This window comes from Vicia villosa, linkage group LG3, assembly GCF_029867415.1.
Source record: "Vicia villosa cultivar HV-30 ecotype Madison, WI linkage group LG3, Vvil1.0, whole genome shotgun sequence".
Lineage (NCBI taxonomy): Eukaryota > Viridiplantae > Streptophyta > Magnoliopsida > Fabales > Fabaceae > Vicia > Vicia villosa.
The window spans coordinates 17411021-17483109 of NC_081182.1; the positions used below are offsets into that span (position 1 = coordinate 17411021).

Consider the following 72089-nt stretch of genomic DNA (forward strand, 5'->3'; position numbering starts at 1 on the left):
AACTAATGTTGGACTATCCTTCATCAGAGTGGGAAAATAATAACATTACCTTAGTCATTTATGGGTCATAACTACCCGACAAACGTGACTTCTGCAATCCCCATGGCATAACTTTGTCAGAACCAGGGCAATTTCATGTTCTCCTAGACATATCAGCACGGATAAGCCCCTCCAATTTCGTAACGCTTCCCGGATATCATGGTGTACTTTGCTACATGTATTCAAATTTTCTTTGCTTCTAAATCACCCAATGACAATTCATCTGATTGTAGATAGCGTATTATGGGTGTCATCTAACTGGTGGCCTGGGCAACTTCAACACTGTTGGTTTCATCTGCCTTGTTATTGGGAGCAAAGAAATTTTCTTGAATTACCGTGCGGTTATGTCATGCTCTTTTTGTGCTAAAAATTTTAGAGAGAAGGTCAACCATAAAGTTTTGTTCCCTAAGCACATACTTTATTTCAAGAGCTTTAAAATGTTAAGATAAATCACATACCTCTTTTTTCATATATTTGATAAATTCGAGTTCGTTTGTGCGATATTCCCTAGTGACATGCTTTTCCACCTATTGGGATTCACTATTTGCCTTCAAAATTGAAGCACTCATCTCAAGTGCGAGGACCATATCTACGACTAGGGCTTCATATTCATATTGATTCTTGCTAGCCTTAAATTAAAAACTTAAAAGACTGCTCGATAAAGAGGTCGTTTGGTCTTTCCAGCACTATCCCAATGCCACATCCTTTTAAGTTTTTGAGGTTCCTTTTACAAAAGTAATCCATGAGTAGGGAGTCTCTTCGCCTACTAGCGAGCTAAACTCTGCCAAAAACTCAACTAATACCTTTGACTCGATACTTCCTCTAGGTATATATTGGGTATCGTACTCAGATAATTCAACTACCCAGGATAACATCTTTCTTGCAAAATTTGTCTTGTCCAGAACCTGTCGAATATGGTAGTTGATTTTACCATTACCTAATGCCCTTGAAAGTAGGGCATGAGTTTTCTTGCAATTATCGCATCTTCCATGTCAAGACTCTTAATCTTTTAATTCCGGGCCTCAACCCCATTAAATACCTTTCTCACAAAATAAATAAGTCGCTTAAATTTGTCTATCTAAGAAATGGAAAAGCTTGTCACTTGCGAAAGAAAGGAAACGAGCTAGGGAAGCAAATCACCATGTGAGTTGTTGAACTTCTTTAATGTTGGAAGGGATTATCATGTTGATGATGACCTAAGATTTATTTAGACTCGCCTCTATAACTCTTGGTTAACATAAAACCTAGAAACTTAACTTCATGTACACCCAATGAGCACTTAGCGGAATTTAAGCACATGTTGTAACTCTTGAATGATTCTAGAATGTCTTTCAGGTCTACATCGTGGCTCTTTCATTATGATGTCTTTAATATCATATCATCTATATAGACTTATAGGTTCCTCCCTATGTGCTTTGAGAATACAGTTTCCACGAGTCTTTCATAAGTAGCACCTATATTCTTTAGCCCAAAGGGTCCGAAATTATAATAATAGTTGTTGTGATTGAACATGAATGATGTCTTGGGCGCATCTACAAGGTCCATTTTGATCCGATTATGGCCGAAATATGCATCTATGATACTCAAACATTTCGTATCCACATGACCTATCTATCCGGGGATCTATGTTAGGTAGGGGATATGGATCCTTTGAGCATGCATGAAATTCTAGGACAACCTCAAAACTGAGCAAAAAGTACATAAGAGGACAACCTCTAGTTGTGTAGGGTTATTTGAGAGTTTTAGGGTGGTTGTTTCTTAAGTAACCATCTAAGGAGCAATATAATGTTTGAATAACTAATCTCTCTATCTAGTCTATACACGTTCTCCATCCAATGACAATTATTGTTGGTATCAATTTATTAATTTCTTTTTGGATGACGTTCATCCCTCGCTTCTTATAAGCCAATTGAGCTGGTCAAATCGAAGTACTATCAAAGTTTGGATAAATCATTCTTGTCTCTAAAAGTTTAAGTACTTTTTCTTCTTTTGATTAATACTTTCATCAAAGGATTCAACCTACGCTGTGGTTGAAAAATTAACTTATAGTTTTCTTCCACAATGATTTTATATAAGTACTTTAGATGATAACAGATAAAGCAACTTTTCCACATTCAATAGTTTTTCTTGGAAAGGTTGTCTCAATGATTTCAGAATAATATAATTTGACAGTGTCCACATCAGTATAACCCTGGAATCGTATATTTGCATATTTTAGTTGAGATTTTAATTATTTTTTGGTGTAAAAAAATTAAACATAAATATGATGTTGTTTGAAGAAGTTTATGCGTGTTGCGACATCCTTTCGATGATGAAACATGAAAACAGTTTGATCAGATACATTTAAGCTTAAACATTGAACCACAAGGTGTGAGACTTTGATGATTTTACATCTTATATCCAAGTGTTGTTTGACCATATTCTTGTCATTCGTTGTTATTTTTGTTTATCTCACTTTAAGATACATGTAATTATTTTGGAAATTTCTTTACCCACCTCCCTACTTTCTTGGTCACCCCTGGTGAAATCTCCAAAATACCCCCTTTTCGGAAATGTATTTCCGAAAACGTGTTTTTTTTAATGGAAAAAACTGATTTCGGAAATGTACATCCGAAATAATGTTTTTTTTCCATAAAATGGGTGAATTCGGAAGTGCATCTCCGAATTCACCCCCCTTGGAAGAATTCGGAAATGTACTACCGAAATAAGGTCTGGACAGAAGAAAAATAACAAACAACAACGATTCGATTTATTTAACGGATGAAGATTACATCGATCACGTTACATAAGATTAAAGTTACATATTGTTAAACACGGGTAAGTGAGGATGAGTCAACATTTTGATAACGTCGGCCCCTGATCTTTGAAGTTTCGCATTCAACTTGATCGGACCCTTCGAAGAAAATCGGTCGAAAATTATCCACAAAACCGCTAAATATTCGTCGTTCTTGATCTCAAAAGGTGTGAACTCAACATCTCCGTCGTCGTTAAACGATGGCGAAAGGTACTCGAGCTTGACAACCTTTCGATTTTCCGGATATTGCAATAGCGTGTTGAGCGACGTTATCAAGTCTGCAAACGGCGTGTCGCGCGAGAAGCGGAATTGGAACGGCATCGGGTAGCCGCTGGTGAAGTAGACAAATGCTAGGTGGGGGTAGGTTTGTGTCATTTGTGTTTTGTGGTGTGAAGAGGATGAAGAAGAGTGTGTTGTTTTTATAGACTTATTGGAGCAATAATGGCCCAAAATACCTTATCCTGCCATTCTTGAAACGAAAGGATCCGGCCAAGTCTCCGCCTCATTTGAATGATGTGCCGTCCATTGACAAGAAGTAACCGGTATATGACACCCCGGTTTCAAAAAGACTTGCACGAAGTGCCGCGATCTTAGATACCCGATGCATATGATGCGGCTCGACGCGTCCAATAGAGGTCGACTATGAAGTGGAAAGAATGTCTCACATAGTCCAAATCTCGTCAAATCGACACACACCCGATCATATGCACTTGCTATTAGATGGCCCATATCGGGGAATGGCATCCACTTCGAAACCAGAGCGATACCGGTAAGTGATGGAACAAGTGAATCATGAGGTTTCTCAAAGTTTTCTTGATTTTCATATAGTCGGGCGTAGATGTCCCGATGCGAAGTCAACTCCGAAAGAAGTTCCCGTTGAATTAAAGTGTGATTTTCTTCCCCTTTACCGAGCAAACCCGCAACGGCCCGATATCCACAATTGTCGTCGCCTCCAACATCATCTATGTTATCGATATATTTGTGCATAAAAAGTGGCATCTCGTCAATGTAGATAATGGGTGATTTTTTTTATCGGCGGTGTGTGAGGTGGCTTCGAAATACGGGCTCCTTTGTTACCACTACACTTGGACTTTGGTGTCGGTGAATCCGGGAACAATGCATCAACATGTTCAAAGTGCGAAGGAGATCGTTTTGTTGATGTGTCTTCTTGTGTATTTTTGGACTTTTTCGGTGCACCTTTCGTTTTAACCGGTTGAGATGGCGGTTTCAAATCGGTGGTCTCTGGAAATGCAATTTTTCGTAATTGTTCTTTTATGTGCATTTTCATTGTGTCATCCGCTTTAGCAAACTTATCCATTATCACTTCCAACTTGTCGGAGATGGTGATTTTGAAATCATTTTCTTTCGGCGGGTCAAAATCATCAAAACGAAGTTTCTTCCAATGGTCGGCTACCTCATCCATGCGTATTGGTGAATTCAACTTCTTCTTTTTTGAAAGTATACAAGCACATGGAAGGCCGTATGTAGTTCTAATGGTGCACCCACATAAAGAACTATCCGGCCCCGTGGTCTCCGACCGCTTCGCTTCATGAAACAAAAAATTCAAACCAGTCCGGGATATGTTGTAAATCAATTGGGAGAATAGAATTTGACCCTTAAACCGATGTTCCATAACCGTCTTGCTCCGACCGAACGATGTTTGAATTTCATTGTATTGATTTTGGAGCATTTGGTTAACGGTATCCCATCCCCGACACAAATCTCCCTTGCTATCACCCAACCACCTCTTCAAGACCGCATGTGCGGATTCAACTCGGTTAGTCGTGGTGCAACCAAAATGTCTTACTCGATCCGTCCAAGCACAAACAACTTTTTCCTTTACTTTGTCAAGGATGGTGGATTCGACATAATGACAAAAAGTATTAATGGAAACGCACAAAGACCTAAAGTGTACCAATTTCTCGGTATACACCTCTTCGGAGTGTGCATATAAAATCTCCCTCCATGCGGCCATAATCCTATCCACCACAACACCGACTTTGATAACTTTACCGTTTTCATCCGACCTATCTTTTGTCCCAACCGCGGGTTTGAGCTTACTTCTCACATTACACGTTATGTGATACCGACAAAGTAATGCGGTCGATGTCGGGAAGACGGTATCAACCGCATTCATCAAAGCATTGTCTCGGTCGATAACAATGACACTTGGCATAACCTTTTGATCAACCAACAAAGACTTGCATATTCCCAAAGCCCATGTAAAGTTATCTTCTTTTTCACACTCCAAAAAAGCAAACCCGGCCGAAAATGTCTTGTCCGTCGAGGTCACACCGACAATCTCTAGAAGAGGAAGCCTATACTTGTTGGTCTTGCACGTCGAATCCATCACAAGAACGGTTGGAAATGTGTTGAACAATTTGATACTTTCGGGATGAGTCCAAAAAATGTCACGCATCGTAACTTTGTCTTCGGACGTTCGGAAGCTTGATACGTATTGGTTATCGCCTAATAGTTTCAAAAGTTGTTGCATTTCCGACCGAGGGCCCATTTTCAAGACTTTAAGATTGTGTCGTTCATTGTAAACTTGCTTGATATTTGAAACGCTATCCGATTTTTTACGCTTCAAATCGGCAAGTATGTTGCGAGGCGCCACTTTGACTATCGTTAAATCCGAAATCACATTCTTCTCTTCGCGGGACAAACGACACGCCATTGGATGCCCATGTAACTTGGCATCCAAGGCATGATTATGAATTCCACAAATGACGGTTAAACGCCACAAATCATCAACCATCCGAGTCGCGCGCAACTTAAACGGACACCCACACTTTCTCAATCCTGTGTCTTCGTGTTTTAACACCCGATTTGTTTGTACATAACTCCCACCCCGCTCGCAATTCAAAACGACAAAAACTTTTTTGTCTACTATTTCCATTGTCGGACCTTAAAATAACAATTCCAAATCCAAGTTTACTAGCTTCGTTACGAACCCAATCAAGCAATTGTTCACAACTACGAAGCTCCGATCATTTGTAAATTGTTGTCGTACATCAACCGCATTGATCATAGATTTAACGTCGATAACCGGATCGTTATTAACGTTGACGACTTTCGGAACTACTACGTCATCGTTGATAATGTTGTCCGGATGCACCATACCTAACATATGCAAAAATTAGCAAAATTGGCCAAAACTGTTTTTTTACTGCCAGGGCTTATTTCGGAAGTACATTTCCGAAATTTGTTAGGTAACTTATTTCGGAAATGTACTTCCGAACCATCGCAGTTTTCAGCAGAAATTTCTTCAATCAATGTAGTGAAATAGGGGATGAAATGAGAGATGTTTACCTCAAATTGTAGCTTTCTATGTTCCCTTTAACGTGATCAACAATTTGAAACTTGATTTGGAGACGGAAAATGGATTGAGATTGATTGAGTTTTGGGGAGGGTTTGGAGGAGTTTTGGAGAAAAATGATGAAATAGTGAAGGAGGGAAAATTGTATATGCAGATTTATTTTCGGAAATGAACTTCCGAAATATTACCTGATTGTAAAAAATAACGTATTTTTTGAATTTTCATGCATTTCGGAAATGCATCTCCGAAAACACCAATTTTTTGGTGTTTTCGAAAATGCATTTTCGAAGTCTAAAAAAATCTGAAAAAGAAATACTTCGGAGATGCATCTCCGAAGCAGGGGCAAATGGGGGATTTCGCTGGGGTGATCCCATAGGGAGGTGGATAAAGAAAAATTCATTATTTTTGTATAATTTACATTTTATGTATTTTCTGCTATATGTTAATTAAGTGATTAAATTGGTAAAAATAAATTAAGTGAATAATCTCCATTATATATACAAATTGAAATTTTTTAATAGGCTTTTAAAAATCAATTAGCTAAATTAGATAATCGATTAATAGGATATGGCTAATCAATTAATGTTTAAACAGGAAATAATAATATAGTTAATTGATTAATAATTAAACAATAACAAATAATAATACTAATCAATTAAAGAGCCAACATATTTAAATTCCAAATCTCACGGTTCGGTTATATGTTTATGCTTCGTTTATAAAAAAAAAAGTGTTTGAGCTTCTAGTGTAAAGAAAATAAAATATTAATTATTAGTGAATGGATAGATTGATAATTGCTTAGTGAATATAATTAGTTTTTTTACAGCATACAATAGATTACTAGTTGCAGATTGAGAGAAATAATAAGCGGGTTTGACAAAGCAAGCGTGTTATGTTATGTTACCTGCTTTTAGTCCCACATCGAATGCTTTGTTTACTTTTGTAGTGTTTATATAAAACAGATACTCAGCGTTAGTTCGTCCCTTCGGGGACATCCGATAAAATTGGAACGATACAGAGAAGATTAGCATGGCCCCTGCGCAAGGATGACACGCACAAATCGAGAAATGGTCCAAATTTTTTTGTCATTTTCTTCCCCAAAATTATTAGGGTTTCTGCGTTCCTTTTCTCTGATGATTTTGCGTTTAGGTTTTGTTCGTTTTCTCTTCGATTTTTTTCGTTTAGGTTCTCTTTGATTTTGAATTTAGGGTTTTGCTTTCCTTTCAATTTCAATGCAGGTGGTGTTCATGACGATTTTCAACCAAGTATAGTTAAATTCTTGTTCTGATTTCGTTATTATACAAACTTTCATTCTTATGCATACTTTCTTTTCACTCTACTACAGTCTAATCAAATGCTTCACCATATATATAACATAGCTTTCAATTGAACAAAAATCAAATTCACAATATACATAACATCATAGCTTTCAATTCAATTCTGTGATAGCCAAAACATCAAATTCACCATATAGATAACATCATTAGCTTTCAATTGAATTCCATGTTAGAGAATACATCAGATACAAATTATGTTTGTATCTCATTCTTATAGACAATTTTCACCCATTTTCCCAATCAAAGGGAAAAGGAAAATATTTACAACATGCCTGCCTATATTCTACAAAATCTCAATACTAATCTATGTCCTTCTCTGCAGTCGCATATTCATAGACCATTGAAGCCTAAAGTTATATGCAAAAACACATCTTCTGTGCAAGGAATTCTCAGGCCACCCATTCGATGATCATATCCAAATTCTTCCTCTGCTTGGCTTAGCAACTCTTGAAATGATGCCTGGTTCAAGTATGACACAGGGATCACAAACCGTTTCATTTCTTCTCCGACATACACTGCAAGACACCCCTTCGCTACTTTTGATGATGTTTGGCTGCTACTCAGTGAACCACGTCTAATAGCTGCAGGTAAACGGAAGCCCATTCTAAATGTTTTACAAATAACAATCTCAAATTTATGAAAAATGTGTCTTAGTGAATGACCTGTGATGGTTGGTTGTGAGAGAAGATAGTGGATTTATTTATAGTCTTCAACAGTTTCTTCTAATCCATTTCTTTGATGAATTATTGTTGTTAAAGGATGGGGTCCATAAAATGAGGGATCACCACATGCTAGACAGACAACCCAATTCAAAGTCAAATGAGATGGCTGGCTAGTTTAAACTTAATGCTTTGATTTATCATGGATACTCGTATTATTTTGTAGACACACATTCATTAGACATGTCACATGTTTTCTTCATATTGTTGATATTAACACGGCTCTGTACCGACAACATACAAAAAGTTCTGCTGTTGTGTGAACTCTAATGTAGATAGATAATGCATAGTTGGATCGTTTACAAATCATCATAAATGTAGGTAGGTCAGCATAGAACTTTCATCAAAGGCTTGGTCAGCAGTCAAAATATATCAGTAGTACATGTTTGAACCCACAAGCAGCAGACACACCGGATATATTTTAAGTTCAACAGTCATAACAAGTGTCGCAGCCTAACTATCTTTCAAACTAGTCAAACTTGTCCATTTAAAATATATAAACCGTGATGGCGTAGTTTGGATAAGTTTCTAGCTTTAAACAACTGTGATGATGACTATTTGACTCTTAGTTTTTAATTTATGTCTGGCTCTTAACTAACATTCACTTTTATGAACAGTTGAGGCAAACTCAAAGTGAAGGGTTGCCGCTTCTGTTAGCTGCCTAAACAACTATGACCTCAATCCATATGAAGAGCGCGGGTAGTTCATGTCATTATGCTCACCAAAGCCTTCTTCAGTTATTGGTATGTTCTTGTCTTCATTTCATTTCAATGCTAATGTCTTGCTTCAAAAATCTATCTATCATTTGTTAAACAAGTTGACATTTTTATTATTGGTTATGGTTTTTCTTTGACGTATGGCCTCGCAATATATCCAATTGGATAACCAGCCTTGCATAACCATATCTACTATGTAATAATAGTCAATTTCCATATGGTGCAGGCCGTGTGTTCGTGCCTGCAAAGCAAAGCAAATATTTAGGATGATACAAAAAACAACAGATAAGTTCAAAAGAATATAGTTTGGTAGGGTTCGCATTTCAGATTTCCACTTAAGAGGAAACATCAAAATTAACAAAAGAAATTCCTGATGTGCAAAATTGTCTCAACTTGCCAATCCTATTTTTCTATGTTATCATTCCTATGACTTTTTTGCATTATTTAAGTGAGCAGTTGTAAGAACCTATCTTCATTGCAGGGATTTCTAGACCTTCCATTGGATGATAGTACCATTGCATGCATGTTCATAATTTGTCTTTTTTTGAGAGTTTCTCTTGAACTGGTTGTTGAGTAAAGTCATTCTCACTGAGAGCTTTTACCACTGTTTGCTCTTTCTTTGAGTTCATTAATTTTAGAGACTTCCATCATGTTCGCCCTTCCACCGAACTAGCAGGATTTAGATAAGGGTTTAAAATGTGCCAATGCCATACTTTGTTTTCTTGCAACCTTTACTTCATTGAGAATGCAGTGTTCTAATTCACTTGGTGGTGGTAGTTGTTAAATCTTCGAAATTAACGAGGAATTTTCTGTCCAATCAGTCATATTGAAGGAAGGGCTTATCATCATCAAACCAATTGCTCTACATTCAATGACCTAATAAAGCATTCAGCCAAACCCTAATAGTTGATAAGCTATCTTTTATCTAAGCATCCAAATTTTACACATTCCTTATACTTCAGATACTTACTGCTGCTTTTAAGTATATCAGACTATTTCAAATTCTCAACTTCCATGAGTTTCTAAGCTTTAGGAGCTTTACAATTGAGATGACTATTTGATTCTTAGTTAACCAAAAATTCTGTGCTTTCGGGCAACAACTTCGACGACAAGTCCATGTGAAGAGCACGGGAAGTCTTTGTGATTATGGTCTCTACCACCTTTTTCTAGCATCACTAGAAAATACAACATATTATGTGATCAGTTATTGGTATCTTTTATAATTATATTTCTACTGACTTGCTTCCAAAATTCTATCATGTGACAATCAAGTTGAAAACCTTTGTAGGTTGAAGTTTTTTCCTTTGAAGAGTTTTTGTTTTGAGTCTTGTTGTATCATGTATGGCGTGGATCATGGCTTGTGTCTGTGCATGTGAGGAAAGTATTTAACATGACACAATAAACACCATGTGAATTGAATTCACAAAAATATAGTTTGATGATATTCTCATTTCAGATTTCGATATAAGAGGAAACATAACAAAATTCCTCATGTACAAAAACTGTCTCAACTAGTCAGTCCTACACTGTTCTATGTTATCATACAAATATGACTTTTTTATTCGGTACGAATTAATTATAGGCCGTTTAAGCGAGATGCTGTATGTAAGAAGACATCTTCCATGCAAAGAATCGGAAGACCGCCCATTGGATGATAGTAACCAAATTCCTCTTCAGATTGACTAAGCAATTCTTGAAATAAAGGCTCGTTTAAGAATGATATTGGAATCAAGAACCTCCTCGCTTTCTCTCCAACATACACTACAAGATATCCTTTTGGGACTTCCACTTCTTTGCTAGATGATTGGCTTGCACTGAATGATGGTCGTCTAATACCAGGTAAACGAAAACCCATTCTTGTTTTTGGTTTTTGACAATAGAATGATCTCAAAGAAATAGTAGAAACTTGATATCTGATACTTCAAAGTATGAATGGTTTGTGTTACTGGTAAACTCAATAATGGATATATATATATATAGAAAACCAATTGTATGGTGAATGAGTTATTGAATGTGGTTTAGTGGGAGCCATGGCTCATTAATGGTCACATGGCACTGTCTTGAAGGTTTTGGAAAATTAGTGTATGAAAGAGACCTGAGATAGCTAACTTAATATATTTCAGACAAGCTCTATACACATCAAATATCTTGTTCTTGTTTTTGTAAGACTAGTGATATCTACCAGTATTTTATATGGATAGACCGCTGCCACATTTTGATGTAACCGTAAAATCTGGCTGTATATATAAACCTTCAACACAAGTATCAAGTAATCACCAGTTTTTAAATTTATAAGTAGAAGCTTATATTTAAAAACTAGATTGTTATCTACCTATGCATACTCTGAATGGTTACAATATTGACACAGCTTTGTAATGTGGGATTTAAATTTAATTACTCTGTCCAGTCTTGAGAAATCACTTATTTAAAACACTATGCACAATTCATATTTTTATCATAATTCTACATGTCATATATATATCAAAAGAAAGCTTTATTGTCAATGTGAAGAAAACATGTGCCGTGTCTGTGGCATGTCTTGAAAGAAATGAGTAGGCAATGTACAAGCGTTGAGTTTAACATAAGCACATCTCGTATGATTGAGTGGCCACGGTTTGCACTGAACTTATTGATCCTTGACAGAGGCATCTAAGACAACACCATGTGATCTCATCTCATAGAACCCATCATTTTATCAATGATCTCTCTAGCAAAGAGATTTGAAGAAACTCTTGGAAACTATAAATATATTGTCCCCTGCAAATCACTTAATCAATAAAACTTAGATTCATTTTTGTTACATATGATAAATTCATCTTGTTCGTTAAAACATTTGAAATGAGTTTCCGTTTGTTTACCGCAGCTATTAGAGGTGCGTCATTTAGCAACACCCACCATCATCAAATGTATCAAAGAGCTACCTTGCTGTGTATGTCATGGAGGAAATGAAGCGGTTTGTTATCCACATTCAAAACTTGTTTAGTCAAGCAGAACAAGAATTCAGATATGATCATTCAATGGTTGGCCTCACAATTAGTTGAATGTGGCGCTTTCAATTCTTTCCTTTCAAAATGACATAATCATAAAATAAAATAAAGACTTAAATGCTTTTTTAGCTATTTGCTGAGTCTTCATCAAAGCAGTCATCCAACCCAAGAGCCCTCTCATTATCGCTGTCATCAAATGATAAACCATCAGCTTCAAAGTCACCATCCTCACTGTCCTCACTATCCTCAGTTTCATCACATGCTTTAACATCATTGCCTACTTGAACATCATCACCTCCACCAACATCATTTCCTACTAGAACATCTTCAACTCCACCTACATCATTGCCTACTTGAACATCATCACCTCCACCAACATCATTTCCTACTTGAACATCTTCAACTCCACCTACATTGCCTACTTGTACATCACCACCTCCACCTATATCATTTCCTACCTGAACATCTTCAACTCCACTAACATCATTGCCTACTTCTACTGCATTGCCTTTAAGCTCGACATATATGTTGACTACATATTTCATTTCTAAAGCATATTGATATACATTGTGAGCATCCACATCATTGACCATTCTACTATACCTATCAGCATCATTGTTATACCACCATAACCAATATTATGACTGCTCAAGACCAGTTATCTCTTTCACTATCCCCGTTGCTTCAAATAAGCTCCATCTATCCGGATCGATTTCTAATGCATGCTCATTCCCCCACTGTAATATAAAATACAGTCCCTAAAAAATCTACCCTTGTAATGAACAATCACAGTGAACTCCATGACTTACAGGTTTCAACAACAGATAATGAATAGAAGTAACTCACCTATAGAACGAAGAACAAATAATGAAGAACAAAGAACTGAAGCGATTGCGTTACTTGATCATGAAGTCGAGCATTTCTCCATCTTCATTCGTTCGTCTCCTCCAACCCAGACACAGAGATTCTAATTTCATCCAACATACATAACCCTAATTTACAGGAACTAAAAGCAAATGTACATTTCTGAATATTTGACATATTTGGTGGGAAACTAATAGATATACACGTGTACAACGTATTAAGCTAAAAAATAAATATAAATCATTTTCACATCAGCAACGTTAGCCCATTCAGCTTTTTTTAACAGAATTCTAACCCCAGGGACTAACGCCAACGTGAAAATGAGATATAAGGATTCAGTAAAAAAAAAGAAGATACATGGACTAAATTCAAAAACTCACTAACTTACAGGGACCAAGGAACTATTTAAGCCTAAAATAAAATAAAGACTTAAATGCATTTTTGGTTAATCTATTTAGTGTTTTTAATTTTTTTTATCTTTCTTTTTTAAAACCGAGCTTTTAGGTTCTCTATTTTATATTTTATGAGATTTTTTTGGTTCCTTCATTTTTAGTAAAGTCCTATCCGAAGTGGAAGAAGAGAAACTCATGAGAGTCTTGAGAGAAAATAGATAGACACTTGGATGGAATGTCACTGATCTGAAAAGAACAAGTCCAACTTATTGTATGCACAAAATCAAACTTGGGGAAGAGTTCAAACAAGTAGTTCAATCTCAAATAAGATATAATCCTACGATGAAAGAGGTGGTGAGAAATGAGGTACTCAAATTACTAGAAGCAAGTATGATTTATCATATTTCTGATAGTTCATGAGTCAGTCCTGTTTAGGGCTGGCAAAAACGGGTCCGGTCCGTTGGGCATGCCCGTTTTGCTCGCACTTTTGTGTGGGGTGGGCAAAGGTTTTAGACCCTTCGACTCTAGTGTGACCGCTCCGCTCCGTCCCATTTTTTATGCGGCTTTTGCGGGCACGTTCATTAACATAAATTTTGCATTTTTAGGCTTAAAAAGTGCAGTGCTGGCGGGCTTAGTCCGCTCTGCCCTTACTTTTTACGTGGCGGACGAAGATTTTAAGGCTTGCACCCTCAATTATGACCGCCCCGCCCTATTTTTTGCGGGACAGGTCTAAACGGGGTGGACATGACCGTTTGCCACCCCTAGGCCTGTTCATGTGGTCTCAAAGAAGAGAGGTATGACCATCATGAGAAACGAGAAGAACACGTTGTTTTAGACTTGTACCGTTACCAAGTGGTAAATGTGCATAGATGTGAATATAAATATAGCACTTTAGTTTTTTGTTATAATTTTATTAATTTTTATTGGTATACACGCTCTTGCTCGATGTGAATATAAATATAGCACTTTAGTTTCATATCTTCACTTTTGTACTACTCTTCAAATTTGTATGATAGTTTTTATCTTCTATTTCTTACTTTATACATGTGTATTGATTATTAATTTTATTTTTTGCAGGGTAAAAGATTATTCATTTGATAATGGCACATAGTGTAAATATTTCGATGTTTTTAACTCTAATATTTAGATCAATTAAAATTATTTTTGAAGAATTTGCATAGACATTTATTTGTATAGAAATTGATATCGATAAACTGTTATAGATAATGGTTTTTTTATGTTGTGAAAAAGTTTAGGTGAGTTGGGCTTCAGATGCTCACCAAGGTCAGACAGGCCTCAAGAATAAAAGAGCGCTTATAGAGGTACTTACAAATCACCCATCAAAGAGATCCTCACATCAGCAACGAGGGCTGAACCCACGACCTCTTGGGTGTGAGCCAACTCCTTACCGATGACTAAATATTGGACATTTGAAGTAAATATCACACATCAAGACTAAATGTCACACCTTTATATTTCATATCATTTCAAAATTATTCTTATCCTTTTGGTTTCAACAATGATCTAAAAATAATTTTTAGAATTCATCTTATTGAAGACTCCTTTTTAATGTATACTCATTTTGATACAAGCTTTAAAATTCTTCTTATCCTTTCAATTTTAATAAAAATTAAAGATAATATACACTTACGACTATAACAATTCTTTAAGACAAAAACTTTAGTTATTGTTTTTGCAACAAACAAATACAAAACTAAAGAATATAATTATAATTAATTTTTTTATAAAATTTAGGTTGAGAATAAGATAATCTATTTTTATTTTATTTTAAATTTTATTATTTAAAAAATGTTAACGGACAAATTCGATGTTGATGGTGTAAAAACTAAAAGTGATTATTTTAATAAAAATATAGAAGTATATGTTTTTATGTCCAAGAATATTAAAGACATGTGCGATATTTTTTATGAAACCAATTACAGATAAAAGAAGTTATAAATAAGTGGTTTAAAATATAATCACGGTAAATCAATCTTTTTATTTTTATTTTATTTTATTTTTTCCTTTCTTCTTTTGTTTGGTATGGTAGATTTTATGTCATTAAAAAAAACTCTAAGTAGATTTTTTGATTATTTAAATTTCAAAATTTTATATAAATGATAATAATTTTAATATAAAAGGTAGCCAATTATAAAATATTGAAGATAATTTAAATGATTAAGAAATGAAATATTTGATTCACAGAAAACTTGATATATTTTTTTAAATGCTTTTCAATGTTGCTTTGATAAACTGATAATATTAAATTATTAATGTTTTTATATCTAATTACAATTATATTATTATCATTTTTTGAAGATTCTTAGAAAATAAAAGAAGAAGAAGAAGAATGTAACATGAAACAACAGGAAATTTACATATTTATTAGAAAATTAAAATTGACCAAAATTATGAATTTTCTTAAAATAACAATCACATTTTCTCATTGAACGTAAAACAATTCTAATAAATATATTATAATTAAAACCGTGCAAGACACAAGTTATATACCTCACCTCAAAATATTAAAAGTTTAACTTTTAGAAATTTTATCAATTTTTTTAAAATTAATATTAAAATTTTATGTTATTATTAATAAAATTGTAAATGATTCAATTTTTATGATAAATAAAAAATAAAATGATATAATAGAATAATATTAATAAAAAAATATCTTGATGTGATAAAATTATTATAATTTCAAATTATTTCAAAATTATTCTTAAAACCAAAAATCTAAAAATGATTTTTATAATTCATTATATATATATATATATATATATATATATATATATATATATATCTTATCGAACACATTTTTAATGTATACTCATTTTGATACAAGCTTTAAAATTCTTCTTATCCTTTTAATTTTAGTAAAAGTTAAAGATCATATACACTTACAATATAATAATTCTTTAACACAAAATTTTAGTTATTGTTTTTGCAACCATAAATAACAATACTAAAGAATTCAATTATTATTAATTTATTTTAGAAAATTTAGGTTGAGAATAAGATAATCTATTTTTTTATTTTGGATTTTATTATTTGAAGAATACGGGACAAATCTGATGGTGATGATGTAAAAAGTGGATATTTTAATAAGAATATAGAAGTATATGTTTTTAGGGATATGATCAAATGACACCAAGGTGTCAAAATTTAATTTGACACCAAATCTCAACCGTTAATAATACTCGATCAAACAGTTATATAAATGGCCTATTTTTTAGGAGAAAATAAGCTATATATATTTTTTGGGTCATGCTAACGAGTGCCCCCGGGGCACTCTTTAAGGTTTCCAAATAAAGAAAATATTGTCTAAATAAATTAATCATTTCAATTTTCAATTCATTAAATATAAATATTTCCAATAAAACATAAATTTTGTTACTTAAAAGAAGTCAATTATTTCTATTTTTAATGCAATGAATACAAGTATTAATAACAAAACATACCATTTTTATACTCTTAACCAGTGCCCCTGGGGCACTCGTTAGCATTGCCCTTATTTTATTTCATTTAATATCACCGTTTGATCAATTCTTTTAACGGTTGAGATTTGGTGTCAAATTAAATTTTGACACCTTGGTGTCATTTGATCCTATTCCATATTTTATGCCCAAAAATATTAAAGACATGTGTGATATTCTAAAATATAATCACGGTAAATCAATCTTTTTATTTTAGTTTCTTTTGTTTGATATGGTAGATTTCCTGTCATTAAAAAAAACTCTAAGCAGTTTTTCAATTATTTAAATTTTAAAATTTTATACAAATGATAATAATTTTAATATAAAAGGTAGCAAATTATCAAATATTATAGAAAATTTAAATAATTAAGAAATGAAATATTTGATTAACAGAAAATTTGATATTTTCTTTTAATTGCATTTCAATGTTGCTTTTGTAAATTCAAAATATTGACTATTAATGTTTTTTATACCTAATTACAATTATATTGTTATCATGTTTTGGAGATTCTTAAAATTAAAAAAAGAAGCATGTAGCATGAAACAACACGAAATTGACATATTTATTTGTAAAATTATGATTTTTTAAAAAATAATAATCAAATTTTTTCATTGAATGAAAAAATTATAATAAAAATCATACCACGCAAAAGTTATATACCTAAACTCAAAATACTATTCAGGTTAACTTTTAAAAAATTTATCATTTTTTTTTGAAGAAACTAAAAATTTATTACTAACAAGAGATCCTTCAAGTACAAGACGTACTTAGAAGACTACAACACGGTAAAACTCAAATCTAAAACTAACCCCCAATAAATAACAGACAACACCGAACAACACAACACCTAAACATAGACTAGCATATATTATTCGAAATACATTGCAAAGGATTAAGCATCCAAATATGATAATCAACCGTAAAACCCATAAAATAAGATTTCAACCACCAGTTCGATTGAAGCTTAACCTTCTCAACAATTGTCATCACCGACAAACGCGAATTCTGAAAGATCCGTTGATTGCGTGCTTTCCAAATTTCCCACACAGCTGCTATCCAAATGACATGCAAGACAATACGATACTCCTTATCCTCCCCCGCCAAAGCCACAAAATAGTCATGATGGTCCCTCCAATGGCCCTGAAAGACCGACACAAAACCAAGCCACCCTCCTAAGACCGGCCAAACAATACTTAAATGCGGACACCAGACAAAAAGATGATCCCTATCCTCAGTCTCCATACAACCATTAGAACAATTTTGATTCTCCTCCGCTAAAATATTACGCCGCATCAAATTATCCTTTGTCGGTACTCTATTACAAAATAACCGCCAAATAAAAATATTTACCTTTAGGGGAACCACTTTCGACCACCAAACCTGAGAACCACGGAACAGGTGAACATCCCTTGTCGTCGTTAACAAATGATAAACACTGCTAACATTATAACAATGTGAAGAATGAAGCCGCCAGACCCACGAATCCTCCACCGCCTCTCGCTGAACCATTGTCCCCACCTCCTGTATGCAATCCCCCAACAACTCTTCCTCCCAAGCAAACAACCGTCTCCGCCAACTCCACGCCTGCCCCCCATCCCCCACCCTAAATTATACATTTGAGCTACCGTTGCTTCCTTATATTCCGACAAGTCAAAAAGCCTCCTAAATCTATCCTCCAACACCCCTCCCTCCAACCAAGGATCCCTCCAGAACAAGGTATTCTGACCATTACCAACAACACGCTGAATATTCTCATCCACCCACCCAAGAACATTCGAACCCACCCTTTGACGAATTGTGTTTACACTTCGCCACCACACCGACCCCCCGCTGCCCCTATATTCAACCGCCCCCCATTATCACCATAACGGAATGCTAACACACGATACCACAAAGATGTCTTCTCTACCAACATCCTCCAAATCCATTTCCCTAATAACGCCTCATTAAACTCCCTTAACCTTCTGACGCCTAACCCTCCATTCTTATTACTCGAACAAATGGTATCCCAATCAAATCACGCTACCTTCCTTCTCTCCTCCGATCCTCCCCAAAAGAACCCATTAAATAAAGATTCAAGAGAAGCAATAATACCTACCGGTGCTTTGAAAAAGGATAGAAAGTACACTGGAATAGAGGACAGGACATACTTCAACAAAATCAAACGACATCCCAAAGACAGATTACGACACTTCCATCCCGATAACCTTTTTCTAATGATGTCCACCACCGGTTGCCAAAATTTCAACTTTCGAGGGTTACCACCAATGGGCAGCCCCAAATACACAAAAGGAATGACACCAAGCTTACAATTTAACACCAAATAAGCCTCTTGCAACCAAGAATGATGAATATTAACACCCACCAACCTACTCTTCTGAAAATTCACCTTTAAACCTGATATGGATTGAAATAGTAACAACACAGCTTTAAGCGTTCTCACATTAGCCCAACTCTTCTCCCCCCTCAACAAAGTATCATCAGCAAACTGAAGATGAGAAATTGATCCCATCCTCATTTCCCACTTTATTTTTTTAAAATTAATATTAAAATTTTGTGTTATTTTATTAATAAAATTATGAATAATTCAATTTTTATGATAAATAAAAGATAAAATGATATAATAGAATAATATTAATAAAAAATATCTTGATGTAATATTATTGTTATTATAATTTTACACTAATAATATAGTTAACATATTAATAATAAATTAAATATCAACTTTTAATGAGTATTATAATTTTTCAATACTAAAATAACTGTGCATCATACGGATCAACGATCTGGTATCTCTTAATTCATGAGTTTTTATAAAGGTAACTTAAAAAAATATATTAACAACCCTAATAAACATAAACATAGAAGAATATATATATTAACCCTAAATATTAACAACCCTAATATGACTTTTTTTATCGATTTAATTTATAATAGCCCATTAATAATAAGTCGGAGGAAATTTTGGAAATTTTTAAAAAATAACAAAATAAAATAAAATAAGGATACTATGTATACGTCAGTTTCAGTTAAAACCATTGAATGTGGCGCTTTAATTTTTTATATTTTCACAAAATCTGCATGTCGTCTGTAACATTCCACTCTCTTGCTTAATACTTACACAAATTCCGAAAAATGAGGATCAAGTAATTCAGTTTTTTTTCAGTTAATATTTTCATTAATTCAAAATCTATCCATTTTTAACTAATTGATTAAAGCATTAAAAATGATGTTCTTACAAGAATTTCCCAATAAATTATTCACTGCCGCCGTTAAAATTTATAACTAATGCTAAATACGCGCCGTTAAATTCTCAATCCTCTCCTCTACGTTATTTTTGTTTTTGAAATTTTCCTGTATGTTATATGTTGGTATATACTATATATATCAGAAAATTAGGAGTGAATGAAATTTGAAAAACTCAGTTGTTTTTGTAAATATTCAATTATTAAAAGGCCTCACCTTAAATCAAAACATGATCGTTCAAGGCCCCAATTTTCCTTTTCCTCATTCTAGTAATTCAAATGTCTATGATGCTACTACCACTAAACATAACTACACTGAGTTTCATCCAGAAAAGTTAGAGGTGAATCAGCTTATCGAGTCACAGGTAATTAGTTAGTTTAATTTTCAATTTTGTTACTTATGTGTTATATGAAATCAAAGTTTGAAAAAAAAAATTGGGAAATAAGAGACTGAGGTGATTAAATTTAAAAACTGAACTTAGTTTGCAGGAATTTTATATTGCAAAGGCGCAAGCATGGTTTCAAGCGGGCGTGTTCTGACATCTCACTTCTTCATCTTTAACGAGTGCTTTTTAATTTGATAGTATCTAATTTGGGAGGGCTGCTATGTAGTTGGGGTGATTTTTATGCTGTGTTGACAGCTGTTTTTTTATTTGGCACTTTCTTTTTTTTTTCACTGTACTTTTAATGGGTTTTATCCTTTTATAATATATATATTATTTTTCCATTTGAAAAAAAAAAATTTAAATGCATGTTACTCAAATTCCACTAAAGTTATATAAGGATTTAAATTTTAAAAAAATTGATGACTATATGGATACTTTTGGAAATTTATAGAGGGGTTTATTTCCTAAAACATGGACAGTTCTATTCTATAACTCTTCATATTTCTATTAAAAATTGAGATTTACTATTTTTTTTTACTTTTTAATTAACGAAATAATAATTGAAATAATTTGTTTTTATACGGTGGCAGAAAGAGACATTGAGAATATTGATGCAAGAGCATGAAAATCAACAACAAGTGATGACAATATTGAAGAACGAAGAATTAAATTTCTCTTATATCCTAGCACAAAAGGATGAACAAATAGTAGAAATGACAAATATAAACATGGAGTTGGAAAAATATTCAACAAAATTAGAGACCGATAATCAATTGTGGCGAAAAGTTACTTATGAAAATGAGTGCATGGTTTTGTCTCTGGATAATTCCTTAGAACAAATCAAAAGAAAAAATTCATATTATCCTGAAGATATAGAGTCATGTTGTGACATGGAAGTGCTTGAAGAAGAAACAACTGAGAATAGTATAGTGTGTGATGATCATGGAATTGCAACAAGTTTTGACATGATTTGCAAACGTTGTTATTTGAATGAATCAACTTTCTTGTTTCTTCCTTGTCGGCATCTTTGTTCGTGTAAACCATGTGAGCATTTTCTCAAAGCATGTCCGGTGTGTTTAACCGGAAAGAAAACTAGTATAGAGATCCTCTGTTTTCAAGATTTAAGTTATTAGTGAATTTGCTTGTAAATTTATTTATATACTTTTATAAGTACGAGCAATTTCATTGTTTTTTATTTTTATTTTATTTAGTACTTATGAATTAGTGTTGATGTTGAGTAAGATGTGTGAAATTTTATTATTTGTAGCAATTTTGTTCATTTTAGCAGATTGTGTTTTTTATTTAATGTGAGATTTTAGGCTATTTTATCTCACATATTTTTGCAGTATAAGAACGATTAATTTTGGAACAATTGTTTCTCTTTCAGTTGTGCACTTGTTTGTTTTATAAGATAGGATGTTGAGACATTTTAGTAAACAAGTGATGTTTGTTTCTTATTTTAATGAGAAGTTTTCTGCATAAATTATGCAGCAATCAGTTTGTGGATTTGCATAAATTTGACTGAAGAGCCCGAAACCCATACTTATGGAAGACTATTTAAAACCATGATCTAAACCTAATGCATCAACTAAGTCATGCGTATTGAAGAGATTTTTAGGGTTGTCACTCATGATGACAACCCTTGCCACGTGTCATCATGAAAACAACCCTTAGTACAAACCCTAATTAGATTATTACTAATTTAACCTTGCCTAAAAAAATAATTATAATAACCCTAATTGCAGGTTTTCAGTCAATTCTCTAGAGCCACGGGGTTGAAAGCCAATCCCAATAAATGCAAGGTGTATTTTGGGGGAACCAATGAAGTGGAGAAAGCAAATATTCTGAGTATCACAGAGTATGATGAGGGTGTGTTGCCTTTCAAGTATTTAGGAGTGCCTCTATCTTATAGAAGACTCAGTATCAATCAATGTCAACCTCTTGTGGACAAGATAACTGCAAGGATTCAACACTAGACTGCCCACCTACTTAGTGCTGCAGGTAGAGGTCATTTGGTTAAAAGTGTGCTTGTATCTGTGGTTGCCTATTGGATGCAGGTTTTCCCCCTCCCAAAGAAGGTGATCCACCATGTGGAGAGCATTTGTAGAATGTTTCTGTGGAGTGGAAAGAGCAGTAACAGCAAAAAGGAAAGAAGGACAAGTGTGTAATCCAAAAAATGCTGGAGGTTTAAATATAACATCACTTACTGAATGGAACCAAGCTACAATGCTAAAGCTTTTGTGGAATATTCAAGGAAAGAAGGACAAGCTTTGGGTTAAGTGGCTAGATGCCTATTATGTGAAAGGTAGGGACATCCAGGTCTGGGATCCTCCTCAAGACTGTTCATGGATCCTAAAGAGAATTGTGAAGAGTATAGATCTCTGTGTGCAAATTCCTGACTGGCGAGCTACTTTACATGATGATAAATGTTCCATAGCTAAACATTACCACAGATTGAGGGGAGAAAAACAGAAGGTTGAGTGGCATGTGGTTTTCTTTAATAATGCAGCTAGACCACGAGCGAAATTCCACCTATGGTTGATGTTTATGGGGAGGTTAGCTACAAAGGACAGGATGCAGAGATTTGGTATCATCACGAACTCCTCATGTAATTTCTGTACAGATGAGGAATCTATCGATCATCTTTTTTTCCAGTGTAGAAACACTCTCAGAATCTGGAACACCATGCTTCATTGGATTAGATACACGTATATGAGGCATAATTGGAATACTGAGAGGATGTGGTTGATTCAAGAAATGGCAAAGAAAGGTTGGAAAAGACTGCTCCTGAAAATGGTGTTGGCTGAGACAACTTATGCTATTTGGAGAGCAAGAAATGATGTTGTTTTCAACAATAGACCTATGGACCAAGATATTATTGCCAAGATTCAACAAGTCATTATTACTCGCAGTAGAGGGCATAGAAATCTCCGGGATCATGTTGAATCTATTAGTAGTCAATAGGTTTCTAGATATTTGCTTTGGTAGGTTTCGTTGAATTGATGTTTGATTTTGATTGTCTAGATCCTTAGGGATCGACTGTGTATTATCCGTTTTTGTGGAATAAAAGTTATCTATTCTCCAAAAAAATAAAAATATAATAATAATATTAATAATATAATATAATATTCAACCATCACTATTAATAATAATAACATAAATAATATATAATAATATAAAATTAATAATAAAAAAAAATATAATAATAACTTATATAATAATAAAATGTAATAATAATAATAATAATAAACGACTCATTATTAGTCATTGTAAAGTAATATAATATTAAACTAATATAATGTTAAACTAATAATACTAATAAAATATAATAATAATAACAAATGACTCATTATTAGTCATTGTAATGTTACAATAAGAGTGAACCCTTAAGAAGCTACAATAGATTAAAAACTAAAATTAAAAACTTTAATGTTAATGATGAACACTTAAACAAATTTTAATATAATTAAGCCTAATATATAATACTCAAATAAATCTATAATATAAGAAAATTAATGAATGTGGAAAAGTAAAAAATATCCTTATTAATTTTTTTGCCACCACATTAAAATTGTGGTTTTTTGGTATTTACACCATAAAGTTCTTAATTTTATTATTAAAATAATACAACTTTTATATTTTATCAAACTTATCAAATTTCTCTCTATTCTTTATTTTTTTTCTCTTTCATCACTTTCTCACTTCTTTCTTCCACAAAAAAATATATTATTAATTTTTTTTTATATACGAAAAATGGTATTTATGATCGAAATATTTTTTAGTCAAAAATGATATACGGAAAAAATTTATTCAAAAAATCTATTATTTATCTAAATATTTTTATATACGAAAATTTAATATTGATCCAAATATTTTTGTAAATGATACCTAAATAAAAATAATATTTGTATATGGAAAAAATTTACTATTTACGAAAAATGTTATTTATAATCCAAATATTTTTTATTCAAAAATGATATACGGGAAAAAAAATCTACTATTGATCTAAATATTTTTATATATGAAATTTACTATTGATCAAATATTTTTGTAAATGATATCTAAACAAAAATGAAGTTTGCATATGGGAAAAAAATATATTATTGATCTAAATATTTTTATATACGAAAAATGTTATGTATGATCCAAATATTTTTTATTCAAAAATGGAATAAGCCAAAAAATCTATTATTGATCTAAATATTTTTATATACGAAAATTTGATATTGATCCTAATATTTTTTTAAATGACACCTAAACAAAAATAATATTTGTATATGGAAAAAAATCATTTATTTACGAAAATGGTATTTATGATCCAAATATTTTTATTCCAAAATGGTATAAGGAAAAAATTTATTATTGATCTAAATATTTTTATATACGAGAAATAGTATTTATGATCAAATATTTTTGATCCAAAAATGGTATACGGAAAAAAAATCTATTATTGATATAAAAATTTTTTATATGAAAATTTAATATTGATTCAAATATTTTTGTAAATGATACCTAAATAAAAATAATATTTGTATTATTATTTACGAAAAATGTTATTCATGATCCAAATATTTTTTATTAAAAAATGGTATACGGGAAAAAACCTACTATTGATCTAAATATTTTTATATACAAAAATGATATTTATGAAAAAATATTTTTTATTCAAAAATGGTATACGGGAAAAATTATATTATTGATCTAAATATTTTAATATACGAAAATTTAATATTAATCCAAATATTTTTGTAAATGATACCTAAACAAAAATAATATTTGTATACGGGAAAAAATCTATTATTTATGAAAAATGGTATTTATAACCTAAATATTTTTTATTTAAAAATGGTATACGGGAAAAAAATTATTATTGATCTATATATTTTTTATTCAAAAATGGTATACGGGAAAAAAAATATTATTGACCTAAATATTTTTATATACGAGAAATGGTATTTATGATTAAATATTTTTAATCAAAAAATGGTTTACGGAAAAAAATCTATTATTAATCTAAATATTTTTATTTACGAAATTATCAATTATTTATTTAATTTTTTTCTTTTAACATTTTTATTTAAATAAATGATATATCCAAATTCGTGTAACCGAACAGATCCCGTGGGTATGCACGAATTTCATACTAATTTTCTTATTAAAAATAATATCTCATATGATTAGTAATAATATAGATTAATAACATTATAGATTATCGAGTTCTTCCAATGTAATTTATAATAGACACTTTATTAATAGTAATAGTAATTTATACATATTTTTTTTAGTTCATTTTAGATTCTCATCACATTGGCAAAATTTTTGAGGTGATTGAATTTCAAAATAATGTAATTTCATTTTAAGTGTTTGATTTTTATTTTTTTTATTTGAAATCAAAGTTAATTTTCTAATCATTATATTTTCTCAAAAAATAAATAAATCACTTTTTACAGTAATTTTCTTTTTCTTTTTATGTGTCTTAGAATACCTCTGATACCATATGTATACGCTATTTTAATACTGTATACAACTATTTCTTTTCTTTTGTTTTAACAACATGAAAAACTCTTGAATATAGAAACAAAAAAAATTTAATCTTAAAAATAATATTATATTTTTTTCTCAAAAAATACATTTTATTATTTTACTTCTCAAACAAACAATAAAGCACACTTTTACAACAATACATATCAAAATTATTATTTTACTCATAAAAAAATCACATTCAATTTACATACAACTAATTTTTAAATATTAAATTGTGTAAAATTAAAAAATTATTTAAATATATTTTAATACGCCCGTGCAACGCACGGGTTTTTTACCTAGTTGCTTATTGTGAGCCACTCTATTAACACCTTGATATCAGAGTTGGATTGAGTTTGAGTTGTAATTTGTCAATCACTCATAAGCTTTTAAGCAAGAGTGGATTGTGTGTCTTGGAAGTGTGTCTTCTATTATTTAATTGAAGTTGTTATCAGTGTTTTGTGATTAAAGGGAAGTGAGAGGGGGCTCATATCTATGAGTGTCTTAGATAGAAATAGCACGGCTAGTGATTATGTGAGAAGATTGTAAACAGAGGTTGTTTACTTAGGCTTCAAACTAATACTATTTTAGTAAATTTCCTCTATGGCTTGGATGCCCTCAAAGTAGGTGATGTTGAACTGAATTGGGTTATCAATTATTTGTGTTATTTACTTTGAGAAGTTTACCTTACTTGCATAATTGTTCTTGTAGTTGTGACTAATCTAATATCAGTGTCGTTACATCGTGTCGTTACATCTGGTTCGACATTTAATATATGTGTACAAAAATTTTAATTGACATTAGAGTAGACACTATTTTGTTTTGGGTGAGCTCCATGGAAATTACTTTTTGGTACCAAGGACAAGGAAGGAGGATTCAATAACAGACCACCAGTCTTAGATGACACCAACTATCTGGGTCGATCCAAGGGTAAGGCGGGCTAGGCCCCCCACCTTAGGCCTCAATTTTTTCTCTTAAAGGTATTATAGGCCTAAACAATTTAAAATTCAGTATATTTTTTCGAAAACTAAAATTATGTTTAGATGCTTGCTTAGCTCACTTGGTAAAGAAATGATGTTTTATTTCAAAGATTCTATGTTCAAATCTGTTGGGGCTACAAAAGAGAAAATTTTACTATCCTTTTTATTAAAACTAGACTTTTTGGATTTTTTTTAAACATTGTTTCATTTTTTAATGAGGAAAAAAATATTTTTCTAGAATAATTTGAATACATAAATTATTATTGAATATTTTTTTATTTATATAATCATAATATCAATTTCATATTTAATTTTAAATTAAATATATATTTTTAATCCTTGCCTTATATAATAATTAAAACATGATAAAAACAAAAATTATATTTTTCATAATTTTAGTTTAAATAATTATTTATAATTATAAGTTTTATTATTTAAATAATTTTTAATTTCGTAAAAATTTATTTTTACTTGTGCTACTCTTGCTTATATAAAAACTTTTAAAAATACAAAGACTTTTGTTTAATCAACATAATATGTGAGAGTGAACAATATGACTCACCGTACAAAGAGAATTTCATATTCAATTTTGTATTGAAAGATAATTCAACCTTAATAAAAAATGTAAATATTTAACTAATAAAATTAAAATTAGTTTCATAGTAGATACCAAAAAAATTAGTCGTAAAAAATCTTAGAACTTCTTTTAAAAATCAAATATTTAATTATAGTGGATGAATAAAAAAATTATTTTAATAGTCGCCTTAGGCCTCATATTAAGTTGGGTCGGCCCTGCCAACTATGAATATTGGAAGGCACGTATGGTGGCTTTCCTAAAATCTATGGATAACAAGGCTTGAAAAGTTGTCCTAAAGGGTTGGGACCATCCTGTTCTTTCTGAAGGACAACGATGGGAAGGAGACTTTGAAGCCATAAGAGGACTGGTCTAAGGATGAAGATGAAGTTGATCTTGAAAATTACAAAGCCTTGAATAATCTATTCAATGGAGTTAATAAAAACATATTCAAGTTAATAAACACATATACTGTGGCCAAAGATGCTTGGGAAATTCTAAGAACCACTAATGAAGGCACATCTAAAGTGAAGATGTCTAGACTTCAGCTTCTTACCACCATATTTGAGATTCTAAAGATGAAAGATGATTAGAGCATTCAATATTTTCACATGAACATTATTGAAATAGCCAATTCATGCAGTGTCTTGGGAGAAAAGATATCAGAAGACAAACGGGTTAGAAAAATTCTCATATCTCTACCTAAGAGATTTTACATGAAGGTAATGGTCATTAAAGAAGCTCAAGACATCAGTAACATGAGAGTGGATGAACTTGTTGGGTCACTTCTAACTTTTAAACTGGCTATTAGTGAGAAATCTGAAAAGAAAAACAAGAGCATAGTATTTGTATCCAACACTGAAGTTGAAGAGGCTCAATGTGACATATACTAATTAAGGAATGTCAAATATTATTGTACTACTTGGGAGGCAATTCAAAAAAGTGTTGAAGAGAATGGATAGGAAGTCAAGACCTAATGTCAAGAATATCTCACCTGACATCTGTAAGAACTATGACTTTTAGAGAAAAACCAGAACAGAAGAGAAGTCCAATCAAAGTAAAGACATTAAATGTTATGGATGTGAAGGTTTTGAGCACATTAGAGCAAAGTATCCTACATATCTCAAGATAAACTTAAAGGACTTCTATTTCTTGGTTAGATGATGATAGCTCTGAAAGTGAACCTGAGAATGAATATGATAAACTTGTAACTGCCTAAATTGGAAGGTGGGATTCTGATGAAGACTTATGTGTTATAGAAATTTCTTATGATGAACTGACTGCTTCTTACAAAGAACTGTGCAACAAAAGTGAAGAGTTATGTCAGCTAGGATAAAAACAGGAGGAAATCATATTTCAACTATAGGATGAAAAGGAATAATGTTTAGCTGATACCTCTAATATCCAGGATGAAGTGATTTTGTTAACATCAAAGCTTGGAAATATGAACAAATCCATAAGAATGTTGAACAGTGGGCCTGATATGTTGGATGAAATTCTTCAAGATGTAAAAGGAGGTAGAAGAACTACTAGTATAGGGTTGAATTATTAGAATTTAAAAAATAAAAATAAAAACCATGTGATGAGATTTGTTCCTGCTGAAAAACCATGTCAAACTAGAGCCAAGCTTCAGATTTGGAAATGTCTTTACTGTGGAAAGTATGGTCACATATGATAATTATGTTACAGACTAATCATGTAAGGATTTAAACTATAAAAGAGTGGAAAATGAAGGATGTCATCACTAGTCTCATAGCTCATACCTCTTTTAGAGTCTCTTCTAGAGAAGATTGATACTTTGACAGTGGATGTTCCAGGATATGACATGACTGAAGAATTTCTTGGTGGACATTAAGCCTCACACCGCTAGTTATGTTACTTTTGGAGATGGTGCCAAAGGATGAGATATTAAAGGAGTTGGAATTACTTTTCTTAGATCTTCTTTATTTTCTTGTCTGTTACTTAAGGGTAGAGGATATATTGAATAAGATGATATTTCTTTTGTGTGACTGATATTTTCTTCTATAGGAAAAGAAACTTTTGTTGGAGCAAAATGGGTCTCATATTGCAAGATTTTTTATCTTTGAGGTGTGTTATAAGAATTAACAGTATTACCTTTTCATTGGTTATATGCATTTCCATGTAGTAAGCATATGTTTTTATTTGGGGGTGGCGTTTTAATTGGGAGGGTAGTGAGACATCACTTTTGTTAGGGTGGGATTACGAGTGGCAAAATAGGTTCTGGCCCGCGGGCCAGCCCAACGAATGCGTGCGGCGTGGCACGGCGGCTGTGTGAGGTGGGCTACGCCGAGTAGGCGGCACCAAATCCTAAATCAACCCGCTAGTTTTTGGCGGGTGCACGGGCCATGACCTGTTTTGCCACCCCTAATACTACATGTATCTAACATAACAGAAGTCGTCTCATGGTGACTAACCGTTGCAAGAAGACGAAGAAGTTTCTCTTAGATTATCATTTCTCTTTCACCACATATTTAATTATGTTTTGCTTAGGAACCATTATTGATGTATGTACTAAGCTCACCATGAGCTAAAACCTTTTATGTTGAGAAATGTGAATTTAATATAATGTAGTCTTTTGTGTAAATGATGTCTTGTTAATGCTTCATTTTATCATGTGTTAAACTGTTATGAATATGTTTCTTTGACTAATCAACTTAGGAAAAGATACAAGCTTATCATTGTGAGAGATCCAGCAACAATTGGATTTCATGATGTAAGTGACGGAAAATAGTAGGATAGATTATTCATTAGACTAACTACTTTAAAGATAAAGAGCTACAATCATAAGAAATATTCAAAATAATTACGGGCGAGGAGATGGAAGGTCAGACAAATACATCCAGGTGGTGTTGCAGAGTACATGAAGAGGCTTAATGCGCTGACAGTAGATGATATCATCTGGACACCATACACATGTCACAAAGTCCACAGTGAGTTTGATGAATCTTTTTTATTTTCTGGTTATATGAGGTGGGAGACCTTAGTCGTTAGACACTTGCCTGAGAGGTGTCTGCGACACTATGGTTATGTCCAGGGCATTCCACAACCAGTTTCGGATGCTCAATCTTTCTCTTTTAAATATAATACATTAATATAATGAACATTCTTTCTTCGTATTATATTAATTTTTCGCTTATCCTAAATATTCAAGTATTATTTTATACAATTTAGATATATATTGTATTTAGAAACACATTATAGTATTTATAAGAGATAATATAGTACTTAAAAATGTATTATAAAGTTTTTTTAAATAAAAAAGTCTGTTAAGTGTTTCGTAGCCCGAAGCCCATTTAAGTCCGAACTCAGATAATAATTCTTCAGAACATATTACATAGAATCTTTTGGACTCAACTCTAAAAAATCTAGAGTCTACCATAACCGATCCTTTTAAGATTAAATTATTCATTTTGACAACTCTAAATTAAACCAAAACAATATATACACGAGAAGACAAGTGTATGCAGTTTTTTCAAAATTGTAATTCTAAAGATGAAGTAAAATAATATAATTTTATTTGTAACAATTTATAATCTTAATTATTTAGATTTTGAAACTTATAACTACAATTTTTAATGTAGAAATGATGTTGAATATTTTTTTTTTAACAAGGAAACTCAACTCATATCATTAATAAGTAAATGGTCAATACAAGGAGGAACCATATTAAAGAAACTACGCCTAGTCCAAGAATTGGCCGCATTAAAAGCATGAGCAACCGAATTCACTTGGCGCTTTACAAACTTTACCTCAAAGTTGGGAAAATTATCCAATAAACTACGAATAGACGAAATAATAGAACTAAACTCAGAGAAACCATTAACATCAGAACAAATGGCATGAATCGTATTTTGAGAATCACTCTCAAAAATAATATACTCCAGATGCAAATCAATAGCACTAAGAATGGCTTCTTTGAGGGCCAAAGCTTCCGCTTCCAGGATTGGGAAGGAACCAAAATCCCAAGCGGTACCAGCAGAAAAAAAATGCCCCATATGGTCTCGAATACACCAGCCCCTATTAGTAGTACCCCGATTAATATTAAATCCTGCGTCAACATTGCATTTTAATCTGCCTTCCAACGGAGGTCTCCATATCAGCTGATAAGGGTGCACATGATCTCGACTACCAATATCCTGAGCCACAAACCACTCCTGCCAACTACAGAAAGCATTCAAACCAAGTTTAGAATAAGCATCACTCTCATTGTTCCAAATCATGTTGTTACGGTTTCTCCACAAAATATCAATCATAACCGCAACTCTCCCTGCCAGCATACTATCCTCACTACTACAAATATCCAGAAGAACAGAAGCAACATCATCATGAAAATTAATAATGCGGGAATCAATAATATTGGACAAACCTGCCGATTGCCAACACCGATTAGTCACCGATTAGTGTTATTTAGTACAAAGTAATTTGAAGAAGAAATGCAAGAATGAATATGTGTCACTATTCTAGTGGTGAATTTTAAATTAATTTTAAATTTAACTTCCTTTTTAATAGGGATCATGGGGTTGTGGTAATAATGGATAGTTGGATTTATTCTTGCATTTCTTGTTTTTCCACTTTCTTACTAATAAGCATTTTTCTTTGCTAAATACTATAACTTGTAATATTTTATAATTTGATTTTAAAGATTTTTAATCGTACATTAATTTTGTTGTGATATTTTTTCCCTATATAGGGTGGCAAAATAGGTCCACTCATAAGTGCAGTTTGTCTGCATTTTTTAAAGAGGAACCCATTTTTTTTCCAGACTTTAGCAAATACATTAACATGATTTTGTAATTTTTAGTCTTAAAAGTATCATGCCCTCACCTTTATTGTTTTGCGACGGATCAAAATTTTTAGACTCACCCCTTCAACAATGTCCGCCCCGCCCCTGGTATGTCTTTGTCACCCCTACCAAAAATAATTTCTTCCTTAAAAATAGAGAGGATAATTGTTTAACCTCGATACAACCACCACCAATGTGCTGACTATATGACATTCCAACAATCAAAATTGCAAGCAGATGTTATTGAGTTATTTAAAACCATAGTCTGCATTTTCTTTTCCTTTCTGTTTTCTCTCCAAAAAACTTGTTACGGAGCTTCGATGATAGGTTGGATAAATCCGTCCCAATGATCACACATATTTTCTGCTTGGATTCAAATACTAAATCGGATCATAATTCATGACATGCACTGGTTTTTCAAACCGATGACTTTGGAAGAGAGATAACAACAATGTTAGAGTAAAGAGGGCGGTGGCAAACTTGGCAATGTTAACATCGATGACCAAGTCAGAGTCAAGAATTGAGGGGTGCAAGAGAGAGGTTAAGAAAAGTCAATAAAATGAAGTCTAACTTCAAATTAAATTGTCAAAAAAATCTTTGAATTATTAAGGATTTAGATCCTTTCATTCTTTGATTATGCTCGGTATAATCCACACTGATAAAGAAACTGGCCTAAAGAGAAAGAAAAAAAAAAAACACATTAAGAAAATGATAACATGCACTAATTATTTAACAAATGCCGTGTATTAAACATAGATAAACTAAAATCAAATCGATAAATACTTGAGAAATGAGCTACGTAGTTCTCAGCTGCAGAATCATTAAACATACAACTATAGACATTCAAAAGCAAAATCAAATAATCAATAAGAAACAATTTCACATGAACTTAATCTAAACAAAGTTCTCCCTAATATCTCTCTACTTTTTCTTGACCCGAACTGTGTTTGTAAATAAAAGGTACCTTGCAGATTGAAGATGTATTAGTAGAGTGTAAACCCAAAAAACTGGCTAATAATGATGGCAAATCCAAGGGCTATTGCGATAAGGGAAGAAGCCCAAGTCAGCTTCTCTGTTATTCTAGGTACTCTATCCTTTAGTGCCTGGCTACACGAACCTATGAACACGGTATAACCTCCCATAGCAACTACGGTTCCAACTAAGAACATGGTGAGAAATGCAGCACCGGCCAAACGAGAAGGCAGAGCAAGGGCAGGCAATACCATCATCAATGCATCTGGTTGCAGTCCATGAACTATCCCTGTCGCAAATGTTGCAAAACCAATCTTCTTCTTTCGGGGTGATGGATTATTAAGTGATTCATAGACACCCACATCACACTCGCCATTTTCTAAGGCTACACATGGGGCAGCAGCTTCTGAAGCTTCTTTAATTCCCATAGCACCAATTACTAGCAGGGTTAAACCAACCACTCTAGTGCCCCAAGTTCGGATAATTTCAATGTGAAGTCGATCCTTCAATATTAAAAATATTAAGCCGAAGATAAGTTGACCAGCATCATGACCACAACCCCAAAGGGCTCCTACAGCAGCACTCTCCAATCTGGTGCGACCAATAGATAAAGGAGCCAAAGCAGCAAGGTGGTCCGGCCCTGATAGAGTGTGCAAACAGCCAGCAAAAAAACCAGTCCAAGCACTACTCAGGAGCTCAGTGCGGATTAATTTTCCCCCAACTGCAGCTGCAGCAGGACCTCCGGCAGCCGTTTGAAACGTTGCAAAGGCTGCTGGTACAATAGCTGGTTGAATTAAGAACGCTACAACAGCAGAGAGAATTACAATAGTCCGAGCTGTTATTGCCTGAGACAATATACATAACAATTTTTTAGAAACATATTTAAACACTGGACTTTTCAAAGATGTAAAACAAAATCAAACTGAAGAATGGAATATCACACATAAGACAATAAATTAAAATGTCAAGTCACCTACATCACCGTAATCTTCTAGTGAAACTTTTCATACATCCAAATTTCTATCCAGGTACATGTAATGCAACTCAAAATCCATGTTAATCCTCATGGTTCATAGGCAAGAATATTTAATTGAAGAGCTAAGTTACTTAAGGAACTAAAAATATACAAAGCCTGTGAGAAAAAAAAAACAATATGCCCTAGTCCCCAAACAGTGTTAAGATTTAATCAGCAACAGAACTGTTAAATTAAATTCAATCTAAATATAGCATGAAATTTAAGTTTCTACTCTGAAGCACGGACACCAGAAACACAACAATGACACCGACACGTCAACCCTTGTAATCATTTTAAAAGAATAACAAATGTTGGTGTCGTTTTCGGAAACCGAGACACTTTTTACATAAGTTTCAAGAAAGATCCTTCACCTTTCAATATTTTGGATTTAGTTGCATAAAGGAAAGGAATCAGATGCTATATCCATTGAATATTACGTTTAAATATAAAAGTCCTATCCAAATCCCTACACTTTCCCTCAAGTAAATTCCTAACTTCAGACTAGAATAACCAAATCATTGAATTATAAAATACATACAGATCTCAATTTCAAAAAATAACCCTAATAAAATTAATAACCCTAATTCAGATAATCAAGTGGAATTTCCCCATGAAACAAACTTGAAACACAAATAACAACTAAAAAATTGACTTAGATGAGGGGGGAAAATACAACAATACCTTTGGTTTCTGGAAAGCCCCGGTTGCGATCTGAGTGAGAGAATTGGGTTGGGGTACCGAGTTTTCTGAAGAAAGGGTTGGAAAGTGATTGGATTGTATGGAAGATGATGATGATGATAATGGAGATGGGTTTTGGCGGTTACAAGAAATTGGTGTGAAGAAAGAGCGTTTTGACGGGGAAAGATTGAAAGTTGATGCATATTGAAATGGTCGATTGGAAAATGGTAAAGGTTTGAGGGTTTTGAGAGAAGGGGGTGAAGAAGATGATAGAAGCCTATCCATGCTTCTATCTATCTCTGTCTGTTTTCAAAAGCACAAATGTAGTGCACAAACAATATTTCTTTCCTTTAATTAAGGTTTCCAAACCCTACCATTTTTCTCTTTTTTTGTTGTTGAAAATTTATTCATAATTTCAAATAATTTGCTGTCCAATGTGAAATGAAAATACTTTTTTTTTTATTAAAACAACTTCTATGATTAACTTTTACTTTATTCAATAATTCTAGTAACTATTAAATATATTTAATAAAAATATTCTAATAAATATTATTTTCTTAAAAATAAATAGGATACATTTTATGGGATGGCGGGAGGATTGATTATTTACTTGAATTGTATTTTAGGTTAAAGTATTTTTTGTCAATTTTTTAATTAGAAAAATATCAATCAATAGTATATAACTTACATTTCTAACTATTACTTTAATTAACTTATTTCATTTTTTTTACAAAAACTTATTTTTAATTAATAATTTAATTATTATTTTTTAATTTTATTTATAACTGATATTAATTTTGAATAACTATAATTAAATTATTATATTAAAAGCACTCTAGTTACATTTAATTCTAAATATCAATTAGTAAAACATATCTCATAATTATGTGGGATTTAATAGTTATTACATTTTGTTTATAGATAATCTGCAATATTTTTTTAGAGCTTAGTTCACTCATACTATTAAAAATGATATTTTTCATATTATTATTTATTTTTTGTTTCAAATTATTAATACTCTATTATTGTTATAATCATCAACATTTATGAATCTAGTGGTGAATTTGGGTAGAGGTGGAAAAACAGGCTCCTCCAATTTGAGTAGGTGAAATTGGGCCAATATTGATTAGTGAGTGATGTTGTTAGGTCCACGTTCAACAAATCAACATTCCATCGCAATGTCAATTGACATGCGCTTGCTTATGCTAGGCACACGCCTAACAGACTTTTGCCACATGCCATCATGCTCCATACAAAAACAAATTGGACAAGTAACACTTCAGTTTTCCAATTTCACCAAGTAACAACACTTTCTTTTAGTAGTTTCAAAGAGTCTAACTTGAATTCTTAAGTGTCTAACACTGTATTTATAGGTGAATTTATGGAATGGATTGCATGAATAGGTTAATTTTATTGGTTGTATTTTTTGTAATCTTCTTGCCTGCTCCTCGAACAAGTGCTAGTGCGGAAGATGGTGGTGTAGTTGTAAAAGATATTTCAATGTTAAAGTAAGACAATATGATAACAAGTGACAAGTAGGTTGATTGTTTGATCATGTTAGAAGGGTGAATCGTTTATTTAGATAATGGAGTGATCTCTAATACGCATAATCATTTAAATTAGGGAGATCTCTAAGATCATCGCTTGATAAGTATGAGTCTATTCTTGTAGCTTATTATAAATATTGTGGCACTTATCAAGTTTGAATATGTGATCCATCTAGTACGGAATTATGTGAACATGTTGGTGCTTCTAGATGTTTAATCAATAGGCATGTTTGTTTGTAGGAATGACCGGTGTGAGTTATTTTGTTGTATCACTTTGCTTGATGGATGATGTATGATGTATTTTGGATTTGCCTACTTAGGCTCATACCATTACACAGCTCCCTTAAATTCTTAGCTATTTAATATGTAATGCATATAAAAAGTAGGATTAAATATGTTTTTGGTTCATATAAATATCTCAAATCCTGTTTTTAGTTTTTATAAAGAAAATGATATATTTTGATTCCTATAAAAAATTTATAGATTCAGTTTTGGTCCCTATTAGTTTTTAAAATTGTTTAATTATCCTTAAACTTTTAAATTTTTTCATACATGTTTAGAATACTATAAAATATTTTTTTCATCAAATTTTAGAATTTTTTAAAATGAGAAGAATTAAATATAATTTTTTTTAAAATTCCAAAAGATAATGATAAAAGTAATAAAAATTTCGACTTAGAAATCAAATTTAAAATTTCTTTTTTTTGAGAAACTTTTTATAACTTTCTAAACATGTCTAAAAAATAATTATTCAAAAATATATATTGATTTAACAACAGAAACCAAAACTAATTGCATAATAATTTTGTAAGGACCAAAACATGTCCTTTTTTACGGGGATCATAAATAAAATTTATTAATTTTACAAGGACCAAAAATATATTTAACCTAAAAAATATTAAAGTGTGATAATATTTTATACTTTTTTAGATGGAATTTTTCTAAGTTGGGGTGTAGCACCGATGTGGTACTTTTGGTCCCTTGGACTATCTACAATGGTTTACATATTCAACATTCATTCAACTTGTACTCACTACAATGGTTTTTGTTTAATAAAATTCAACATCCCCCACCACTTTTATTTCATATTTTATTTTCTTTTATATTTTAACTTTTGTGATTATATATTAATAACAATTGTCAATTGAAATTAAATTAAAATAATTAAGACTTAAATATTTTATTTTAATGTTTTTCTAATTTAATAATTTATTTTAATTTTATTGTTTTAAGTTTATGTTTTTAATTAATTTTGGGTGTTAAAAGGGTTATTGTTGGGATCCATTTCACTAAAAAGATGTTTAAACTACCAACAATAATTTATTGGAGCTTAAATAGAAAAATTAGAGAGAAAAAAAGTCGATTTTTTTGTGTCCAAATCAAATGAACCAAGTCTCTGTTTATAGACAAAAAATGATGAATTTTGGTGAAAATGAAAATAAATAAAAAATTAATTTACTATAAAATAATTGTTCCAAATAAGTATGATGAAGTAAAAATCTAAATAATCAAAACTACCAATAAAATTTTGCAAAGTATATAATGTGATCTACACTCCTTTCTCATTCAACATGTTGAATATATTCAACACCAATTAATCTACATCACATTCAACATCTCATTCAATATACCATCGGAAACATTCAACTATTGAAAAAATTATTCAACACCCCCATTACAAGTGGTCTTAGACTTGAGGCTCAAGTATGAGGTGGAAGTTTAAGCATTTTGTCGGATCGCTATGTCACTATTTGCATTTGTTTGTGATTTGTGTCATGACATATATGTACCAACTCATTTTGCTAACATAATGATGAGCCTGATACTTTTAAGGCGTGATCAAAGTTCTGTAACCTCAGTGAGTGAAAATTGATTGTTCATAATTATTGATGAATTTTTGTCTATTGTTCCTTTGATTTTCTTTTTTTATAGGTAAAATGGAAACAAGATGACTGGAACATGTTGCGTGACATCTTGACATGTGTGCTACACTGATTGAATTCTCATTCACTTTAGATTTGTTCAAGTCCACGTTCCTGCTAAAGTTGCTTGATAAAAAGATTTGGTTGTAAGCAACTTGTTGAGCAAGATGTCTAGAACATGTTGTTTGACATCTTGGTACGTAGACTGCTCATTCTGCATTACTTGATCGCTTTAGCATTTAGTTAGAAAATCTGTATTACTTCTGGTATAATGAGAAGTTTACTTTAGTTAATCTAAATCAATTTGGACAAGATTTTATTCAAATAAGAATATTTGATTTGATTGGATTTGTATTGAAGAAAAATTTGTTTCAGATTTAGTTTATTCAAGAATGTGTTGAAATTGGATATGCAAAAATATTGATTGAAGATTCATTCCATGAAGAGATTTAATTAGATATGTTTTAATTATAAGATTTGGATTTGCACTTAATCTTCTATCTCTATTAAAGTATGATTTAGTTTCTGCAAGAGATTTATTCTAAATCGTTTACTTGAGAAGCTGAAATTGTGATTTATATCAAGTAAAGATTTTATTTGATTTTGTTCAAGATTCAGAATTTTGTTACGTCGAGAGATGTCTGGGCAAATGTTCCACAATCTGTGAGACGTCTGTCTCGGACTGTTACTTGGTGAGCAAGATAAATTGAAGTATATCTTGTCATGTTATGATTTATTTTCTTTTTTGTTATATTAGAGATATAAGTGTGCTAGCTTGAGTTTGGATTTGGAAAATATCTTATTCTAACAAGATTGCATGTGGAATGCTTAATTTGTATCAATCAAGGATCTTAATCTTTCTAATAAATATTTGATTGATCATGTGTTTTTCTTGGAGGACGTGATCTGAATCAAATACAACAAGAAGAAACAAGAGATTCATATTTATTGAAAGTGATCAATCAATATTAGATATCATCGTGATTGAAGAATGATCTCATGTGCCTTTTAGAAGTGTGAACAAATTCATGATGGGCTTTTGGAGTTAGACTTTTCTGGCTACGTAAGGAGTTCATCTCCTTTGTGAAACCCATAACTTTAGAGAAAAAACTAATCTATAAGAGAGTTTTAGTGGATTCTTGTCTTTGAGTTTTTGTTGTAATATTTTGTTCATATATACAAATTCTGTAAGCTGGAGAACATAATATTTGTGTGTCTTTAGTTGTTCCATCTTTTAATCATATTGTAATTGTCCAAACACAGAAAGAGTGTTTGAGTGAAAGTGAGAGGGATCTCTTATTTAGGGGGAGCCTGAACAAATCTTCATGGGTAGTATTAGCAAAGTGGCCTTGAATTGGGAGAGATCATAGTAAGCCCATTTGTCCTTTTGACTATTGGGAGTGAAGTTGATATAAAAGAAGTCCTTAACAGAAATTCACGGGTAGTATTAGGAAGAGAGGCGTTGAACATCTGTACTTTTACAATGGAGAATGGAATTCCTTTCTTGGGTTGAATGTCCCTCAGATGTGGTGACGTTGCACCGAACAAGACTAACAATTCATTTATTACTGGTATTTTTGCTATTATTCTATCTGCTGCGTAAGTATATTGTCAAACACATTGGGTCAGACATTGTTGTTGAAAGTATTTGTGGGTAAATATTTTCGGTAATATATCGTATCCACAGGGATTGGTTAATATCACTGCCGTTCTATAGTTGTTTATTTTGAGTTAAGAAACTTGGTTTGGTTTGTTTTATACTAATAATAATATCAAAAGCAAATAATAAAATAAAAGTAAGTAAAGGACTTTGTGTTAACAATTAAAGAAAGATGTTGAGTCTTTAGGGTTCATCAACCTAATCCTATACAGTTATCAATTAATTCTCAATAGAACAATCCTTTGAATCATTATCTTCACTTATCCTCAAATAAGATTCCATGTCTGCAAATCAAATTAGATAACTTTTACCGGTATGAGATTCGATCTCTCCAAATCACAATAACGATAATAGTAATTAAGAACGATAATTATGAAAACCCAATTACAATTCCATCTCTGCAAATTGCAATTGAATCAATATAGTAACCTAGGGCAAAAGTTAAATCCTTTCTTTCGATCAAAGATTCAACAATGATGTAAATTAAAAGCAAGGTTTCTTATTGATAATAAATTCAAACAATTGTTCACAGGAATTAATCAATGGTAATGTATATTCATAGGTTAACTACTACCTTAGACTCAACAAGAGGGATTTAGCTCTCCATAGTCATGAAGAACACACAAAGATTAATGGAAGAATTCATCTTCATCAAAGGAATGTCTTCGCTTGATAGAGAATTGGTCTTCAATTGATGATTGTGGCTGCACCTTCAGATTGCTCTCCTAATTTCGCTCTTCACAAAGTTATTTTTCTCTTGGAAGCTAGGGCTTTTAAAACAGAACTTTTGGGCTTTAAACGCCGAGGCCGCGGCGCGGCAACGGATGAGCGCGGCGCGATCAGAAACAGAGACTTTGGCGCGGCGCTGGCTAGAACCCCCGCGGCGCGCCCTTGTCAAACTTCATCTTTTTGCTTTGCCTTTGAGACCTCCAGCTTCCTTTCCTCTTCATGTTTTCCTAAAGCTCCAGTTCAGCTCTAAACCTGCATCAAGAGTACCCACAAGTGATTCGATTTGCTTTACACATGAACTAAACCTTTTCAGTTCAATTCTCACTAAAAACCTATGGATCTATCACAATTTGCATTAGTTTAGAGAAGAAATCACTTATATTAACACATGAATTTACCATTAATTTACTCCTAACAAACTCTCCCCAACTTAGAGTTTTGTTTGTCCCTAAACAAAATTACTTACCTCCAGCAAAGTTTACCGACAATCAAGCAACAAGTTTTTCAAAAAGTTTTTCTCAAGTGGTTCAATCCAGTAACTAAGTTAAATACTCCTCTTCTACCTGCAAACTCAGAATATACATATGAAACAAACTTTGAAAGCAAATTACCTCCAGAAGTTCAAAACACTACACAATTGTAATTGAATCAGCACTAATCACTCTCCTCAAAAAGTATGATGAATAAAAGAGGGGTTAAACACTCATCCAAACAATTAAATCAACAAAGATCCATATCATACGTTCACCAAATTGCTCGCATCAAGTCTTGTGGAATCTGAGAATCAGAAGGTCTTTCTAAGGTTGTAATGTGGTTTAGATTCAAAGAAAAGAAGATAATCAAGGGTTGTTCCTAATATAGGGAAGCATCCAATTCATAACTTATTTCTTTTTCTCTAAAACTCTACTTCCTTTACCTGTCCATCTTTTTTCATTCGTAGCTTGGTTCTTCTTTTTCACTTTTTTTTTCAACAACCGTTATATTCTAACGTTGTTACTTCTCTTTTTTTTCAAGCTACGACTTTTTTTCTTTCACCGATTACCATAAGTACTTACTCTTCTTTTGAATGTGACTCTCCCCAACTTGGAGATCAACCTGTATTTTAGATTATATGAATGCTCCCCTACTTTCTAAAAAGGTCAAAGAGAAAACACATCACCAAATTTTATGGTTGATGGTCCAGAACAAAACTTTTTATTGAGATCAAAACTTACCAGATATTTTCCTTGGTGTATATTATAATGCTTATCTTGACCTCAGGCTCAAAGAATGGTTAGCAAAGGATCACACTCTCACAGAAGCAAATAAGTTTTTTCATTGGAATAGGCTAAAAGAACTCTCAGATTCAAACAAGTGCCTAAATCACTTTCACAGATTTCCACAAACGATGCAACAAATGGTTTAGCATGATACAAACAAGTCAAAGCAATTGATGGTCTCCTGCATATAGTAAACAATGGAAAGCTTTCCTCACAATGGTTAAGGCTAAACCAATCCAATACAATAGTGTACCATAAAGAACTTCTGTTAAGAATTTACTAACAACCTAAATTTCATGCACACATTAGGAGTTTGAGTTCAAAAATTCATACCTGCTTTGTCACTTTATTGAAAAAGAAAGTGAAAATTTAATTTTCTCAAAAAAAATTCCACTCACTACCACTTTCACGCATGTTGCTCCATTGTTGGTACTTCGCTTGCGATTTTCACTTTGTTATGGGACTACTTACTCTAACTGGAAGTGCATAACCGACATAAAAGCATAAAATTGAAAAAAAAATGCAAAAAGAGTAAATCCACCCCCAAACTTGAACTAAACATTGACCTCAATGTTTCAGCACAAGCCCGGGAGGGTTGACTCACAGAGGGTATTGCAATATCAATTGCCTCTTCCTAGCTCTCACCAGAAAGGTTCCCTTATTATTTCCTGAAATAGAAAAAAATAAAACATTAGAAGTGTGGGTTACCTCCCACAAAGTGCTTCGTTTAACGTCGCATGGCTCGACGGTCCATTACCCCTTGTTTTATGGAGGGTATTTCCTTTTCCAGCACTCGCTACTTTGTACTTCCATACCCACAAACTCATGAAGATAAAAAGCCTGGATAGCTTTTCTCTTCACTTTATCTTCCCCATTCTTATCACTCTCCTTAGCCCTCTTAGGACTTTTGACATCATCATAATTTGGTCTCATTGGAGAAGATATGTTAGAGACTTTTTCTTGGAGGTTTTTGAGCTTTTTGCCTTCTTGTGCACCTTCCGGTGTACCAGTTGAATTTTTCTCATTTACCCCTGACCTATGTTTCTTGACTCCTAACATCTTCAAGGTTACTTCTTCATCAAATGATTTTAGCGTTAGCGTCCCCTTTTCAATGTCAAAATTACAGCGTCCTGTCGACAAAAAGGGTCTCCCAAGAAGGATCGGAGTTTCTTCATCTTCCGGAATGTCCATGATGTGGAAGTCAACAGGAAAAACAAACTTATCAACTTCTACTAGTACATCTTCCGCTATTCCATAAGATTTCTTAGTAGTGTGATCGGCGAACCGTAATTGCGACTTGCTTTCACTAATCTTGTCTAATTCAAGCCTTTTGAAAATGGATAAAGGCATTAAACTCACACTAGAGCCAGAGTCGAGAAGTACCTTTTTAAATGATATATTCTTGATAGTGCATGGTATTGCCACCGCCCCAGGGTCTTTTCTCTTAATTGGGATCTTTCTTGCTGCAGCGACTATACTACACTTCTCGATTGCAATTTTTGGTTCTCCTTCTAGTGGTCTTTTTCTCACCGACACCTCTTTCATAAATTTCTTATACACAGGCACGTGCTCCAGTGCTTCAAAGAAAGATAAATTCACTTCTAACTTTTTGAACAAGGACGTAAACTTCCGAATGTCTTTCTCTTTTGAATCCTTCTTTGTCAGTCGTAACGGGAGGGGTGGTTTAATCACTTGTTCAACATCTTTCTTATTTTTTTCTTCAACTGGTTTCATTGGTAGTGTTACAACCTCTGGCTCTTTTAGATTCTCTCTTATTTCCAGATCGACCTCCATCGCTATAGGGTCACCTAGCTCCTCTTTCTCTTTTTCCGATTCTAAACCCTTTTGACTCCTTGTTGTAACAGCATTAATTTTCTCTTGGTCTTGCGGTTTTTTCACGGTTGAGTTTGGCAAGGCTCCTTGTGTCTGTAGAGTAAGCTGATGTGTTATTTGCCCCACTTGAGTTTGCAGATTTTTAATTGCAGCTTCCTGGTTCTTCTGATTTATCACTGATGTTTGAATGAATTGATTCACTGTCTCCTCTAACTTGGATTGTCCTCCTTGCTGTTGTTGCGGTGGGTGAGTGTACGGCTGGAATGCTTGTTGTTGATACCCTTGATTCGGTGGTCTTTGTTGGTACCCTTGATTGTTATATCTTGGTGGATAACCTTGTTGGTATGGCTGATTCTGATATTGATTCTGCCTCTGTCCTTGGTTATTATTCATGTAATTCACTTCTTCTTCTTGCACTGGTGGACAGAATCCTGTTTGATGATCTCCCTTGCACAATTCGCACTTAGCAACTTGATATGAATTAGATACCCAGTTCAGCTCCTTGATCTGTTGTGGTAATTTAGACATTTGTTGTGTCAAAAGTTCCACTTGTGAAGTTAGCAATTTGTTCTGAGCAAGTAGAGCATCACTGTTGTTCAACTCTAACATTCCGGGTTTCTTATCTCTTACCGTTCGATCATGATTGCCTTGACGATCATTTAGAGCCATTCGCTCTATTATCTGAGTAGCTTCTTCAGGTGTTTTGGACATGAGAGAACCACCAGCTGTGGCGTCCAAAAGTGTCTTGTTTGTAGCTGTGAGACCGTTACGGAACATATGGATTTGGTCAACGTCTGAAAAACCGTGTCCTTTGCACTTTCTCAACATAGCTTTATACCTTTCCCATGCTTCATTCAAAGATTCATTACTACCTTGAGAAAATACTGCTATTGCTGTTTTTGCTTCGAAGAATCGGTTTTGAGAGTAAAACCTTTCCAGAAATTTTTCTTCCAATGTGTTCCAATTTGTCATCACTACCTCGGGTTGATCCAGATACCAATCCTTTGCCTTAGATAGCAAAGAGTGTGGGAACAACCTCTTAAATAATGCTTCCTCATCAGCTTGAGCGACACCCGTAGTACCCGCTAGCTCATAGAATCGAGTAAGATGCGTGTACGGGTCTTCATGGTCCAATCCGGCGAAAGGACTTGCACAAATCAATTGTATGATACCGGTCTTCAGTTCTGTCGGTCGCCCGTTGGCGGCAGTTCTCGCGAACTGAGGATTGAGTCTTGGACTATTAGCACATGGACCATTAGCAGCCATGTTGCCAACAGTAGGTTGTATAAAAACTTCCGGTTCTTCCTCCGTGAATAGTTCGTGAAAGAAGAATCCTTCTTGCGACTCGTCAATGGTTTCAAGTTGTTGTGACGATGTCGCGGTTGCGTTGTCTCTTGCTTTTGCTATGTTCGCTCTTTTTCGTGCTTTGCTATTTAACCTCCTAGCGGTCCTTTCGATCTCGGGATCAAAAAGAAGTTGATCGCTAGAAACTTTGCTGCGCATACACAATCTTCTGCAAAACTAGCAAACACGTGAAACAACCAAATAGAGAAAAAAAAATTAAGACTCAAAATAAGAACTATTGCAATGCATGCAATATTGACACCAATCCCCGGCAACGGCGCCAATTTGTTGAAAGTATTTGTGGGTAAATATTTTCGGTAATATATCGTATCCACAGGGATTGGTTAATATCACTGCCGTTCTATAGTTGTTTATTTTGAGTTAAGAAACTTGGTTTGGTTTGTTTTATACTAATAATAATATCAAAAGCAAATAATAAAATAAAAGTAAGTAAAGGACTTTGTGTTAACAATTAAAGAAAGATGTTGAGTCTTTAGGGTTCATCAACCTAATCCTATACAGTTATCAATTAATTCTCAATAGAACAATCCTTTGAATCATTATCTTCACTTATCCTCAAATAAGATTCCATGTCTGCAAATCAAATTAGATAACTTTTACCGGTATGAGATTCGATCTCTCCAAATCACAATAACGATAATAGTAATTAAGAACGATAATTATGAAAACCCAATTACAATTCCATCTCTGCAAATTGCAATTGAATCAATATAGTAACCTAGGGCAAAAGTTAAATCCTTTCTTTCGATCAAAGATTCAACAATGATGTAAATTAAAAGCAAGGTTTCTTATTGATAATAAATTCAAACAATTGTTCACAGGAATTAATCAATGGTAATGTATATTCATAGGTTAACTACTACCTTAGACTCAACAAGAGGGATTTAGCTCTCCATAGTCATGAAGAACACACAAAGATTAATGGAAGAATTCATCTTCATCAAAGGAATGTCTTCGCTTGATAGAGAATTGGTCTTCAATTGATGATTGTGGCTGCACCTTCAGATTGCTCTCCTAATTTCGCTCTTCACAAAGTTATTTTTCTCTTGGAAGCTAGGGCTTTTAAAACAGAACTTTTGGGCTTTAAACGCCGAGGCCGCGGCGCGGCAACGGATGAGCGCGGCGCGATCAGAAACAGAGACTTTGGCGCGGCGCTGGCTAGAACCCCCGCGGCGCGCCCTTGTCAAACTTCATCTTTTTGCTTTGCCTTTGAGACCTCCAGCTTCCTTTCCTCTTCATGTTTTCCTAAAGCTCCAGTTCAGCTCTAAACCTGCATCAAGAGTACCCACAAGTGATTCGATTTGCTTTACACATGAACTAAACCTTTTCAGTTCAATTCTCACTAAAAACCTATGGATCTATCACAATTTGCATTAGTTTAGAGAAGAAATCACTTATATTAACACATGAATTTACCATTAATTTACTCCTAACAATTGTTTTAGACATCCCTCCATATGAAGAACAGAATTTCAATTTGCATCAGAGAAGGCACACTGTTTTGTTTGGGTGTGTTCCAAGGTTCTTATTATGTTTAAGATGGAGATTTTCAAAGAAGGAGGAGTAGTTCATCGAACATATATTTTGTATGGTATTAAGAATCCTTTAAAGAATATAGCTGAAGACAATTATGAAGATTGTGAAGACCAAGTAGATTATAATACTAAAGAAAATCTCAGGCTTGCTAAGATCTTTAATAAAGTATTAAGAAAACTAGATATGAGGTATATGAGTAATGTCTCTACAAATGTTCAAGACAATCACCTACACAATTTCAAGAACTATAACTTTCAGCTTAAAGGAATAGGTGGTGAAAATATCGATTGGGTCAAATGTCTATAATGCAAAGATTTTGCACATATTCAAACCGAATGCTTACGTTTTTCAAGGAAACAAAGAAAAATATACAATGTCACTAATGATAAGGAAGGTGAATCTAATCAAGCAAACAATGTTGTCAATTTCACTACACACATCAAAGACATGAAAGATGTTATATATATTGGTGAGTCATCAAACTCAAAGAATATGTGTGTTACTCATATTCAAAAAACAGAATGAACAATGTCAGGTAACAAGTCCTAAAGGAAATATCAAAAATTTTGGTGTGGTAAGCCTAATATTCTTGTTCATATTTATACCTCCCATAAGTTATTTTCTTGTGAAGATTGTTATTTTGATAGCAGAAGCACTGGATACTTGATAGGAGAGAAACCATGTTACATTTGGTGATAATACTATGAGAAAGAAATGTGTTGGGAGGAAGATGATTGCTACCAACATTATAGTGCAGAATGTTGAAAAACATGTTCCTAAAATCATGAGTGACATTTCAGATACAGAAACTAAGCAATGGCACAAAAAGCATGGGAGTATGAAGAGCTTCGTTGTAGAGAAATTTGTCTTATGTATGTCTGATCTCAAAGTTGAAGGTAAAATTTATGATGTTAGGAAGAAAACCAAGATATCATACAAGATGTTTCAACATATTACTTGTGTTTCTGAATTACCACTTATGGACTTTATGAGACTCGTGCAAGGATTTGTCATTGAAGGAAAGGTTGATGGTCAGGTCGGATGTCCTCCCAACATTGAACAACCAACATTGTTGTTTAATTAATTTAAATTATGTTTTGGGGTTTAAGGTGTTACAATTACAACCACTATAACCTAGTGATCAACTTCAATCAACTCATTGAAAGATGTTGAATTTTACAACTCAACTAGACAAGCCTTCTATGTCAAGTTACTGAAACGTAGAGGTGTACATATAGATTCTACATCAATCCTATTAGGGCATTAGTGTGGAATACACTACATAAAATGTAGCACTCTAAAAGATCTTCAATGAATACTTGAATGCTTGAATATCTCCAACAAAAAATATGATTTGGTTTGGTACAAATTCAAATTTAAATCTCTTTAAATTTGATTTGATTTTCACAACTGTCCAACAAATCATATAATCATATTGTCAACCTAATAAAAATAAATTCTTAGTAAGCTAGAGTAACTTGAACAAATTTAGCAACTAAAACAACATGTGTCCCTTCCGCACAACCATACAGCTTTACCAAGCTAGAACAACTTAAACACTTTGAACACTTCTTTCATGTTGTTGTTTTGTAAAATGCAGTCAATGTAAAGGACCATTTCACAATGAACTTCAATCTTCCCCTTTAGCAAATTGTGGCAAAACATCTCTTTAAGATATAAAACTTGTTCAAATCTTAAAGACATGACGCTTTGTTCATAACAGAACAAGTGACAACTAGTAGAATCACTAGCCTTCATCCATTAGTATCAACACTAGTCTTCATCAGAGCATTCAGTCAGCAACAATAACTTTCTTCAATATATCAGAGTTTAAGCATACTGGCAATAGTTAGTAGCATTAAGATCAAATGTTTACACAAAATCCATTCAGTTGCTCTAAACTAAACAAACAATCAAACAAGCAATCATTCACAGACTTAGTCATGCATGTACCCAATTAGTACATAGCTAGTAGCATACAATCCTACTAACTAACAATCATTAGCATGCAATCATTCATAACTTAGTCATGCATAACACAAACGGTTATTAGTTAATGATTAAGATTTGTAAAATCTGCTTACACAAGTCACCTAACTTTCATATTTATTTGCACACATACAAGGGCCAGATGTCCTGCCCGATGCTCTAGCATGAAGCACAATATTAGTACTTTTTGAACAGTAAGTACTAAACAAACACCGGGTTTACCTGCACATAGCAGATACACCACTTTTCCTCATTACTCCTCCCCTTTTCCATAATTTGGCAAATGGTTAGCTCTTCAAAGAAGTCAGCATGCACAAAAGATAGCATGCACAAGGCCAGTCAGGAAAATAATGTTACATAGTATATCATTTTTAATTAGCCTCAAACAGATAGTGACATAGTAGGAAAGATCTTTCACATATTTTAGATCCTGCTCTTGTAGCATTCTTTTATCTCCAATGTAGATAACTTTCTCGTAAATTTTTCCATAGATTCCTTCTCTAGGAAAATTTTCAAATTCTGCCACCTTTTTCGGATAAAGTTATACAAGTAAATAAGGGTCATCCTCACCAGTAGAGCAATGTGTTCAAATCAATGTCATCCGAAAGATATTGAAAATTTGTCACCGTAAATTCACCCTTTCTTATGGTGCCCATTTTGTCAAAAGTCGTGATCTTAATTTTTTTCCAGTGTTTCAAGAGATTGCCCCCCTTTGATCAGAAGAATGGACATAGTAGCTGCTGTGTAAGCACAAAAAATTGCAACTGGTGTTGAAAGGATAAGTGCACATGGACATGATCTTAATTCTCGTTATCTACTTTTAACACATGAGGAGTTACTGCTACAATTGTTAATATGTGTACAAAAACTGAAAAAAATATTACCACCAAAACTATAAGACAATTAAAAATGAATTCAGACAAAAAAATCATGACATAAAAAATTATAACTTTAAAACTGAACTATGAAAATCAGAAACAACATTATTTTTGATTTTATGAAAATTGTTAGAATGTTTAAAACAAATACATAAAGTTTTAACTAACCAAATGTATAAAATTTGGCGAATAGAATATTGTTTATTGCAGCCCTTAGCTCACTGGTTTGCTTATTTTGCTCTTTTAACCATCGTGCATACTCTGCATCAAATGTCATTGCGCATGCATACTGAGATCATTAACACAAATTAGGTTCCGAAAAATGCATTAACCACGGTAAAACTTCGCCCATGAGGTCGTGGTAACCCATGCTATCAACTTCTTTCGGCATATAATTAGAGGCAAGAGAAGAAGACTAAATACCATTTCCACTCAATGTATAAGCCCGCTATCCAGTGCTTTAAGTAAAAATTCCCAAGAAAATATTAAAAACCAAATTATTGCATTATATAGCAACATAATCAGATTTACAATAACCACAAAGAAAGTGTGCTTCAAATAGTTAAGTATTTGATCTTGAGTGATGTATAAAATAGCAAAATCGAACCTACTAACTAGCATGCTTGTTGTAGCTCTTGCTCCAGTTGAGTCAATTTCCGTGTATTGCTCTCTAATTGTTGCACATATGCCTGAGTAAATGAAAAGAAAGATTTGAAATTGACTGTAACTTATGCGTAACAAGAGAGTGCAAAATGCATGAATTCATCATTTGGAGCAAGGATAAAAAAGCGCATACATTCAATAACAATGACAAAAATATCAAATCACATTAACAAATTTCAAAACTTAAAACTTAAAATGGTACTAAGTAAACACTAAACGTCCTCTTTGATTCTTTCAAAACCCAAAGACTTATCGCACCCGATGACGAATTGGCAATAACTAACACATCACCCGAATCAAAGGCAACAAATTCAACCTAAAAGTTTGTTGAAAATTTAACACTAAGTTAATCTCAGCACCACCTAGAGTTTTATTTTCATTTACCTGCAACCATGATCATGTTACTTGCAACTTTATTCATGATTCTAAGACCCTGATCAATTATGATACAGTCAGCACCTCTTTACATATATAATAATTTATTATATAATTTTTAATCTTTCATGATAAGATATCTCTCTATAGTTATTACTTGCATTAGTTTGTTAGAATCAACCAAACCCAATTTCTCTATGTAAATAGATCTTCCATCTTTATCAACTCTATGTGTTTCTTGAAGATAGTATTTTAGAACTTCATCTATTTCCTTGAATTCAAAATCCTTAAAAAAACCAAAAAAAATGCAATTATGAATAGTGTTTTTATTTATTTATACAAATGATATATATACCTCCATTGTGTTGGCTCTAAATGCCTTCTTCCATTAGAGCATAATTGCAAAAGATAAACATTAACAAAAGATAAACCAAATTATTTCACTAGCACTTGTTTATAAGGTACCTCTTTAGTTCATATCAAAAAAAAAAAAAAAGTACCTCTTTAGTAAGAGATAATAATAAACATGGCAATAAAACCCAGATCCATGGGTACCCACCCGAACCCACCCCGAAGTTGACGGGGAAAACCCGCTTTGACTGGGTTTGGGTTCGGGTTTGGGTTTTACCCGATTAGAAAACATGGGGATGGGTCGGGTAATGGGGACACTAGTACCCACCCCGAACCCGTCCCCGAACCCGCCCCATTTATTTCAATATGTACATTATTATTTATATTTCGTAATTTATATTATTAAATATGTGGCTATTGTTTTAATAATTTGATTTGTATTTATTATTTTAAATATTTGAAATATATGTATGAAATTTTTTGAGATTGTTTTATTTTGTTATTTATAATGTAATTTGATTTTTGAAAAAGTAAATATTTTTATTAAAAAATTGATTTTACGAAATACATGGTGGCGGGGCGGGGATACCCGAACCCAACCCGAACCCATTAAGGACGGGTTTGGGTTTTAATTCCCCATCCCCGTTTGGGTTTGGGGCGGGTAACGGGGATTGATTGGGGATTCGGGTTTGGGTTTGGGGAGGTAAAAACCGTCCCCGACCCGCCCCGTTGCCATGCCTAGATAATAACCTCCAATAATTGTAAAGAATAAATTAGAAGATATAATTGGCTTTGGTCTCCGATACCAGATGGGACATACATAAGATAATCAATCAGGTGGCGACAAGAAGGCATGTTCCTATATTTTCTCTTTCACGCCGTCTTCTCTTCTCACCTTCTAACGCTCTCCCCAACACCCAATCCAATTTCACTAATTTAAAAAACTAAAAATAAAAATAAAAGATAAAGCAGAATCGTCCAAAATACTTGTTGCTTTTGCTTCGTTCCATTCAACTTAATCCATTTCCAATTCTTTACTATTCTTTTATCATACTCAGAATGAATGAAGCTCCACCGTCCGTACAGTGATTGAAAGAGAAAAAATGGCGGATCCACAACCGTTGCTGCTCAATTCCGAGTCAACTCACCTTAAACAAAACGCCAGACTCCCCCGAGTCGCCTCCGTTGATGTCTTCCGTGGACTTTCTGTTTTTGTAACCTTTTTCTCTCTCCGGTCAACGTTTCTCTTTACTTGTTTGACTAATCTACAAAATTTAATTATCATTCTTCACATTACACTGCAGCTTATGATATTCGTTGATTATGGCGGATCTATCTTTCCCTTAATTTCTCATGCTCCATGGAATGGCATTCACCTCGCTGATTTAGTCATGCCTTTTTTCCTCTTCCTTGTTGGAATTTCACTCGCACTTGTTTATAAGGTACCTCTTTACTCCATCCACACATTATCCTTTTTCAATTCTGTATAATTTTTATTATGTTTCTAAAAATTAAATTTATAGATAGATTTTAATGTTTTAATTTTTTTATTTATTTGTAATTTATTTCTTGTATAAAAAAATGTCAGAGAAGGCCAGAGAGAAAACAAGCTACATGGAAAGCATTAGTTAGATCACTTCAACTTTTTATTCTTGGCATTCTTCTTCAAGGTCAGTAACTAACTAATAACTATCTTATATTACTTAGTCAGAGTTTTACATGTTTGATAACAAAAATCATTATCATTTCAGGTGGTTATTTTCATGGGATAACTTCCTTGACTTATGGTGTTGACATTCAAACTATAAGATGGTTTGGAGTTTTACAGGTAGTATAATCTTTTCATATTTCAATTCCGTGCCGAGTTTGCTCATTGTTGTGACAATTTAAAATGATGAACTATGAAAATATACAGAGGATATCTATTGGTTATATAGTTGCTGCTTTATGTGAGATATGGCTTCCGACTCTAAGATGGAAAGAAATGGGTTTCTTCAAAAGTTACTATTGGCATTGGTAACATTTCAATTTCTTTAAAAGTTTAACTTTTTAATTAACACCTTGTGGTTGGTATAGAACTGAATATTCAACGGTGTGGTTTCACATGGATTGAAATTTGCAATGTGTATTCATTGAGCATTGTAGTCAATATGTCTATACTTGTTTTATATAGTTTTCCCTTTCCTCCTAATTTCACAGATATTTTTTATGCAGGTTTGTAGCAGTGGTATTGTTGGCAATTTACTCCGGATTGTTGTATGGTCTATATGTTCCAGATTGGCAGTTTGATGTATCAGCTGCTACCTCTTCTTTGCCTCCATTTGACAGCGGCAATGTTTACAAGGTGAGAGTAGGCTATGCGTTTGCACCATTTACTCTCAATTATCTATTTTGTTCTGCAATTTTTTTGTTTGTTTTGAATTTAATGTGCTGCATAATATAGAAAAGTTGCTAGTCTAAGACACCTGTTTTAGTGTTATTGTGAAAATGTACATGTGATGTTGTTCAAGCTAGAACTGATGGGTAATTCATTGTTTCCAATAGTAATATGTTAGTCTTGCTTAAGATTCTATTAGTTTTTTATATTTTACCAACTCATTCTTACAACACTGACTTATAAAGTGAGGGTTGTCACGCTTTATAAACTCTAGTCTGACTTTATCTTTAATGTATGCGAGACTTGAGATTTTCTCAATAGTTTCTTTATTTGTAAGCCATACTGTTGATGAAATTCAAAATATTTAATTTATAATTCTTGCAATGTTTTCAACTCTATATCAGGTGAATTGTTCGGTGAGAGGAGATCTTGGACCTGCCTGTAATTCTGCTGGAATGATCGATCGGTATATTCTTGGTCTTGACCATCTATACAAAAAGCCTGTTTATAGAAATCTTAAGGTATCTTATAAATGGTCCCATTTCTTTGTTCAATGGTTTACAACATACTTTGATATGTTAATACCTTGATTATGTAACTTTCAGGAGTGCAATATGTCTACCACTGGCCAAGTTTCAGATAGTTCACCATCATGGTGTCACGCCCCTTTTGACCCAGAAGGCATTTTGAGGTAACTAGTCTACTTCACCTTTGTATGAAAGTTTATAACTTCACAGTTTGGTAGAATCTACTGTTTACACCTTTTTGATTCTCAAATCTCTATAGATAGTTGAGTAGTTGAACAATGAATATTAATTTAGCAGAAATTTATATGGTAGTTATATGCTTTATATTAATATTTAAGTTATGTTGATCGGTACTGACAGAAGACAGTTTATAAATCATAATCCTTTTCATTTGTTTTCAGCTCCATAACAGCTGCAGTTTCATGTATAATTGGACTCCAATACGGTCACATTCTTGCCCATTTAGAGGTGAGATCATGTATTGAATTAACTGAAGCTTGTATGCCAAGTAAAATTTTAGCATTTTCTATTTTATGAGTTCTTTAATTCTAAATTTTAACTCAGTGGTGTAGCCACACCCTCCCCCCTAAACTTATTTTGGCGCTACATTCTTTGATTGTGCAGTAGAGCCGACGCAGCTGATCTATTCTTTTCTGTAATACTGTAGGACCACAGACGACGCATAAATCACTGGCTTGGCTTTTCAGTTTCACTTCTGGCCCTCGGATGGTTCATGGCTGTATTAGGTATGTTGTTACTCACTGATATTGATTCGAGTGTTTTCTCTTCATAATCATGGTTGTTAGAGTTTTTAGCAAATCAACCTGTGTCTACGTTCACTGATGCAAAGAAAATAATTGTATTAATTTAACTTTTTGTTTTCAGGAATTCCTCTAAATAAATCTCTGTACACAGTCAGTTATATGCTGCTTAGTTCTGCAGCTTCTGGTCTCACATTTATGGCTTTATATGTTCTGGTGAGTCATTTGGCAGATATATTATCTACCGATCCTACTTTGCAGCAATGATCTTTTGCAATGGAAATTTAAGGTTATATATAACACATTCGACAATGCAGGTAGATGTTTACGGTCACAGACGTTTGACAAGTGTGTTGGAGTGGATGGGAAAACACGCTTTGAGTATATTTGTCCTTGTATCTTCAAACTTGGCCGTGATTGCTATTCAAGGACTTTATTGGAGGAAACCCGAAAACAACATTGTAAGCAAAGAAAGATATTGTTGCTGTTGCAAGCTATTTTATGTTTTTGGATGTTCCCACCAAACAATTGACTACAATGGTTTGGGTGTAATTTTCTTTCATGCAGATACACTTGATCGTCTCACGATTTCGTCAGAAGTAATAACTTGCTTATTCATATTGGATTGGACTGCTGTAATTGGATTTGCATTGTTCCATCTCTCAAAGTGAAGTGTGTATATATTTATTCAACTCAAAGCAAACAGAAGCATTCATGTATTGGTGACCGCAAATTGCAAGTCTTCCAAAACATATTCAATCTGTATTACGTATTAGCAACATTCAGGAATCTTTCCACGCAAAATTTTGCCTTAGATGTATAGGACATGACATGTTCGATTCTTACGAGGTGACAGGCCTAAAATCTTTCCATGTAAAATTACACAACTCAAGTCACACTAATCTAAATCTAGTTTTATGCATTTTTGATTAATTTAAGGTGTAATGACTGATATTTTGCTCCGTCAGTTTAATCTATAATCATTTAAAAGTCATTGGTTTCTTGGCAAATTTCCTCTTGGTTGTAGTCATTCAAACTCACAACTCCGTCCGCAGAAGATATGCACGTCAAATTCTGACTGTAGAAGGCTCGCCAAATAGCTGTGATTCAAAGGAATAGAGTTTGATTTTTAAGTTGTAATAGATTCATCATTCTAACATTTTGTAATCTTTCCAATACAAGAGATAGTTGTTGAGGGAAAGTTAGAAGGTCCTCATATTTAAGGGGGAATCCTAAATAGAAATTCACGAGTGGTATTAAGAAAAAAAGCATTGAACTAGAAGAATTCATCTAAGACCAATTTATACTCTTACTACGAAGAGTTAATTTCCTTTCTTGGGTTAATGTCCTCTAGATGTTGGTGACATTGCACTGAGCTGTGTTACGAATTCCTTGTGTTTTATTTACTTCATCTACATTTCATTGTTACTCGCGTTGATCTTGTCATACCCATTGTCTGACATATTGTGTTTGACATCTTTTTAAAGGGAGAACATAATTTCAAGAGTAAAATAAGTCAAATAAAATTCAATGATTAATAATGAAAGGAACTGAAGATGTGAAAGCTCGTCAAATCTTGCGATTAAATATTTTAGTTTTTCGGATCAGGAATATGTACATTAGGAAAGAATAAGTCTTGCTATACTAACGCAATGCGTGCGTACGCGCGCACACACACATTTCAATCTCTTCTTCTTTTTCACATTCCTTCTAAAAATCAATCCTGATAAGTGTTTAATTCATTAAGAAGCGCGTATGACCAATTAGGAAATCAAAACTCGCTGTCTAATTGATCCGGGATTTCTTTTAATCAATTAAGGAGCGAGTTCGCCTCCTAATAATTAGAAAGCCAACTAACTAATTAATGAGAAAACCTGGCTTAGGGATTCCTATTTTGGCTAAGTTTAATCGATTAACGCTGCAACCTAATCGATTATAAAACGATCATACCCATGGATCATTTCATTTTATAGCTAAATATTCTCCTTTATAAAAGAGTGTTGTGCTCACTTCAAAAGATTTTTTTTTGAACTAAGTACTCTCTTATCTCACTCATTCTTCTTCTAAAATCAATTTTATTCACTACACATTGCATTAGTGTTGAGAGAGTGAAAAAATTATAGTGAGAGTTGTGTAGTTTTATATTGTACTAATTTTGTAATTCAAGAGTTTAGTTCTCTTGTGCATTTGTAATTGACTTTGAGGATGCAAGCTAAACCTTGTAAAAATCTTGTAATGAAGGTAGTTGGTTGATTCTCCTGAGTAAAAGCTCAAGCTGATAATGAAAATCTCAAGGAAAAATTCTTTGGGATTGGAGTAGGCTGCATGGTTTTAGGCCGAATCAGTATAGTTTCTAGTGTGATATCTATAACTCTATCTCTTTACTTTTATCTCTTTATTTTTCCGGTGCCTAATCTCGACTTCTACTCACTTCTTAAAATTAATCAATTTATAATCAACCTTTTGCGAAAAGCTTTTCAAAAACCATATAACACAATTCACCTCCCTCTTGTGTTTGAAGTCACGTGGTCAATAAGTGATATCAGAGCCTGATTTTTGTTATAAGACTAATCGTCTCAGAAGGTAGGAATGGCTTCAAACGATTCACTAAACAAACTCATATCCTTTAATGGAGAAGGGGGTATGCTTATTGGAAAGAGAAGATGAAAATCATTATAAGGGGGGTGATTATGATACTTGGGTTGTTGTGAAAATGGTGCTATGGAAAGAAAATATAGGGAAACCTAAACCAAAGAGGATAAGGAAAGGGTGCAACAATGTTTGAGCGAAAATATCGCTGTTGGTATTGATGAGTTTTTTCGTGTTTCTCAATGTGAATTTGCTAAAGAAATATAGGATACACTTCAAGTACCACTTATATATCTCAAAATTCTTTTGACAACCAACCAATGATTTCAATAGGGAAAACCATGAGTTGACAAGCTTTGTTGGTAGAAAATGCAATGTCTAGTCTGGTTAAATTTACATCAGTACTATGTCTACTTAGCTTGTAGTGGCTGAGCATAGGCGTGGAGACACCATTGACATCACACATGTGAGATTTTGACAATAAATCTTTAATGTACTTGAACTGAGTGAGTAACATAGATTCATTGGAGTGATGATAACTTCAAAGGCCATAAAATATGAAATCATGAAATCACAAAGTTTATTGATGAAATCATGAACCAGTTTAGAGGATGAGGAAATTATAACATTTCCATCATGATTTTCCATAACTTTAAGAACTCATTTACATCCTACAACTTTTATAATCTATTTCACTCCTTTTTCTTCAGGTTCATAAAGTCTAACTATTAATAATTTCTCATTGGCTTCATAGAACTTTCACTGTTAGCAAATTCTCTTCCGCTTCAAAAAAGCTCTAATAGTGGAAATTTCCAATTTCAACTCTTATATTGATCACCGCCGTAACATTCAAGCTTTAATCATGAATGACTTCATCTCGTTGTCACTAATTTGCATGTGGTCCACACTCCACAATAAAATATTACCCAATTATTAAAACTTCTAACACTTTTCAATAGAGTAGAGAAAAACAATTTATTTTACCGTTAATTTTGTTTGGAGATTTAAATTATTATTATTTTATTTACCATTAAAATTGCATGGGATAGAAGTAGAAGAGACATAGAACATTATTTGTTTTTGTTTTTGAAAGAGTTGTCGTACGTGAGTGGCACGAATGCTGTGTCACTTTCATTAAGGTGTGAGATAATGAAAGAACACTGATCAGAAAATGACCGCATCATTTCTTTACTTCACTCAACGGAAACTTTCACATATCCTTTTGTTTTTAGTGAAACCTCAAATTGCTTCCCCTTAGTTGCACTTTTACCTTAAGTTAACCTCATTAACCAACAACAAATATATGGGTGCTACCAACTAAAATAAAAAATCAAATTTAAATATATCTTTATTCTAAACTAAAGTTTTATTCATCTCAATTTATTATACAACTTTTAAATTTGTTCAGTACCAATTTTGGATTTTTTTTCATACTTGTGTGACATCATCCTCAATAACATGATATCATATGAAAGATTGTGCTCAAGTTGATTAAGACATAATTAAAACAGGAACTCAACTAGAGATTCCACCAGGGCTCTCCGGCCTATTGGATTCTATGACTTCAATAGGACGAGATTCCACCGGGGTTCTCCAACTTATCTATGTTTAGCACATATTGGATTCTACAACGTCAACATATTAATATTCCATTGGGACTCTCCAACTTCCCCATGTCTAGAACTTACCTAGGTTATACAACATCTACAGGTCGAGATTCTACCGGGGCTCGACTTCTCTATGTCTAAAATGTAACACCCCTTTTTACCCCATAAAATAATAAGCATATAATCAGAGAATAAGCATGCATATAACTCAAAGGGCGTCACATCGACGTTTTCAAAAACTGAAAAAGCTTTTAAAACCGACAACATTTATCCACAAAATACAATACACCTGGTCATTTCAAATAACACCTTACATATAATCATAATTCATCCAGAATATGCATTAACAGCGGAAAGTAATACTCATGTGTTTCATATAAATGATACATGTCCCATACCATGATCATATCTCCATAAACAACTCATAAGATAACCATAATCATAATATTTGGCTCAAGGCCTCTCAACAACAAGTAACTAATTAAACATGTTCACAAGTTATAACAAAATACATAAACAAATAGAACATGAGTTCAACGTCTAAGCTACCCAGTGTTACATGACCAGAGCATTGACTCGCTACTTAATTACCAAGCAACTCAGAAGAAACTCCGACTAGATCACACGCCAGCTACTAATCGTCAAACCTGCATGTCGCCAAACGAGGGCAACATTAAAACAGAAGGGTGAGAATACGAACCATTATGAATAAAGTATAATGAGATACAATGGCTAAATCAACAATTATAGGAATGCATTACACTTGCCTAATCATGAAATTAATACTAATCATAATTCACATATATTAAGCATACACCAAGTATAAGAGTATAATATCTCAATACTATATTCTCAATTATACACATAGCCATAATTATCACATATTCTCGCATTTAACCAATTACGTATTCAAACATCACCCCTTCTCAATTATCAACTAATACAATTATCACCACAACACCAAGTGTACATAATCAATTACCAAACTCATACACATAGCATCACAACATCAATGTACATAATCAATTGTTCACTCGTACACTTATCACAACAACATAATGCACATAATCAATTATCACATTCATGCACACATCATAACAACATAATGCACATAATCAACTATCACATAACTCTAATGTGACTCATTGAAACATGTGACACTATGCATGTGGTACCAATGTGAAATTCTGAGTTTCACCGGCCTCCGATTCATAGCTCGAGAATCTAAGCCACGCTTTCGATCCGGACAAGACCAAAGTCCACCAATTGTAAACATATAGTTTACGGCTTCCGATTCACTCTAGAATCCAAGCCCGCTTGTGTTTCAAAGCAAATCCACCTGTGTTTCAAGGCACACTATGATATGAATGTATGTACAATGTCACAAATATATGCAATTAAGATCATCTCTACCATCTTAACTTTCCGCATATCACAATAATTCAACCCTATGAATTATCCACCAATTGTACACAACATTCACAACACACACATCATTCACATACAAGATGCCAATTAATCAATTACGATTCACACAATCCAATTAACACTAGTAACCACACTATCTCATTTTAATTCTCATTTTGCCAATTGTACATGGACACACACTTTCAACATCAAGCAATTAATCATTAGAATAAATATTAACCAACTACTCACAGATAATCAATATTAGCACAACATCATTGGCATGGAATTATATATTTCTCAACATACATATTCAAGACAAAACACAATTACGGACAAATCCTCAAAATACCGTAATTTACCGACAAATCGAATAATTGATCTAATTCCAAATTTATTCCAATCAATTGAACTCATTGAAATTAACTCAACTATTAATTAAGTCAACTAATTAATAATTACACTTCATTTATTCTAAGTTACTAACTCATTTTCTATTCCTAAAACTAATATTTAATATAAAAGATATTTAAATCCACACTATTTCGGTTGGTCCGTAAATATCACATTTTCAACAAAATAACACCACCATGTTAATCTACTAATTAAACTTAACTACCACGTAAATTTTCATTAAATTCTGGACAACTAATTATACTGCTTAATTCGGCTATTCGGTTAAACGAGACTGTTTAAATTATATAGCACCACTTATTTTCTTGTTTCTAACTAAAGTAGGTGGATATAACAACTTTTTCAATTTCTAACTGCACAATTATGTATCGCTACAGTAATTGAGATGAAACAACTATTTTATTATGCTAACTAATTCTTATCCAAGCAAGTGGCACTAGTAGTGAAACATATATATATATATATATATATATATATATATATATATATATATATATATATATATATATATATATATATATATATATATATATATATATATATAGCACCCATGCACTACAGTAAATGAACAAAATACACACGCTACAGCAGGCAGAGGAAAACCGGAACAGGACACCATTTTGAAATAATAAGAAAACTAAGTGCATAGAACCAAACAAGTATATATACATATGGCCATATTGATATCAATATATGAGATAAAAGAAATGATGCTACAGTAATGAACAATTTACTCTCGCTACAGTATATGAAATAATACATAGCACTCGCCTTTTCCATTGTGTGCGCTACAGTAAGTGAACGAAAATAATATAGTGTCTATTTTTTTTTCCTCCAATGTATCAATTTCAACATAATTAATCATCACAAATCAAAGATTATTCATCAAAACCTAACAATTTCAAAACCATAAAAATTAGGGATTTCAACCTAAACATGTTTCTACCCATTGACCCAATTATACTAACCCATAATAATAGGGATTCTCCCCCTTACCTCTTCAATTTCTCCTCCAAACCCTAGCTCCTCTTCCTTGTTCTTCCCCTTTCTCTTCTCTTAGTCTCCTTTCTCCTCTTCTTTTGCAAATGAACAAAATTATGATACCTCTACTCTTCCAACCCTTACTATATTATTCATATTGGGCTTAACCCATGTAATTCCACTTCCTAACTAATTAGGCCCAATTGATGAAATAGAGTAGTCAAATAAATAATTATGCTCCAACAAATAATATTATTACCCTTAATATTATTTTCCGATTAATCCAATTAAATCCGACTTTATCTCAAATAAATAAAATCCAATAATAATATTATTTCTAATATTATTTCTCTACATACTCTACTTTATTAATTCTTCAATTAACCGAATAAATTCCAACTTCACTTAATAATTCGAACATGTTTCTCAATAACACCGACGATCCAATTAATTATCAAACTTCGTCCAAATTAAGTAAATAAATTCTTATTTAATTTAATTAGTTAGTTAATTAAATTCGGGCTGTTACAGCTCTCCCTCACTTAAAAGATTTTCGTCCTCAAAAATTCCGTCGACACAACCATCTCAACACCAAAACCACATCCACTCTCTCTCTCTCTCTCGATTCATACCGATACAAAAGGTTCTACACTTACGACCACACAAAGCTTCAAAAGATGTCATTCCAATATCTGAAGAAGATACCATGCAAATACACAATCCTTTCGATGCACAACTTAGCAAGTCTCTTCATCGAATAATCCATCTTTATCGGAATAAAACGAGCACATTTCGCCAACTATCCACACTGACCCAACTCACTTCACAATTACTCGATGTTCTCAGCAACTCGAAACAAAATCCATATAGATACTATCTCACTTCCACTCGAATAGAATAATTGTTGCACCAACTAAACGATTTCTGACAAGTCCAACTCAAATACACAATTCCGCTATATCCCTCTTCATACTTGCCACTAAACATTTCCTCAATTCTTGATACATCATTAACACCATGATTAATACTCAAATCATTACGATGCCCTCATCCAAAATTCTCTTTGTCCGAATTCTAACCATCAGGAATACAAACTCGATCACAACATCTCATGACACCATTCTCCACAATCCAAAAGTTACTACTTTTTCCTTGATTAATCAATATCATCTTGTCAACCAACTGAAAAATCCAATTTCTAACCTTCTCAAATCTTGTCAAAATATTCCAAGTAGGCTTCAACATATCAACTTAACACACGAAGACTTCGCTTCACAACCAAACTCAACCCTCTAAATCGTTCCAACGATTTCTAATTCTTGAATCCTCAACATAACTTATAAAATTATTTCCTACTCAATGCATCGGCCTCAACCTTCACTTTACCAGGATGGTAATTCAAACCAAAGATTAAAATCCTTCGAAATTCTACTCGTCTTGTTTACCTCATATTTAACTCTTGTGATCACTCAACACATCAAACCTTGATCCACACAAATAATGCCTCTTGCATTCCAAAACAAACACAAAGGCAAACAACTCCAATACATACATCGAATAATTCCTCTTATGAACTTTAAGTTACCTTGAAGCATAAGCTATCACTTACCGATATCTGCATTAACACACCTCAACTCGAAATCCCATATCCAAGAAAATTCACTTCTTCCAACCAAAACTCACATTCAGAAAGCTTTACATAACCTTCTTCTCTTTCAGCACCGATAACACAATCCTTAAATGTTAAACATGATCATCGTCGCTCTCTTGAATCAAATATCCTCAAGAAACATTACCTCATAGAACCTTCTGTCTTCTTACTCGACGAACAGGGTAACTCTACGACTATACACTCAGACAATGAACCTCTTCTCAAACAATTCTTCAAATCTACTCTTCAACTTCTCCTTAGTCGCTTTACACGCTACCAAGTTAGTAAGACAAGTCTATCTCGTTCAATACGATATCACCTCCTATCAAAAATAGATTAAGGTTGATCAGGTCCTCAATTTGTCAATAGACAGTCGACAATCATAATGAAACATAAACCATCGTTACTAAACTATAATAGTGTTCCTTCAAAACTTGCACTCGAAGTCACTTACAACACCGAGATCCACAATCTCCCCTTAAAGTTACAATTACTTGATTCAACTCCAAACAATTCATACCAAAATTCATCAACTTGGTCTAACGGAAAACAACCTAAATGAATTCTCAAAATATCTACCAAAGATGCTCAACGGATAATTCAAACACATAAAAGAAATAGAAACAAAGCCACAACAGTTGTATCAATAACTACACATCCATGCATAACAGATAAAACATGATCTAATCTTATAGCACAATCCAAAGAATAAAATAATGCGTTGCACCATTATCAATAATAAAACACGTACCTCAGGTTAACTTATCCTTAGAAGTAGTCTCAGCACCAGACAACACAAACACTTTTCCTTTCGCTTGATCCTTCTTTGGCTTATCGCACATGGCACAATTGTGTCCTTGCTCACCACAACTGTAGCAAATCCTACTCGAACCAACTCCACAATCAACAGTTTTGTGACCCGTCTCGCCACACCTGTAGCACTTAATCGGAGTAAAAGCTCCTCCCCCACTTGGCTTCTTGCCAAGACCAGATTGTTCCCTCATGTCATCATACGATTTCTCACGGAACTGTTCTCCTCCTCGTTTTAACTGTAGAAACCTCACTTCTTTCTTTCCACGCACATCTTCTGGAAAATAGTTTCCCAAAAATGCATCACGGAAAAGAGTCCAAGTAACTTCAATACCTTCTATTTCAAATCTCCGCACAGTATTACTCCCCCAAACGTCAGCTTCTTTTGTCAGCATGTGAGTACCAAACTGTATCTTCTGTACATCAGTACAACTCACGACTTGAAAGATCTTCTCAATTTCTCTCATCCATGCGTGCGATTAGTCCGGTCCATACCTTCCTTCAAAGATCGGCGGGTTGCACCTTTGAAAGTCTCCAAAAACACGAAACTCATCCTTTCCTCCATAACCGACATTCTCTTGCGGCGCTTGTCCAATCGCACCAGTCCACCTCATCATTGCCTTAACATTAATGTCAACATTCCTTCCCGCAGCCATCGTCCTAAACAACCAAACAACTAGACAAAACAGTATCGATCGTGTCAGATATACGAGTCAAATATAACAGGATAAAAGACATTAATAACCTTGACCAACTGGTCGACCATGCTCTGATACCACTAATGTAACACCCGTTTTTACCCCATAAAATAATAAGCATATAATCAGAGAATAAGCATGCATATAACTCAAAGGGCGTCACATCGACGTTTTCAAAAACTGAAAAAGCTTTTAAAACCGACAGCATTTATCCACAAAATACAATACACCTGGTCATTTCAAATAACACCTTACATATAATCATAATTCATCCAGAATATGCATTAACAGCGGAAAGTAATACTCATGTGTTTCATATAAATGATACATGTCCCATACCATGATCATATCTCCATAAACAACTCATAAGATAACCATAATCATAATATTTGGCTCAAGGCCTCTCAACAACAAGTAACTAATTAAACATGTTCACAAGTTATAACAAAATACATAAACAAATAGAACATGAGTTCAACGTCTAAGCTACCCAGTGTTACATGACCAGAGCATTGACTCGCTACTTAATTACCAAGCAACTCAGAAGAAACTCCGACTAGATCACACGCCAGCTACTAATCGTCAAACCTGCATGTCGCAAAACGAGGGCAACATTAAAACAGAAGGGTGAGAATACGAACCATTATGAATAAAGTATAATGAGATACAATGGCTAAATCAACAATTATAGGAATGCATTACACTTGCCTAATCATGAAATTAATACTAATCATAATTCACATATATTAAGCATACACCAAGTATAAGAGTATAATATCTCAATACTATATTCTCAATTATACACATAGCCATAATTATCACATATTCTCGCATTTAACCAATTACGTATTCAAACATCACCCCTTCTCAATTATCAACTAATACAATTATCACCACAACACCAAGTGTACATAATCAATTACCAAACTCATACACATAGCATCACAACATCAATGCACATAATCAATTGTTCACTCGTACACTTATCACAACAACATAATGCACATAATCAATTATCACATTCATGCACACATCATAACAACATAATGCACATAATCAACTATCACATAACTCTAATGTGACTCATTGAAACATGTGACACTATGCATGTGGTACCAATGTGAAATTCTGAGTTTCACCGGCCTCCGATTCATAGCTCGAGAATCTAAGCCACGCTTTCGATCCGGACAAGACCAAAGTCCACCAATTGTAAACATATAGTTTACGGCTTCCGATTCACTCTAGAATCCAAGCCCGCTTGTGTTTCAAAGCAAATCCACCTGTGTTTCAAGGCACACTATGATATGAATGTATGTACAATGTCACAAATATATGCAATTAAGATCATCTCTACCATCTTAACTTTCCGCATATCACAATAATTCAACCCTATGAATTATCCACCAATTGTACACAACATTCACAACACACACATCATTCACATACAAGATGCCAATTAATCAATTACGATTCAAACAATCCAATTAACACTAGTAACCACACTATCTCATTTTAATTCTCATTTTGCCAATTGTACATGGACACACACTTTCAACATCAAGCAATTAATCATTAGAATTAATATTAACCAACTACTCACAGAGAATCAATATTAGCACAACATCATTGGCATGGAATTATATATTTCTCAACATACATATTCAAGACAAAACACAATTACGGACAAATCCTCAAAATACCGTAATTTACCGACAAATCGAATAATTGATCTAATTCTAAATTTATTCCAATCAATTGAACTCATTGAAATTAATTCAACTATTAATTAAGTCAACTAATTAATAATTACACTTCATTTATTCTAAGTTACTAACTCATTTTCTATTCCTAAAACTAATATTTAATATAAAAGATATTTAAATCCACACTATTTCGGTCGGTCCGTAAATATCACATTTTCAACAAAATAACACCACCATGTTAATCTACTAATTAAACTTAACTACCACGTAAATTTTCATTAAATTCTGGACAACCAATTATACCGCTTAATTCGGCTATTCGGTCAAACGAGACTGTTTAAATTATATAGCACCACTTATTTTCTTGTTTCTAACTAAAGTAGGTGGATATAACAACTTTTTCAATTTCTAACTGCACAATTATGTATCGCTACAGTAATTGAGATGAAACAGCTATTTTATTATGCTAACTAATTCTTAATCAAGCAAGTGGCACTAGTAGTGAAACATATATATATATATATATATATATATATATATATATATATATATATATATATATATATATATATATATATATATATATAGCACCCATGCACTACAGTAAATGAACAAAATACACACGCTACAGCAGGCAGAGGAAAACCGGAACAGGACACCATTTTGAAATAATAAGAAAACTAAGTGCATAGAACCAAACAAGTATATATACATATGGCCATATTGATATCAATATATGAGATAAAAGAAATGATGCTACAGTAATGAACAATTTACTCTCGCTACAGTATATGAAATAATACATAGCACTCGCCTTTTCCATTGTGTGCGCTACAGTAAGTGAACGAAAATAATATAGTGTCTATTTTTTTTTCCTCCAATGTATCAATTTCAACATAATTAATCATCACAAATCAAAGATTATTCATCAAAACCTAACAATTTCAAAACCATAAAAATTAGGGATTTCAACCTAAACATGTTTCTACCCATTGACCCAATTATACTAACCCATAATAATAGGGATTCTCCCCCTTACCTCTTCAATTTCTCCTCCAAACCCTAGCTCCTCTTCCTTGTTCTTCCCCTTTCTCTTCTCTTAGTCTCCTTTCTCCTCTTCTTTTGCAAATGAACAAAATTATGATACCTCTACTCTTCCAACCCTTACTATATTATTCATATTGGGCTTAACCCATATAATTCCACTTCCTAACTAATTAGGCCCAATTGATGAAATAGAGTAGTCAAATAAATAATTATGCTCCAACAAATAATATTATTACCCTTAATATTATTTTCCGATTAATCCAATTAAATCCGATTTTATCTCAAATAAATAAAATCCAATAATAATATTATTTCTCTACATACTCTACTTTATTAATTCTTCGATTAACCGAATAAATTCCAACTTCACTTAATAATCCGAACATGTTTCTCAATAACACCGACGATCCAATTAATTATCAAACTTCGTCCAAATTAAGTAAATAAATCCTTATTTAATTTAATTAGTCAGTTAATTAAATTCGGGCTGTTACATAAAACCTACCTGGTTCTATGACGTCAACGGGTCAAGATCCCACATGGGCTCTTTGATTTCGCTACTTCACGAACCTACCAGGGTTCTCCAGTTTTCCATTAAAGTCGAGATTTTTTCCAACTTTATTAAAGTCGTAAATATTCCTAATGTACGTCAGGGTAAAACCCTCAGGAATCGATTCATCGTCAAGACCACAAATTTACGGGGAGCTTACTCGACTGCACAGCCCTAAATTATGTCTATGTGATCCGGAATAAACTCAAAATACTACACCCTTACAAGCCTCGTGCTTTAGAGACTTATGTACATCCTAGAATTTTAACCTACAATGTCGATTCTCATGTGTGAGTTATCATCCAAACTAGATTCAAAAGCAAACGAGGTTCTATCCAATAGAAATCTGGTCAGATATTTGGTGCCAGGATGATAGTAGTATCCTAGGTGGGCATTTAAGCCGGTTTAGACCTGATGACGGGATTGTAGCTCATTTGTAACGGTCGGGGTTTAGCCCGAGGGTCATGGGTCAGTTACAAAATCATCATTGAATTCATTACAATATCTAATTAAGGGTATTATAGCTTTAAATACAATGGTTCAGAACGTTACACCATTGAATACAACGGTTATGCACGTTACATTGGAGAGGGATTGCTAAGAGCGTTACATCATTCTAGCAACTTCAGTTATGATTTATTAATGGAGACTTTCTGAATTCAATAGGGAGAGAAAGTGTAACACTCCGATTTTAGTAATTAATTATATATTTTATATTAATTAATAGTTTGATTTTTGTGAGTAATTGGTTTTATTTAAATTATTTGATAGGTTTCTATATGATGGGTTAGTCAGGTTAAGTATGTCGAAACCATATAATTATAATTAGTAATAATATCGGTTTATGATAGAATTATTTTATTAAGTGAGAATTGTAAAAAAAAAATAGAATAAAGGTATTTGGGCCTAATAGTGAGAATGTGAAGAGTAATATGGGAGTATGGTGAGTAAGCCCATTAGTGGTTACGAGTGTTAGTATTAGGTTAAAGGTTTAATAAGAGGAAAAAGAAAATAAGATTCACTAAGAGGAATAGTAAAAGGAAAAAAAGTTTCACAAAAAAGAAGAAAAAAACGAAAAAGAGGAAAAAAAAAAGGGCAAGACCGCGAAATCAGTATAATCAACCTAGAGCAAGGTAAGGGTGAGTTTTTACATTGTTATGAGAATTGTATGATGGGTAGATTCATGTTTATGATGAAATCCCAAAATTTCCATGATTTTGCGATTGTTAGGTTTTAATGATAATCCTTGATATGTGATGATTAATTGTGTTTGGATTGATGAATTTTGTGTTTTATAAGAAGTTGATGTTTTGCTGATTTTATTGGTATTAATTTCGTGAAATTTGATGTATATAATATTGTGTGATCACTTTTCATTCATATATTATAGGGTTAAACACCATTTTGCCTGCTGTCATTTGGGGCGAATCGTTTAAAACCTTTAGTGGATTTGGTCACTTAAAAAGCTGAGGTGTAAACACATTACTAATATTAAATAGTCATAATAATAATTATTATTTAATATCATTAGAATAACTAGTGGGATATCTGTGAGTTTGCACGGGTACTGGTGTGGACACGCTTTTGTTTTTAAAATATAATAAAAATGTAAATAAGAAAAGCAAAATTATTTTACCAAAAAGAGTTTATTATTTTTAAAAGAAAGACATATTTTTAAAATAAAAACAAAATTGTTTTACATCAATAATATATATTTTATTTTTTATATATTTTAAAAAAAAATTGTATCTTAAATAAAAAATAATTTGAAAATAAAAATATTAGTAATATAAATAATTTTAAAAAAACAACACATTTTCTTGTGTATTGGTGTGTTATGCGCATCTCTTTTTAAAATATAATTTTTAAAAGAAAAACATATATATACTTTTATAATTGGAGCATAAATATAGTTTTTTTATATACACAAATATTTTGATCAACAATATATTTTCCCGTATGTAAATATTGATTATGTTTTGACATTAATTAGAAAAAAATTTATGCAATAATTTAATTTTATAATTATTAACTAATAACATAGTTTTTATACTATTGTAATTGTATAAATAAATATTAGTAACATAAATAAACACATTTTACCCATACGTTCGCAAGAGTATTGATATGGTACACGCATTGTCACTTATTAAATTTTATTTATTATTACTTTATTAAAAATAAACATGATAATAATAGTAATTAAACTGGTATAAATCAGGGTTTAAGATTTTAAGTATGAACCGGGTCGAATCGATGTTGGATCATAAATAATTTAATTTTATATATATATATATATATATATATATATATATATATATTATTTTTATTTTTATTTGAATATATATTATATTTATTAAACATATATTATTTTATTTTATATATAAATAAATTATTAAATAGGGAGTATTAAATATGAAATAAGAAGAAGAAAAAAGGGTTGCTTTTAAAAAGGATAAAATAAAATATTTCAATATTAACTTATTTGTTAGGTATTATCGCAGTAAAATAAAATATTTTAATAGTAATTTATTTGTTGGGTATGGTCCCAATGTTACAGTGTGTTTGCTTAGGTTGAAGTGCACTAAATTGTATTTGTTAGATAGTACTCTGTAGTTTTGAGTTAGTAGCCTTCGTATTATTATTCCTTTAATTTTTTTTAAACCAAAAGAAATTCAATAAAAACAAAAAAAGGAATTACAAGATTACAAGGGGGACAAAACCAAAACCCCTTAACGAAGAAGTCTAAGCCTAGGGATACCCTCCTTGTCAAGCAAGAAGTCCCTAACAATATCATTAATAACATGAGGAAACCAAGAAAAAAAATTCTAAATCTAAAGCCTAATCTAGCCAAGAAATCTGCACAAAAATTGGCTTCCCTGTAAATATGGGTGATCATGATATCAATAGTAATCGAGTAAGATCGACATCTAAGCCAACGAGACTTGATATTCTAAGGCACAAGGTTAGTGTTAGAAAAAGCATTAACAACAAGTATACAATCAGATTCCAACCAAAGTTTATTCCAACCAAACTCTTTAGCTTTCTCAATAGCCAACATAACTGCGCAGAATTTCGCAAACTCCGCACTTCCTTCACCTAAGAAATCACAGAAGCTGCCATGATGATCACCTCTGTGATCTATAAAAATACCCCCACAAGAGCTAATCAAAAGGGAGCCCGTAGCTAACCCATCAACATTGCCTTTTATCCATCCCACCAGCGGAGGCGACCAAAGGACATGCATCAAACGAATAGAACGTGAAGGACTAATATTAATATCCAAGCTTTTTAAGACAGATAAGTTACTCATGGAGGAGGAGGAAGCATTTTTTGTGTTATTTCCAACCATCTTAGCAACATCACCAATATGACTAATGCAGGTTTTCCAATGTAAGGATTTGTCTTCAAATCTGCACAAGTTCCGAGCCTTCCAAACCTGCACAAAAACATTCACCACACATGCCGTGAAGACATCACCAGCCAGCGCCGATAAACAGCCCTTTATGGCGTCGTAACAATCCCTAACAAAGCCAAATTGGTACTGCGAACCAAATACATCATTAAGTCAATGCCATAAATTCCTCACATACGAACATTCAAAAAATAAGTGTTGTATAGTTTCCTGATGCGCTTGGCTAAGGCTGCAGATCGAAGGAAAAAAATGAAGCCCTCGCCTAAACAGAATATCATCCGTGGGGATTTTATTATTGATAAACCTCCATACTATCATATATTGAGAGGGAGGAATATTAGGATTCCAATGGAAACTTTTCCACGAAGCCGAAGTCGTGGTAGGGTGAAGGAAATTGTAGGCTATCTTCGGACTCAAAGAACCATTATCAGAGGTTGTCCAGACGAGTTCATCAGCAGGCTGAACCAGAGCTAAATTGACTAAACAGACGCGAGCTATAAGGCCAGGGAAAACTGTATTGACGTTTTCGTGAAAGTTCCAGCTGTCGTCTTTAACAAAATCACAAACTTTCGAAGATAGGTTTCTGTGGAAACGAGCAGGAATGTTGAAAGTATTAATCAAAGG

At 33.0% G+C, this 72089-nt stretch overlaps 3 protein-coding genes, 1 long non-coding RNA gene and 1 other non-coding gene across 8 annotated transcripts; 4 read left to right on the forward strand and 1 right to left on the reverse strand.

Annotated features, from left to right (window-relative positions):
* Positions 1-7024: 7024 nt before the first annotated feature.
* LOC131660470 (uncharacterized) lies at positions 7025-14709 on the forward strand. Of its 4 annotated transcripts, none has more exons than XR_009300901.1 (5): positions 7025-7301; positions 7391-7417; positions 7812-8076; positions 8826-8951; positions 9151-10147. It is a non-coding gene; the product is annotated as an uncharacterized LOC131660470 (long non-coding RNA). The 4 variants fall into 4 exon arrangements; XR_009300899.1 differs by adding an exon at positions 14245-14709 and having other exon boundaries at positions 7278-7417; positions 9151-10763; XR_009300898.1 differs by adding an exon at positions 11788-14117 and having other exon boundaries at positions 7278-7417; positions 9151-10763.
* On the forward strand, positions 7132-7234 carry LOC131593671 (U6 spliceosomal RNA). Its single transcript, XR_009281059.1, has one exon. It is a non-coding gene; the product is annotated as a U6 spliceosomal RNA (small nuclear RNA).
* Positions 14710-20119: 5410 nt separating the features above from the next.
* On the forward strand, positions 20120-21408 carry LOC131657647 (probable BOI-related E3 ubiquitin-protein ligase 3). Its single transcript, XM_058927018.1, has 2 exons — positions 20120-20254; positions 20866-21408. The coding sequence occupies exons 1-2, from the start codon at positions 20120-20122 to the stop codon at positions 21406-21408; spliced, it is 678 nt and encodes a 225-aa protein (XP_058783001.1).
* An 11505-nt stretch (positions 21409-32913) lies between these two features.
* Positions 32914-35163, reverse strand: LOC131660471 (chloroplast protein FOR GROWTH AND FERTILITY 2-like). The gene is made up of 2 exons (XM_058929715.1): positions 34825-35163; positions 32914-33973 (listed from the first exon to the last, which is right to left on the reverse strand). Exons 1-2 carry the CDS (start codon positions 35104-35106, stop codon positions 33140-33142), a joined length of 1116 nt encoding a protein of 371 aa, XP_058785698.1. The 5' UTR covers positions 35107-35163; the 3' UTR covers positions 32914-33139.
* A 16609-nt stretch (positions 35164-51772) lies between these two features.
* LOC131655027 (uncharacterized) lies at positions 51773-55526 on the forward strand. Its single transcript, XM_058924935.1, has 13 exons — positions 51773-52142; positions 52233-52370; positions 52517-52598; positions 52680-52756; positions 52844-52944; positions 53143-53272; positions 53710-53826; positions 53911-53996; positions 54234-54300; positions 54500-54578; positions 54718-54809; positions 54911-55054; positions 55161-55526. The coding sequence occupies exons 1-13, from the start codon at positions 52032-52034 to the stop codon at positions 55194-55196; spliced, it is 1260 nt and encodes a 419-aa protein (XP_058780918.1). The 5' UTR covers positions 51773-52031; the 3' UTR covers positions 55197-55526.
* The last annotated feature ends 16563 nt before the right edge of the window (positions 55527-72089 follow it).

What these genes read in the sequence shown, in the direction of transcription:
- LOC131657647 (XM_058927018.1), top strand. Translation starts at nt 20,120, where the DNA reads ATGATCGTTCAAGGCCCCAATTTTCCTTTTCCTCATTCTAGTAATTCA. An exon ending in ATCAGCTTATCGAGTCACAG is followed by an intron (nt 20,255 to 20,865) that starts GTAATTAGTTAG and finishes ATACGGTGGCAG; the next exon opens with AAAGAGACATTGAGAATATT.
- LOC131655027 (XM_058924935.1), top strand. Translation starts at nt 52,032, where the DNA reads ATGGCGGATCCACAACCGTTGCTGCTCAATTCCGAGTCAACTCACCTT. An exon ending in TCTTGGCATTCTTCTTCAAG is followed by an intron (nt 52,599 to 52,679) that starts GTCAGTAACTAA and finishes TTATCATTTCAG; the next exon opens with GTGGTTATTTTCATGGGATA. An exon ending in TTATGGCTTTATATGTTCTG is followed by an intron (nt 54,810 to 54,910) that starts GTGAGTCATTTG and finishes TCGACAATGCAG; the next exon opens with GTAGATGTTTACGGTCACAG.
- LOC131660471 (XM_058929715.1), bottom strand. Translation starts at nt 35,106, where the DNA reads ATGGATAGGCTTCTATCATCTTCTTCACCCCCTTCTCTCAAAACCCTC. An exon ending in GGGCTTTCCAGAAACCAAAG is followed by an intron (nt 33,974 to 34,824) that starts GTATTGTTGTAT and finishes ATATTGTCTCAG; the next exon opens with GCAATAACAGCTCGGACTAT.